This window comes from Phaethon aethereus (assembly GCF_964289735.1).
Source record: "Phaethon aethereus genome assembly, chromosome: 4".
In the NCBI taxonomy this organism is placed as follows: Eukaryota; Metazoa; Chordata; class Aves; order Phaethontiformes; family Phaethontidae; genus Phaethon; species Phaethon aethereus.
In genome coordinates this window covers 58977189-59049277 of record NC_138578.1, presented here as the reverse complement: position 1 = coordinate 59049277, position 72089 = coordinate 58977189, and the positions used below count along the sequence as shown (strand labels likewise).

The 72089-nt window shown below is 40.8% G+C and overlaps 2 protein-coding genes across 2 annotated transcripts; both read left to right on the top strand.

The window, feature by feature from the left end:
* Positions 1-16819: 16819 nt before the first annotated feature.
* N4BP2 (NEDD4 binding protein 2) lies at positions 16820-40866 on the top strand (the record flags this gene model as incomplete). The annotated part of the gene is made up of 16 exons (XM_081999690.1): positions 16820-17211; positions 19091-20321; positions 21162-21286; positions 22472-22560; positions 24268-24344; positions 26157-26312; positions 27457-29789; positions 31171-31256; positions 31966-32008; positions 33027-33271; positions 34722-34840; positions 36228-36366; positions 36467-36652; positions 37889-38057; positions 39858-39981; positions 40821-40866. Exons 1-16 carry the CDS (start codon positions 16995-16997, stop codon positions 40864-40866), a joined length of 5385 nt encoding a protein of 1794 aa, XP_081855816.1. The 5' UTR covers positions 16820-16994.
* Positions 40867-71227: 30361 nt separating this feature from the next.
* On the top strand, positions 71228-71803 carry RHOH (ras homolog family member H; the record flags this gene model as incomplete). Its single annotated transcript, XM_081998709.1, has 1 exon — positions 71228-71803. One exon carries the CDS (start codon positions 71228-71230, stop codon positions 71801-71803), a length of 576 nt encoding a protein of 191 aa, XP_081854835.1.
* Between the last annotated feature and the right edge of the window lie 286 nt (positions 71804-72089).

Below are 72089 nucleotides of genomic sequence, written 5' to 3'. Positions count from 1 at the left end.
GTGACCTGCTCACCTAAAAATGTGATCCTACTGAAACCAGTAGAATTTTTGCTCTTGTCTTCAGTGGGGCAAAAATTGCCCTATGATCTAGATTTTTGCTGCTTCTCAATACTGCTTTTTCCTCATTTAAAATAATGCTGAAGGAGAACCCTTTATAAAGGGAATCAAGGCATTATTTTAATATTGGCGTAGTAAAAATGTACTATTTGGAATTAAAAATATATATGTGACTTAACTAACATTACTGCAGCGATACCAACCTGTTTCTACAGTTAAATACAGAATTGATAGCTATATAGAACAGAATATCAATATACTTCAAGTATAGAAGCCAGGTGTAGAGTTCCTTTATGGAGATAAAACATCATAATTCACTATGCATTTAACTTAAATGTAGAAAAGGGTGGTGGAGGAGAGACAGTGATGTGACTTATTCTGCAAACATTTATTTTTATAAAGCTTCTGTGTCCTCCCCCCGCTTTTTTTTTTTTTTTTTTTTTTTTTTTACTTAAGGAATTAAATTTCTACTTTGGAAATCAAATTCTGCCCGAGGAAAGTTATCTTTTGTAGGAACACAAACTCCAAGATCATGAACAAAGTAATTACTCTGGTAATAATACTATTTTAATGTGAGTTATAGCATAAGCAAGAACATTGTAAAGCATTTTACTTTCAGAGGGCAGCATTGTAGAAACTGAAATGGAAAATCTGTTGTTAAAGCATTCAGTAAAGACCTGACTAAACACTTGAGCCAAACAGCACAGATTACATGCTGTATGTTCAAGCCACTCCACGTAAAAACAAGCCAACTGTAGACATAAGGAGAGACAAAGGAATGCAAGAAAACCACAAAACAATAGCAGATAATAGGTGATCATTGTTTTAAGTTTTAAAAAAGTTGTGTGAAAACTTAAAAAAAAAAAGGCCACACATACTTGAAAGAACCGCTATTACACTGATGATAATTATCTAGATACCAAAATCCCTCCTATTTAAAGTGTTAACTGTGGTAGTGAGAAATCTGCCAGTATCCAAATTAGTCTGGCATTTTCATGGTGTCAAATACTGTAATATGTACAACTGGCGAAGAACAACATGCATCAACTGCCAGCAGAAGCACCCCACTAGCAATGCAGTTTAATGGAGGCTGGTCTGACTTGAGCGTACCGAAAAACTCTCTCTTCCTCTTTTTTGGCAACCTTAAAAATATAAAGACACAGTCATTACACTGGAATTTACATGACCTATTTTTCCAAACGTATGATTAACACATTACCAGCATCACACCCTTAAAGAAAAACGATTTTGTTCCTGATACTTGTCTAGACACTGAACACATGAAGTAAGGAAACTGTTCCTGGTACATGCATGAAACCATTACTTGACACCGCACGCACACACAAATTCTGATTGAGGCTTTTCCTGCAGATTTTGAGACATGTACAATATCAGTGTATTGAATAATTATTTATTTTCCTTTTATGAGTCATGGCAAGAGAGCTTTTTTAAACTTACTCATCCACAGGATGTGCTGTTATGTATATGCTTTACATATTGTATTAGAAATGTAAATGTTTGTCCTTGTTTATTTAAATGTTGCACACCATATAACAACAAGATAAGCACTGAAATAGCCAAGTGGCAGGCAAATTAGCAATGCCTAAATCAATTTAATTCCCAAAGCATTAAAAGTTTTGAATACTAATTTCAAAATTTCTAACATTACTTTTATTGCGAAATATATACAATCCTACATATAAAAACTCTTTGCTTTTCAGTTGCTGTGCTACCAAATAGGCAGCACTTTGGGACTGTGACCTCCAGAGAAGTTGCTCTGAGCACCCTTCTGCAGCTTTCACAAGACTGTAGTGAGCTACCCCTGCACAATTCGTTCACCTTAACACTAGCTAGTATTTTTGCACTTGGCATATTCTTTATTGGCATTAAAACTAAAGTTACACCTCATGCAAGCAGGTCGGTCCTGGTGGTAGAGGGGAAGAGTCTCCAGGCGCCAGAAGGAAGCCCAGTGGGAGTACAAGTGACTGACAAACAAAGCTGGCCGAGACTTCTTGGTCTTTCTTAGGAAGCATATAAGATTAGGTGCTAAATAAGCAGCACTTCAGTAGTTTGCTACAGGCCGCTTCGCTTCTCGTTTCCCTCTTGGAAGGAAAAGGAAGGCCAAATGAGGCTCGGGGATGCCTCCTCATCCTTGAATGGGATGAATCACAATGTGAGGGACCTTCGGGCTGGGAGAAAACCTTACTACCCTCGGGGGGGAAACGCTTCTCCCCTTTCAGAGGAGTGTCGTCCCTTCTGTTCCCTAGGGAGATCACAGCAGGACACCTCCAGCCAGCGTCCTCCTGAGGCATTGTGCCCCGATGGGAGGTGGTTGAATACAGGTGGCGGGGATGGGGGTGGGGAGGTATCTCAAGACAATGGAGCGTGGGAAGGCACCCATCTGCTTCTGGAAATCAGATGAACAAGCAGGAAGATGTGGAGACCCTGCCCATTATCTTGCTCGGGCAGGCAGGGAGATGGAACTGACAGGGATGCCTATGGCTATGCAATGAAGTCCCATTCTTAGAAATCACTAGTGGGTAAACTTCATCAGTAATCTTTCAATTGTATTTTAATGTCTGTTTGTTGACCGTGAAATTTCCAAGATCCATAAACTTCCACAAAATTTTACACAAAAGTTTCCCTGTGGAACCTCCTCATCTCGAGTGTTGGGTTTTGTGGGGTTTTTTAGTTATTTTTAAAATTACTATTATTTAAGACCTTTGCCTCTTCTTGTTTTGATAAATTCAAGACTCCTGTTCAGGTGCCTAGTTCCCTTCATGGTGGCTTCACAGCAGTCCTAATTTAAGTGCTGCTTATCATCCTCTGTCAGAAGCATGTCTCTCCTTCCATCTCTCCATGATCCTCCACTGTCCATCTCCAGTCTCTGTTGCCTGTTGCAGATAATGAAGCCCTCTCCTAATCAGTCGCTCCTCTATTAATGCAGCTCATAACCTCCACTGCAGTCACCGATGCCAGTTCACACCAGACTCTCCTCAGCCCCCGTAAAAACTTGGATCTCTTTGCTGCTTACATCCCATTTCACCTCCAGCAGCAGCCTGCAGATACACTGCATCGTTCTGGGCTGAAGGAGCTTTCTCCTCTGCTGCCACGTTAGAAATTGCTTCGTAAAACAGGGCAGCGGCACCAGAAGTGAAACATTCATCCTCTTCGTTACACATTTGAAACCTGTCACTACATGGTTAAGAGACTTAGCTACACTCTTCCTGACCTCTGTCACCTCCAGCTGTTTGCTGACCCTAGCCCCGGCGCGCAGCCGGCAGTATGCCCTCTACAGGGGACGTCTCTCTTCTCACACGGCATTTCCCATACCGGTAGAGCCTATAGTTACCCTTTTTCAAAGGTGAACGCATGAAGCCGTATAGGGCGGTCAAGTTTTATCGGTAACCGCTGGAAATGGTGGCGAGGGCCGCCTCCCGGGGAGGAGAGCTGCCCTCGGCCCGCCGGACCGGCTCTCACTGGCAGAAGGCGGCCTCCTCCCCCCCGCGCCGCTACCGAGTTTCTTCTCCTTTTCCTTCTGAAGTACCCCCTTGGCGAGGGGGGCAGGTGCCGGCGCGCCGCCGGAGGACGCCAGCGGCAGGACCGCTCCCGCAGCCCGCCCGCGGCACCCGGGGCCGTGAGCGGCGGCCGCCCCCGCCCACTTCAGGCCCGGCCTCCGAGGCGGCCCTTCGGGACGCGGCAACGGATGCGGCCGGGCGGGAGCCGGCCGGGGCGGTGCTGCGGCCCCCGGGCGGGCAGGGGCAGGGGGGCGGCGCGGAGCCTCCTCCCGGGCTGTTCTTCCCCGGCCGGACGGAGAGCGGCACTGTGTCCCCGCGGGGCACGCTCCGCCGGAGCCTCCCCCTCTCCCCGACCGCCGCCGAGTAGCTCCCCAGTCCCTGCCTCCGCCGCCGGCGGATGCCAGCGAACCGAGCGGCGGAAGGTAAAGGCCGGCGGGGTCTGGCGCGGAGTGGCGGGAGCGGGGAGGAGCCTCGCCCTCCCCCTGCTCCCGATAGGGCGCGGGGCCTGCGCTGTTCGCCGCGGCCTCCGCCATCTCGGGGGCGGGGAGGCGGCTGGCCCCCTGTGGCGGCTGCGGGCAGCTTCCCCACGCCGCCTCCCCGCGTTGTGGCGGGCGCGGTGGCGCTGAGGGGCCTGTTCCCCGGCGTCGCTGGAGAGGAGTTGGCTCGGGTGGGAGGGAAGGCAACGGGGAGGGTGCTTGCTCGGCGGGCCGCCCGCCAGCTGAGGACTCGGCCGTGGGTCACGGCCCCGTGCTAGCGGCTCCCCTGCGCAGGGAAGGAGCCGGGGCAGCGGCCTCGCTAGCGACGGGTGGGCCCCTCCGCCGCCAGACGGAGGCCGCCGCTCGGGCCTGCCTTCTTCAGGGGCCTTCCTGTAGGCCTGGCGGCTGGAGCTGCCGCTGGGTTGCCGCTCCCCGCCGCGGTGGTGAGAGCTGCGGGCGCTCCTCGGCGTGAGGGGCCGGCTGCCGGCCCTGCGCCGCCGGTGGCTCTTCCTCGTCCGTCACCGCGTGAGCGCGCTCGGCGGTGGCTGAGGTGCCCGGCCTTCCTCACAGAAACGCCGAGTGATGGCCCCGGCAGCCCCGGGGTGGGCCGCGGCCTCGCCCTGCCCTGCCCGCAGCAGTGGCCTGTGTGTCGGCACCGGCCCCTGGAGGGAAGGGGCAGGGCTGGCCTGTCCCGAGCAAATGATGTGGAGTGCCCGTAAGCTTTAAAAGCATCTCGCAAAGAACAGAGCCCTGCAAGATAAATTCACCCCGTGCAAAATGAAATAAAAATATTTTTGGTACTTCAAGGGGTTGTTCGTTTTGAGCAGTCGAGAAACTGCTGAAACGTGTTTATCGTATGGTTATTTGTGTCCTTTGTAGCGTAGTGTTCCCACGTGCTTTGGACGCGGTCTGCAGTTTCGCTGATCCAGCAACGTAAGGTCACTGGGGCTTTGGAGGAGCCTGACTTCAAAGGAAAAAAACCCCTATATTTACTGTTACTTAATTCTTGTTCTAAATGACTAAGAACAGTTTGACTCTTAGGAGACACTTCAGTGTTTAGTATGTATCTGAAGTTTTTTAATAGGAGCTTGCAGTGAAAAGATGAGAATAATTCATGTAGAACGTCAGCAAAAAACTCCAGAAGTATTCTGGATATTTCAAAGTAAAAGAACAGAGAAGATAATCAAGTTGCTCTTCATCCATTTCATCATCACTGGAGTAAAAGCTTTACGTAATATGTCTTGGGATATAATTGGAGAGCCAAAGGTTGAGATATAAACCTGAAGCAAATTACAAAAGTGCAGGGAAATTTAAATATGGTATATGTGTGCAAGCGTGAGAGTTTCAGTCCTGATTCATCCGGGTACAGTCACCATGACTAGGGCAGGTGTGTTTGCAGCACTTTCAAGTTGCAATAGTTTTTGTTGGTGTAGATCATGTGAAGAACTTGTGAAGGAAGTTTAACGATATCAAAGCATATCTTAAAAAATCCTTTAATTTCTTTCTCCTAGGCTTTCTCCTGTTGTGTTTTATTTTTAACTGTGGACTTGCCGTGGATTTTTTTTTTGTTCTTTTTTAATGCTTTTTTCTTTTTTTGTAAGACCTCTCCTGACTTCTCCTGCTATTGTATTAACATAAATATATTTCAGCTGGGGAAGGAACTGATGCAGAGGGAGGTGAGATTCTTCATGTTAACCAATGTGAAACTGCAGTAGTACCTGACAAAAATGTTAGCCTAGGCATGATGTTGGGAAACATCCATGGTATACTTACAGCTGTTTCACTTTATGGTGTAGGTGGATTGTTACATGTTACCTTGTCCATTTTACAAAAACGAATTATATTGTCTTGCACTAGTGTATAAATATGTTGTAATAGGGAATTCAGGGGAGGTTGTAGTTCTGAGGTATTGCATGGTCTCTTGTCTCTCACTCCTACCTGTGCATTGATCTGTAGTCTATGCTAAATGGCTGACATAATCAGTCTAATTATTGGTTTAAATAGAGTTCTACTGCATGTGAATTTAGCTTTGGTAAAAGTTCCTGAATCGTTAATCCCTGAGTTTTAGGAAGTTGCAGCTTTTTTTTTTTCTTACAGAGGCTCTGCTACTATAAAAATGTCAGTAGGGTGTTAATTAGCTATTGGTTACACTGCCTTTCAGAATTAAGTAAGGCCATACATTGATATTTTATCCTGAATCCAGCAGTGGTTATGGAAGAGGTTATGTTTCCCAGATGTTTCTTCTCATGACTCCACTGGGGATTTTTGATCTACCAGTGGGTTGGTTTATGTAACCGATCTGTGTTCCATCTCAAAAATTGCCTGTGTTAACTCAAAACACCATTTAAAAGTATTTAAATGGACCTGGCTGATGTTTTTTAGTTGTATAAGGTGAACTCATGTGAACTACTTTCTGAAGGTAAATGACAGGTTTAAGTCTCTATCAAGTAAGTAATGACAGTCATTTGGAGGCTGTAAGCTTTTTGTTGATGTACCTAGATCCGGCTGAGGTCATCTGTGTGTGGTTTACTGAAAGCTGAAAATAGTTTTAGTCGTTAACAGCTCTGTAATGGTTGTGGGTGTGGTATGTTCAACTGGCCTAGTGGCTTCAGCAATGGAAGTGCATTAGAACGTATAGGGAAAAAAAAAAGCATAGAACGTATTGAGTAGATATAATTGCCCTGATAGGTCTGTGTAATGTAGTTTCCAGCCTAGGACCCGATAGGTCATTTGTTTTTTCTTTCTCCCTGAAAATATTTAGGATGTCTAAATGAATAAGCTATTCTCATTCCTATCTTGCTTTCTTTATGTGATTTGGTTTCTTGCTTTCTTTTTTAAGTTGTAAGTGTGTGATGCAACTTGAATCAGTGTGAGTTGGCTGAGTATATTATGTGTCACTATAGTATGTTCCTGTTCGGGAAATTCTGAAGTGGTTCTCATGTTGCTGTTGTATGTGGACCACCAGCAAAGTGCATGAACTGTTTTATGTCTCTCTCCAACCTGATTCCTCAACTTCCTGATGTGACCGCTACTGTTCTGAGGTCACTGGTTAATACATAACACTTTGGTGAAAAACGTAGCTTATGTTCTAGCACACCTTGTGCTCTGATGCTTCGGCAGTCATGATCATCTCATCAGTCTCCTGTTCTTGACAGTGCTTTCTGCAAACCTGAACGCATCTTCATTTTGTTTCTGTATTTGAGCCCATGCTGAAGTTCAAAAATTTCTTGTGCTTCAGCTTTGTCCCAGCGTGCAACAAACCTTCATTTAAAGTCACAGAAGTGGAAACTGTGTGAGGCTGTGAGGAGGGAAGTGGCATCTGGGAATCACCAGGGTGCAGCACCATCTGCATCACAGACTTAAGCAGACCTTCAAGTAGGAAGAGATTATATAGCAGAAAGCTGGCCAGACAGTGCTGCCTTTGAGTTGTTCTGTCTATCACACACAAGGGAAAGGTGTGAGGCCGAGAAGCCTTTGTACATGGAAGAACCAGAACCAAGACCTGGTCACATTGTGGAAGCCCTGTTAAGGTGACTGCGTAGGTTCTGGAGTCTCAGTTTTTGACAGCCACTTCCCTTTGTTCCCAGCCACGTTGGAGTTGCCGCATCATCTATAAGAAGAAAGTAAAGCTGCCTTCATTTGCATCAACAGCTAAAGCAAGCCAAGATTTGGGGAAGTACCATTTGCATTTATTGCCAGTTCTGACTGCTGCGTGTGCAGAAAACTCTAAGTATTCTTTAAATGTTCCACTTTTCCTTCCTCCATAATGCCACCTGCATGTGTGTGCCCATAATAATAAGCATCACCTGTCATCTTCAGTAATACTCCTCTTTTACAGTATCTTATCTTGGTGGAACCAGTCCTCACCCTTCCTGCTGCCCTTTTGCTGGCTTTCCAAGCACTACAACAAATGCTCACCCTTTGGCCAAGCCTCAGCCACAGAAAGAAAAAAACCAAAACCAAAAATCCTTATGAAACAGGAAACAGTAATATAGCAGAATACAGCAGTATCAAAATGAATCTCATTAGGAGAGTCTTGCTTTCCTAATGTTACATTTTGCTTTTTTAATCAGCCTCAAATACTTTGTGCATTAGACTATATTGTAGCTTCTTAGCTAGCTCTCGTCAGAGTTGCAGTCTACAAAAGATTACAAGCTATTTCCAGCAACTCAGAGGCACCAAGTCTTGAATTACAAGATCCGGGCGCTGCTGTCTGTATGAAGGTTTTTCAGAGACAGGCATGAAAGTTCGTCTGGGGAGGATGTGAAGGGAAATTCTGTTGTGCTGAGGAACTGTGATTTTGCAGAGACGTATTACCATTATTCACTGCCCACCAGCCTGACTTTTGGGCAGTCTGTGGAAACATGGTGTGGGCAAGTCACAGCTCCATGTGGCAGGAGTTCTCTTTTCTCTTTCCACATATATATCCCTCTGTTTTATAACGTGGAGCAGGAATACAATCTTAAGCAGTAGTACTGATTGCAGGTGTGAAACTGCAGAAGCACCACCATAACCACAAGTATGTTTTTCTTCATTGTAGCCTCTTACATTGCTTTGGAGGCTGGGTGTAGGTCATGGCAAAGCAGCTGAGCCATGTGGAGTCTGCACTGGGGACAGCCCAGGCAGCGTGAGAGCTGTAGAAGGGAAGCTATTAAAGGATCTGCTATCTCTAAGCTCTCCTAAGGGCGGAAAGACATTTTGCAGATGCTATTTGCTGGGGGGAAAAAAAGGCAACAACAACAAAAAAAGCAACAACCCTCTCCACCTACACAAGGAAAACAACTGCTTGTTGATTCTTCTAGCTTGTCAGGCTGCCTATCTACATGCTCCATAATCCCAAGGCCACTTGTTTTTTTGCCACATCACAAGCTTTGACCTCAGCACACGGCAGAAGGAAGGTGAGTACTTAGTTCTTACTAAGCAGGCCTGCTGCTGGAGAATCTGCTTATTGGTGGGTCTCCTCCTCCTACCTCACTGCCTGTACCTCAGGAACTCTGCCTGTCTTTGAAAAGAGTGCCTTTCTGGGAGCTTGTGCTCACCTGCATGGAGGGCCTCTAGCTAAAGAGCAGCTTCCTGGCTTAAAAGGAAACCGTGTGATGCGGCGTTCGACAGCATCTGTCACCTGTCAAACACCCGCAGGTTGACTTTGCTTTGTGTCATGGCATGTGAAGAAGAGCGTTTGAGTCCTTCCTAGCGAACAGGGTTCTGCTCTTCCTGAAAGTTGTATTTACTTCCTAAGCATCTACTTTGGATGAGTTTGTGCTGGTTTTGTACTTTTGAATGGTGTGTGTACTTAATGGACAAAGTTTTTGTTTTGTACTCAAAGCAAGATTTATTTTCTGCTGCTGCCTTAAAAGAGTCTGTCTCTGGTCCAGGCCATACACAAGGCTTAAAAAAAGTCACAAAAGTGGAAAAACCCCCTAGTAGAGCAGATTGCCGTAAAGCAAGTGTATTGAGACGTATGCGTCAGTGTCTTGGACTTTGACAGAATTTGATGTGAAAAAGAGGACCTTAGTTAAAACTGTTGAAAACAGTAGGAATAACACTGAGTGGGACAAGGAAAAGAGCAGAAAAGCTGCTTGAAGTGTTTTTAAAAGTGCTTTGTCTCTAGCTGGGTATAGATTTTCACATTAAATACAAAGCATTTAGGTGGCCTGTTCTGTTGCTGACTGCTGGCAGAAATGGAAGAACAGAAAAGGCTCCCAAACAGCTTCCTTTGCTGCTCTTATGCTTACTGAGAAAAATCTGCTGGAAGGCATTTCCTTTTTTTCTTGCCCTTTTTTTTTTTACCTTGTGTTTTTTAGAGAGGGGACTCGAACATTGTCCAAAAAGAAAAGCTTATTACTGTAGAAATACAAGCTAGAGTACAATAATTTGGTCTCAATTCGATTTGTTGGCTGCTTTTTTCTCTTGTGCTTGTATTTAAATACTTGTTTTGTTCCATGTATGAGATTTCAAAGTGCAAGTTAACAAATGTGGAAATAACCTTTCTATTTTAATGTATGTGTTAGTAGAGCCTGATTCAGAAAGCAGAAATCTGCGTAGTGGAAATAATGTCATGTTGCACTGTTACCAGGTACACTTCAGCCTTTTCATTCTGTTCTAGGCTGAATTTATATTCGGAGATGAAATGTTTGGTAAAATTCAGCCCTTCCTGGTGTGTTTTTTATGAAGCTACATGTTTGAGAGTGGGATGAATAGTGTTCTCTGCCTTGCAGCCTGTCCTTTACTTTTTAAATTTGGATCTTCGTCATCATGTTCTTGCTTATGTGAAGTGCTGTGTATGATTTGGTGACAATTCTTAATGCTTTGGAGCAGCGGCATGAGATTAGATGCAAAATGGGAGATGGGTTTCTTCATCTGTTGTGAAGACTGTTATAAGGCAGTTGCGTCCCCAACCTGCCATGTTAGGAGTGCAACAGAATATTTGTTCCAAATTCTTTACCTGATTTAGGTGTGTATGCTTGTAGGGTTTTTTGGGGTTGTTTGTTTTTTTTTAATTGATTTTAATTTGATTGAAAGCACAAGACTTGTCAGGAAAGTGAGCTCTAGGCAAGTATGTACACTGGAATTAAGTCAGGCTTTGAATAGATCTAACATATTTGGTGTGTACTTGATTAGGAGTTTGGAGCCTCTTCAGTCAACAGCAGTACAGTTTTTTAGCATCAGTAGGTCATTATAAATTAGTGGTGTATCTGTAAGTAACATATTCTGATTTTGATGTACCAGGTTTTCTTTGCCTAATTCCCCACATGATGGAACAAATCTTTTCTTGACCAGTATGGATATGCAAACCTTTTCAAGATGGTTAAGAACTGTGGTGAAGAACCAAGTGGAATGACAAGTAAGGAAACTTACTTTTATTCCTAACTAATTCTGCTGCCATTGTATTATTTCTCTAGCTGATGTAAGTCAACTTTTTTAGATGAGAAATCAGTAGCTGAAATCAAGTAGGTATTCGTATCCTTAGGAAAACTTACATTGGAGCTGAACTTGGCATGTTGGATACTTTGTCAGTAACATGTTAGCTGTGCTTAATCTAGTAAAAACAATTATGTGTATTGCTCAGTGTTAAAACTGCTTAAAGTTGTATGGTCTGTGAGCAAAATATCAATTCTAATTTGTATTCTGATCATTCCTTTGTCAGGAGGGCGCATCTACTTCTGCTGATGTCTAATTTGTATGTGTGAAAATATGGTTTCCTGACAGAAGAGTGCATTGTATTTTTTAACAGCAGATCTTTATTAAAGTGAGATCAGTGGCGATTTTGGAAAAATGAGAAGGGACCTACTGTGGGGCAACTCAGTGAAGCTGAAAATGTAAGTTCTATGCCATTACTATTTTATTTGAATTACAAATAGAGATTTTTTCTTTTCAGTCTCCAGCATGTCAATATATATATGTGTGTATTTTAAAAGCCAGAAGATTAAACTGAAAGTTACATGATAAATATTTTATGTAGTTTGAAATTTAAAAATTGTTTTAAAACCCCCCAAACAAAAACAAAAAAAACAACCCCCAAACCAACCTCTTTTACATGTATGGAGTTAACTTCCTTAAACTGATCAGAGAAATTAAAAAATTTACACATCAGACAACTTTGGTCATATTGGTTGAATGTTACATTGTGTCAAGGCTGAGCGCTTCCTTTGTCCTTAAAAAAGGAAGAGAAGTAATATTGATAACTTATTTGTCATTTGAACTTGATCACAGTTAAACCATAAATGTTCCATGCTGCTCAATGCTTTTAGTAAACCTTGAGTAGAGATTAGAATATTTTTCTGGTCTGTTTGCTTAAAAAATAAGTTCTCGTAATGACTTTGAAAAAATCATTGTTTCCCTGCTGATTGTTTCCCAGTGCAGTATCTCTAATTTAAAGAGCTTTGTGAATACTTTGGTATCAACTAACTCACTCACTTAAAAAGTAGTTTAGTATATTTCTTTGTTTATTTTGTGTTGTGTTTCTTCTTGAATACTACCTGCTCCCTTTTCTTCCTACACTTGAGATTTTATGTATAATATGACTTGCAGTCAGTCCACTCAAGAATTTTGACACATCTTGAAAATGCAACCTACCATGTGTGGTTTCTAAGAAGACATCCCAGTGTAAAAGATGTATGAGATGTGTCAGGCCTTAATCAGATCTTTATTCAGCAACTGCCTATAGATTTTCATACTACACTGAAAATGACACAGTGATGCATCTCTCAGGCCTTGAGACTTGTATTGCTTTTCCAGAAATTTTAGAACAGTCAGATGGTGCCTAATACTGTTTTATAGTAGCTTTGGTTTGATTTTATAAAAATACAGTTCTTCAGCAATATATAGCAGTTCTTAGAAAGCAGGAGGGGAATGTCTAGCTTTTGCTGTGGAAGACAAAAGATGATTAGCAGGACAAATTTCGTGTAGTCTCAGTGTAAGCATGACTTGTGCCTTTTAGCTTAATTTTAGAAAATTCATTTGTAGCCTGATATTTCTAATTTCTTCAAAGTTCTAGGAGAATTCTTCACAGCAGTTTGCTGTATTGGTTAGCAATGTAGTGGCTTGTGTATGACAAGTCTATGTTAGCAATTATTTCCTAACATAAATGTAATCTTAGCTCTTTTAAAAATAACAGATTTGATTTGGGAGGGTCTTGGGGATTTGCCCCACCCCCTTGCCTTAAGATTTTTGTTTGGATGGTTTAAATGTTTTGAATTCTTTAGATTGTGTCATAAGAAAGAGTACACTTTGAATTTTTCTAAGGACAACTTACAATTAAGTTAAAGTTACAATTTGCTTAACCTGTGTTGGAGCTTGGAGGTTTTTTCTCCCCTTAATGTGAGGAGTCTGACCAGAATGACTGTTATACTCCTGCTATTTTGGATTAATTTCTTCTATGGGCAATTGTATTAATGAAGATAAAATGGAACCTTTTGGAACATGTGTCTGCAAGCGAATTCCTTGATTTAAATTCACTCCATCTTTTATGGAAAAATTTTCTTATATCTTTTCCTAAGGCTGTAATGCTTCATCTATTAGTTTATCAATTTAGTTACGAGAGTGCAAAAAAATGGAGGGGGAGGGGTGAAAAAACCTAGCATATTTTTCCTCTGCTGTATAACTGACAGACATATTTATTGGAAACATTGGTCCTCTTTCTTTTCCCCAGGGAATTATAAACACATTCTTAGAACTAGTTTGTGAAACGATTCAACTTTCCTTTCCAGTGAAAGGAAAACCAATGTTGTTAGCAAGATGCTGGGATTGAGACTGGAGATCTTGGTCCATCCTCTTGCTGTGCCAGGTCAGCCACTTCTCTACATTTCATTGTTCTGTCTGTCAAACAGAAAAGAAACGTAACAGTGTTGTTACGTTGGTGACGTCTGTGCCTGCCTGTTTCTGTAGCGACTGGCTTTCCTGTAATGGATGCTGATCTGTGGCTATGTGTGTCTGTGCCTACAGAATGTCTGTGATGCATCCGTCTAGCTCTTTAGGGGTAGCAGTGCTGGAACAAGCAACACCTGAGGCTCATAATCTACCATCAGAAATAAACTCTGGCCAGCTAGAAAGATGGTGATGTTAAAGAGCCCTGACCTGACAGGTCTACTTTTTCTCTTCTAGGTTGTTAGGGAGAATGCTGGTACATTAATACCACTCTAACTTGTATGATTGCTTAATTCGGAAGGTAATTTTCATACAGGCAGATTTTTGTACATATGCTTGTTTGTTGCAGTTGAATTACACTGGGAGGAGATCCTTAATGTCGGGAGATGTGTATTTCTGAAGAACTATGAGTGAAGAGGTGCTCATGGATTTTGTTTTGCTTTGTTTTTAAAGATGAGACTGCCACAGGAGTATTGTTTTTCATCAGTGCTGAAATGAAACAGCTGTTTGCTCTAATTGGATATGTGTCGAATGGCGGTACCCAGAACTGACTAGCGAACCTCTGAGTATATTGCAGCCTCTGGCTAATTGTCTAGAATTCCCTTTCAGTGTGTTCAGCACAGCCCTGCTCTTCTAAATCATTATGTTATTACAACTCCATTTTCATCTGGCGGGGGGGACCCTCATCCACAGCAAACTACAGACTGATTCATATTATGTTATCCAGAACCAATGAATATAGCTGACCTGCAAGTCTGGCTACTAGGTTATTAAAAATTATTTTCTCGTTTGTAGTAAACTAATTTTCGAAAAGAGAGACTTGAATATCTGCAAAGGCAAGTTCCTAGATAAAATCCTCTGTAAAATTCAAGACACGAGTGAAATTTACTCCTTTCAGTTGAGCATGTTAGTGATATCTCTTATGTAGTACAGTACAGTGTGCTTTGTATGTGTGCAGGCATATACTTCTTTTGTGCTTGGTAATATCAACAGAAGATATCACCCAGGAATCTATCCAGGAATTTCATTGAAAATATTGTGGTAAACAAAGGAGATTCTGTCAAAATATCTGTCTGCCATATTGGCCATGGTAAATACCTTATTTAAATGAAATCCTGGGCAATGCTGATCTATCTTTTTGATTGGTTTAACAATTTCTACAATTTTACAAAGACTTTAGATGGTGAGATGGGGCAAAATGTGGATCTGTGTATTGCCTTAGCAGATGTGGATGTAGTGGGAGTCACCGAGGTTTTGACCTGTGTGTAAGTTCTGAGGTGACTGATATCTTTTTCCTTTCTGCCTTCTTATCCCTTCTGTGATTGTGATAAACAGTTGAGGCCTCAATAATCCTGAAGCAATGCAGTGTAAATTCGCTGATTGAAATTCATGCAGACTGAAGTGTGTGGCTTTGTTAGGTTGAGTAAGGCATCCTAATATATAGTGGGATACACAGCCTAATGCAGGAAGTACATTGGGAAGGGAATATCCTATAGTGAAGTAAGGCAGTCAGTTGTAAAGTCCTAGCTACAGAGCATGTTTCTCAGCAGCCAGTCCTTACAGGATTGATCATTATAAGAGAGTTGGATTAAGACATTGACAATACTTGGAGTGTTCTGCTTAAAGTCTCTTGGTGCTCAGTAATGTCAAGGTGCGTGAATACCTTTCTCTCTTGCAGGATCTTTTCTTTGTCACTGAACCTGTTCGAGTGAGGAGCAGTCACATTTTTTAGCACTGACACATTGTGTGACGTTAGGTCTCAACCCGTTTTACTGGCTGGAGGATGAATCAATTAGAAATAAGAGTTTGAAAAACGTGATTTGCTATAACTTTTTTTAATTAATTTTTTTGCTTGAATACTTTTTCATGACTGTAAAGAATGGTGTAAGGATTGCTAATCAGAGAGGTGAACCAAAAAAAGTGTATGAAAAAACCAGCTGCTATTGTCACAGCTCAGTCTGGCTAACTAGCATCTTCCACTGTCATTTCTCCTTTATTTTTGGAAGTCTGCCTCTTCCTGTGTATTGTTTTCCCTGTCGTGCATTTCAGACTTCCTTGACCTCTTCATTGTTTCAGACATCTGTTGCATTTGTCTATCTAAGGTCCATATACATATGGTAGAAACTCCTGGGATTCTGGAGTTGTCTGTTTTTCTTAAATAAATTTCTATGACTTGGGAACAGTCTACCCTCTTCTAAATGATACTTCTCTTGGTTGCTGGAAGAGATCACGAGAGAATAATGGAGAAGTCCAAATCTGGCACTGATCTGGCATCATCATTTGTGTGCCAATAATCCAGGGAGGGAAGTACTAAGTGAACTTGGAAGTGCTGCCATTGATTTATCTGCACATGTTGAATTTGTCATCACTGGCAAAATAATCTTTATAAAGAAACAGGTATTTTATAACCTATTCAGTAACTGTTATCACTAAATAGTGACTCTTTGCTGTAATTAACTTCAGATTCTCAGTCTTATCAAGGTTTGCCAGTCTTCTGAATAATTATTTGTAAAAATTATGAATTAGTTTATTATGAGTGTCACTAGAACACAACAGAGCTTTGATGTTATTTGATATAAAGAAAAAAGTGAGATCACACCATAGTCTGTGCCTGTACTTCAATTAATAATTGGTTTCCTTTTCTATACAAAGCTAATGCAGTGATTGCAGTTATTACAGGTGCTATAATGTTTTAACTAGGTATATTCAAAGGCTTTATGACAGAAGTGGTGGGGGGTGGGGTGGACAGAAGCCTCTTCTTGCTTTATGGCTTATAAAGCTGTAAAATGTTTTTTTAGCAATTAAAAAAATCTCACACAGGCTGAGGTTGGAAGGCATGTTTGGATGTCACCTGGTTCAACCCACCTGCTCAAGCAGGGACACCTGAAGCAGGTTGCTCAGGGCCATGCTTGGTCAGGTTTTGAGGACCTGCATGGTTGGAGACTCCACAACTTCCCTGGGCCACCTATGCCAGTGTTTGAACATTGAAGAATGCTGACTGTTTACTCTTTAAAAAATCAAGGGGAGGGAGGGGGAAAGTCATGAAGGACTTCTGGAAGATTTGAAGATGTCTGTTATGTTTTCCAGTACTTTTGTAAAAGGATCAAAATTTCTGAATTTTAACAGAAGATAAGTGTTCCATAGTGTTAACTGGTGATCAGTAGGTGCTAGCAAAGGAATATTTGTGAATTAGCTGCCTTGCATTGCTTCCTTTACTTCTCTTTTAAACTCATTTTTATTTGTTCTCTCTGCCAGACACAGATTCAATATCTAGTTAGTTGGAAAATAAGGCTGCTATTTAGCTGTCAGCCATTTGAAAAGAAGGCAGGCAGCCTTCTAGAAAATGCTTTCCTGTATGCTTATGTATTTTTTTTGATCTTTCAGCTATCTGAATAGGAGACATGGAAATGTGATTGCATATTTTCTTAAAATTTTTGTGTTCTTTTTTTTCCAGGTCTGCTGTTTCCATTATGTGTATCCCAGTTATAAGAGGGTTTTTTGTGATTTCTGAACTTGGTGCTGTCAGCCTCATGTGAACAAACTAAAACAAAAAGCAAGCTGATTTTTAGAAAACAAAATGCCGCGGAGAAGGAAAACTGGTGGAAGTCCTTCTCGGAAGAATGGCAATTCTGACAGAACTGCTGTTGTTGTATCCCAAGGGGACCCAAGCCGCTCAGTGTCACAAGCAGTGCATAGTGTCAATAAGGAAGAGCTCTTCAACAGCATGTCAGAAATGTTTTCTGACCTAGATCCTAGTGTGGTTTATATGGTTCTGTCTGAATGTGATTTTAAAGGTAAATAATGTATAGTTGGCATTACAGTTTTGTTCCATATGCAGACAGCTTTTTAACTGGGGTGACTCCAGAAAAGTTAGTGTGGGTGTTGCAAGTGTATTTGTGAGTTTAGCTTTTAATGAGTAGGTGAGTCATAATATTTTGAAATTTTATAGCTCTTTCCATGGAAGATTCTCCAAGTTTGACAATGTTTCTGTGAGGCTGGTAATTTGTAGTAGCAGTGTGCTTCATAAATGGAGGTACAGTTTAAGTGGCTTTTTCTGTGACACAGAGCAGGTGGTGGTACAGTTGTGAGGAGAATCTGTTTTTTCCAATTAGTTTCTGTGCCATATCTGCTAGATGCATAAACTGTTTCTGCAGGAGGGGTATTTTATGTTCTAGATCACAATTTTTTAAGACAATGGTACACCGTACATGGTCCTGGCAGGGTTTGCTTTTCCTTAAATACTTGAATTGAGCTTTTGTATTACTTTCTATTTTGCACTGTCATCTTGTCATCTCCACTGAGAATTAGTTTTTGCAGGATAAATTCTGTTTGTCATGTTGAATTCTCTGCAGCCTTGTTGTGACTGTGTTTCTCCCCCTGTATTCTGCCAAGCTACATACCCACCTCTCCTGACAGATTATTTTCATGTCTGTGCCCAGTCCTTCCCATGCTTTTGTGATTTTGAAATTCTTCTATGTACAAGTATCTTTGCTTATAGTAAAAGTAATGGATGAGATGCTGGATAGCAACATCTGAGGAGTTATTTGGCAGGGGAGTAAGTCATATATGGAGCAGGGGAATAAGTCATATATGGAGCGTTTTAATCAATCTGTATTCATATCATCAGATGTGATTAGCTGAGATTTTTCTAAGACTATTTGCAAAGAAGGCAGAATTTGGCATTTTTTTGTATGTATGAAAGTGAGGGGGCCGTTAAAAGGACTGCTTTTATTAACGTTTTTACCTTACCGAAATGGTACAAATCATGTTTGTGGCTATGATTGTTACTCCTCTTTAAATTGAAATTGGTGGAATTACTGATTCGTGCTTTGAACTCTTAATAAGATTTACCTTTATCAAAATAACAGATTTATCTCGAAGCTTATGGAGAATTCAGTAAACACGAGTTCATTCTTGTGTTGTACTATTAATAATAGTTTACAAATTGAAAGATTAGCATCTTTTCATATGAGTAATAATAAGTTGCTCTTGTATAGTAGAGAAGATGGAAGGACAAGGAAGATTTAATTTAACATGTGCAGAAAGAGTTGCGCTTCAGTGGACTTAGACTTTCTGCTTCACTTACTTTCAGGAAAACAGAAGCTTAGCTTTAGAGCACAGATTATATTTGTGCCAGGTTTTCATTTTGCTCATGTCGATCACAGGCAACCTATACTCCATTTAGTGGCTTTACAAAGAATTAATGCAGATACTGGGTTTTTCAGGCTGTATTAGGTCTGACGTTTTCCATGGGACCTAGCCACAATGAACATATTTTGCATACTTTTATCTCTCTAGTCCCCAGTAGTGTTTTTCAGTTCATTTTACACTATTTTGCCTCTATGAAATAGGTTAGAAATAAGTATCCATTTAAACACCCGATTCTAATTTTTTTGTCCAGTTAAACTTAGTAATTTTTAGACACTATTTCCTCTAGTAATTTTTATGCTTATTAGGTTGTTATTTTGTAGTATGTCTGTATTGAGTTCTGCCTTTACCTCTAATGGGAAACAGAGCAAAGGAGTTGTGGAAGGTGTGTTAAAAGATGAATTGGTGAACTTTTGGTTGTCTCTTTAGTTGTGTTAAATACTCTTTCAAGTAAAAAAATTGAATTCACATCAGCTTCTGTTTGTTCAGTTGACCATGCTTTATTTTCTTTACCTTATTCAACAGTAGAAAATGCCATGGATTATCTGCTAGAGCTGTCCACCCATGCCAAAGGAGTAGCATCTTCAAAAACCTTGGGTTTTGATTCAGTAGGATCATCATTAGCTTTTGTTAATCAGCAAAGATCTGTTGCAAATGAAACAACAGGGGAAAGTACTGCAGAAAAAAGTAATTCTGAAGAAGAAAAAGAAAAGGTCCTATCCCTTGATGTGCAGCTGACTGAAGAACTGGATTCTTTAATAGAAAATGCCTTTCAGAGATACAGCTTGACTGATGAATTGCCTAATTCTGCAAATGACCAAATAGTACATACACACGCTGTAGAACACGATGACTTTAATGAATTTCCTGAGTGGGAAAAATCTGATTCAGGTTGCAATGTCCTACTTTTTCCACCACAAACAGGGACAAATAGTGAGGTTTTAGAAAACTTCTGCTGTTCTCAGCCACCAGTGAGTCATGAGAGCGTCCAGACAAGCTCACCAGCTGCATCAGACACTTCTGCACAGATAGTGGAACATTCTGATTTGTCAGAAATACATGTCCAACTTGATGTAGCTTCAGAAGTCTATGAACAGTCAAATGGAGAAATATCATGTGGAAATTCTGAACAGACAGAAGATACCCTTTTGGATCAAAAAACTGTGACTGCTGCTTCTGGTGATTCCTCCCAAAGACCTCTGGAACTTGGAGTAGCTGTCACTGGAAATCCTAATTCAGGGTGCCTGGAACAGCACGAAGAGGTAGTGACTGCCATTAACAGCCACCAGAACACTTCTCTTCCAGAGGCCTATGTCTCTCTTGAAACATCCAGTTTCAAAACACCCAAACCTGCAGATTTTCAGCAAACTCAGCAGGGTAATAAATTAAATTTTTCTACACTGTTATGTCAACCTCAACAACACTGGAATCTCATGGCTCCTGTGTTTTATCCATCCAGTGGCAGTCACAGCTTTGTAACTCCAGTGGCTGTCAGTCCAGGGCAGTGGAGGCCTGTTTCAGACTATAAGGCTTTGGAAAAAGGACTTTTTTTTTCCTCTCCAGTGGTTTCAAATGCCTGGGATAGCAACCCTTCTCTGAAGGTATGGGGAAATCAAGACACAAACTCAAAATTGAACCTCTCGCAAGCACAGCAGCCACGTTTTTGTCACATGATGAGAAAAAAGATGGACCTTATAGGTCAAGTACTTGTTCTTCTCAGAGGTGTTCCAGGATCAGGAAAATCATATTTGGCAAGGTAGAACATCTATATTGTGAGCTTCTAAAATAAATTGCTTAATTGTGTACAGGATTTAGTGCAGGCAGAGCCAATTTTCTGACATTTGTAAATAGTTATGCATATACCCTAATTGCCAGCTACATGGTACATGCAGCATGACGAGTAGTAATAATGGCAGAGCTGAGTTGCTTGCAGCTCCTTGACCTCTAGTGGAAATTGAAATAGGACAGGTTAGCTTTGACTTCTGTCACTAGCCAAAGGAGTTTATGTCAGCAGAGGATTGTTGCAGTAGTATTAGGCCCGCTGTGTTCTACCAGTCCCTGTTTATTTTGGGTGTTTCCTTCCAATAATATGGATGGCAATATGCCAGCTCTCTTATAGGCAGAAATTCCCCTTCCACTGTTGGAATCCTTTTGTGTAAGTAGTACACGTGGAGCTTCTTGGGTGGAATTCTTGATTTCTTTTCTAACTCCCCAGAAGTCTAGATTGAGCTTAGACTCCTTTGGCTGGCACCTGAAATGGTGCAATTAAGACTGTATGTGTATTTGTCAGTGTGAAAGTATGTCACTAGATGTAGATAGAAAAATACCTCCTCTGTCGTTTTGAAATGAGACTTGTAGCGAACCTTGTGTCAGCTCTTTCCCCTGGATATCCTCAGCCTTTGGGAACGGAACAGAATTATTATAGATCATCTTTGCCTGGAGGGTGATTTTTCTTTTTCTCCTTACCTGAATTTGCTGCTTCCATTTCAAATAATCTTGGCTTTGTGCAAGAGACTAATACATATATGTATGCTAGCAGATACCAGGGCTGGGGAGGAGAAGGGGGAAAAGCTATTTACTTCTTGATCTTTCACAGGACCTTGCTTGAGGATAACCCAGGTGGAATCATTCTTAGTACCGATGATTACTTTTATAAATGTGGACAATACCATTATGAACCTGATTGCTTAGAGGAAGCACATGACTGGAACAGGAAACGAGGTGAGAAATAAATAAGGGATTAGCTTGCTTGTTTACAGTTCAATGCTTGTGTTCAATGCTGTTTGAAAAGCTGCCTGTCTTGCAATGCCTGTGTCACAGGACAAGCATTTGTCCCATCATAGAAGTATTTTTTAATATGTGTGTGGAAAAGGAATATGAGCACAAACTCAGAAGTCATCTGTCTATTGTGTGTTTTGCAATTAAAAATGCCAGTGTTTTTGTCAAAAGATTGTTTTGTCCTCAGGTTTCATCATGGTATGTATTTTGGGTTGTGTCCCATTTCTAGAGTGGCAATCTCCACCATCTCCCAGAAGTATTTCTGAGATGAGCCATCATATACGCATATGCAATAAGTAATAAGGTTGTTGATACAAATAACACACAGATGTTTACCCACTCTTGATTATTTTTTCTCGAGCACTAAATTGTTGGCATATTTAAAACAAGAGTAAGACACAATAAGTTATTTTTCCCCCCTGTAATTGGTGTATTTTTTGATAGTGGCTCTAGCTAAACTCACCGTAGAACAATTCATCTTAAGTGTTTATTTGCTAAATTTGAACCATGATCACTTTTCTACTGTCAAATTCCTAACCAGTGAAGAAATGGGTTAATAAGAAATGTGTGATTCAACAATAATTTTGATTGTTTGGACGCATTGTGGCATAGCTACAAAAACATGGTGCTGTATCTCAAAGCTAATGATTCTAAACATTTCATTACTGTGTATTTAAATTACAATAATTATTTTGATTTTTCATATTTTATACAGTTTACAGAGTGGACTAATCTTAAGACTCTTGTAAAGCCAAGAATTTTGCATGCAACCAAGAAGTCCACTTTAAGGTGACCATGTAGATTTTTTTAGTTTAATTTACTGATTGATTAGTCATCTTGGTGCATTTTACATCTGCATTTTCATTCCTTGATTATCATACATAACGTTAATTCAAAAAAATAATGCTATGTCTCAGTAGCTTTACATGTGACGGGGGCATTTCTAAAATAGAGGGCCTTGAAACAGATCAACCTGTGGTAAGAGTTCTTTACACAGTGGTTAATCATTATGGATTATCTACTTTAAAAAAATTTACAAATTTAGAGAAGTAGTATAAATGTTACGTGTCCACCCTATTATAATGAAATTAACTATATCCCATTCTTTTGTACACATGTGTCTTTCAGCCAAAGAAGCATTTGAAATGAGAATCTCTCCTATAATAATAGACAACACAAACATACAGGCATGGGAGATGAAGCCTTATGTTACTTTGGTTAGTATTACAATTTGATCAATATGAAAAGGGATACTTGACCAGCATGGCAACACCATATGTTTTCAAATGAGATTGTCTTTCTCAGTCTAGTTGTTATTCCACAAGGAAGTCTGGAGTCAAAAAAAGTGTTACATGGAATCATATTACCCAGTGTCATGTTCTGTGCATGACTGAGTATTGACCTGGCCTAGCTTCCAAGTGACAAAGCCAAGTGCTTTGCACTTGTGAGCAAAAATAAGTCTTGTTGAGGAAACTGAATTCTGTTCCTCTTTTATGTGATCAATAAAATTGTAAGCTACTTTTAAAATATAATCAGCACTAATTAATAAGAGTGATGTTTGATGCTCCATGAAACAAAAGTCAGTCTTGGTTTAATCCTAAATATGACATAAATATGACATAGAGGCAGGGACCAACGTACCAGTTGGAGGGCTAGAGTTATCAAATGTTGCTAGCTTGCTTGAAGTTATGCAATTTACTTAATTTTTATTGAAGTGATGTAATCAAAATAATGCATCTGCACTATTTTATGTTAATAGTGTAGGGCTTTTATTTAGTGACTAAAAGTGACCAGCTTTTGTTTAGTACTAAGTAAATGCAATCTACATTTAACTTCCAAAGTTATGTTTAATGATTTAAATAACTTGGTGAACTCTGTTATAGGTTTCTCATACTCCAGCTTTCTGGAGCTTACCTTTTTGCTTAATCGTTCCTAAATGAGCATCAGCACTTTTAGACTAGCTCTTATTTTGCTGTTGATCATTGGTCATTTTAGTTGGTAGTTTTAATCATTTTTTTTATGCTTACAGAACTGCATTATTTTATAAAATTGTTTCTGATTAACAGAAATAATATATTGGAAGAACAATTATAAAGTGGATCTGAGATTTCTCCTACTATGGTATAGAAACACATCAGAAAGTGTAGTATATAGAACTGACAGCTTTTGAGCAGATACTCTACATATGCTGCATGTGGTAATGGATTAGGGAACAGCGGGCCTTAACACAGATAATTTTTTATTAATAAAATTTTGATTTTTATTACCGTTGCATTTATTAGCAATTGCCCGATTAACATAAATTTCAGTCCTCGATTTTGATGTATACTGAAATAATACCACAGAAGTTCTTCCAGGAAGTGCAGGGTTTGGTCAGGTGAGAATAATTTTTTCTGAAAACAGGAACAGGGAGAAATGTCACAGTCCTTGCAGTGCTTCTCCCAATTAGACTTTGGGCTCCTTTTCTGTCACGATGAGACTAGACCATATAAGGACCATTTAATTGCAGCCCACTCAAGTTTCCCATGCAGCAGGAAGGGTGTCCACAACAGCTGTGTTAATGTAACAGAATTGCTTGGTTTGGAACGGACTTGCATCTGGTCAGCTCTGAATGTAAGCAGTGAGCTTTGAGGTAGGCCATTTAAAAAGGGGTGGTATAAAAGAGTGATTTTTTTTTTTTTTTTTTCTGTGATCATGGCACACATTTAATTTTACAGTAAGAGATGCACATAAATATTTTTTAAAATCCCCATTTATATAATCATAAGTGAAACACTGAACAAAAGTATGTTATGCCAAATGTTTAATTGGTTTTGAAAAATACAAAAAAAATCTTTAAAGAAGCAGGCAGGTTATACATGTTATGTGCTTTTTAATAGAAATAAGAAATGGGTGATGTGGCTTGTTCTATGTGTTTTATTCAGGCTCAGCAGTTCAAATACAAAGTCATGTTCCGAGAACCAGACACTTGGTGGAAGTTTAAACCAAAAGAACTCGAAAGGTAAGACTGTAAAGGAAAATTTCATATTAGATTGTATATCTTTCACAGTCTATGAACTGTGATTGTTAAAAAGGGATCACTTTGTACCGTGGCTGGTGAAGTAGCAAGGCATCAGTCAAGATTTCTGTAGCTTTTTAATAACTTTTTCCCTACAATATTAACTTTTGTGGGATTTTATATGTATTATGAGATCATTTTTTTTCTGTCACTTTATTCTAATTACATGCTATTACAGAAAAATACTATTAGCAATAGATATTATATAATGTTTTCATGATTGCAATTATTTTGCACTTAAGGTACAGTGACTGTTCCTTTGGGTTCCTGAGGTTGCAAAAATTAGGTCAGGTTGAGGCTGTTTTTGTTGCCTTACTTGAAATGTTTCTGTTGTCACTGAGTTTAAGGCAATCAGCACCTCATGGCCTGAGAGGGACAAACCCCTGTACATCAATATTGTTGTTTACCTCTTCTTTAGCAGGACCTTCTACACAGTCATAGAGCCATTACTTAAAGCCAAAACAGGTAAGATGTAAACCCTATGTAAGTGAAGAGTAAGGTAGCTAGAAAATTGGCTGGATGCCAGGCTCAAAGGCTATGATCAGTGGTTCAAAGTCCAAGAGGAGGCTGACGTCCCTCTGGGATGAATACTAGGGCCGCTACTATTTAATGTCCTTTTTATGACTTGCATGTTGGGACAGAGTGCACTCTTAGCAGGTTTGCAGATGATACTGAATTGAGCAAGAGTAGTTTGTTCAGCCTTAAGAAGAGAACATTAAGGGAGGATTGTATTGTTGTCCTCAGCTACTCTTTGGGAGGTTATAGAGAAGACTAAAAGGATCTCTTCTGAGAATTGTGCAGGGACAAAACAAGCGTAAGCAAGTTGGAACTCGAGAAATTTTCATTGCATAAAATAAAAAACCCCAAAACTTACTTTGAATGGGTGGTCAGGCACTGAAAGAGTTTGTTCAGAGAGTTTGTAGACTTTCAGTTATTAGAGGTATTCAGTATTTGACAAGATAAAGCTCTGTGCAACCTGATCTAGCTGTACCTCCTCTGAGTAGGAGGTTGGACTATGTGACCTCCAGAGGTCCCTTTTCAATGTAAATTGTTTTGTGATTTCATAGTATCTGTTGTCATCTGAATTTGCATGCTTAACTTAAGGTTGGCCACTTAAAGCATGGTAAGGAAGATTATTTTCTTTCATGAAATAGAATTCAAACATTTTCTCCTGTACCTTCAATTTCTGTTTTGCCATCCTTGGCAGGATTCACTTGTTCTAGGTGGAGCTGCTGCAGAGTGCATTGCTAGCTGGTGTTTAACACAGTCAGCGAAAATTCTTAGCCAAAGGGTGTCCAAAATAATAAGTGAATAGGTTTTCCTCAAGGCTCAAGGAGTTCTTAGTTTAGCAAAACCAGAGAAGGAAGACTGAATTCAGAAATTTTCCATACCCAGTTTGATATCCGGTATCACTGTCAGGATCTGATATGGTGTGTTTCTGATACTTATTAGAAGATGCATTATTGGTACAGTTTTAGATTTTAGTATTAAGCAAAACATCCTATTGCAGAACAGGGCCACCAGGTGAGGTGAAGTCAAGTGGAGCTGCAATTTGTCTGGGATTCCCTGTTTGGAATGCCTTAGTGCACTGATACAGAAAGAATTGCTGTCTCACAGCTTTTGCCTTGGCCTCCTGAATTCTCTGGTTAGTCTTGCTGTAAACTTATTAAATTATTATTAAATTATTCTCTTCTGTCATTGTAATATACAAATCTGAAATACTTCTTTTTCAAAATTTTTTTTTTTAATTCATAGGCGAAACATTCATGGTGTATCTAAAGAAAAGATCAAAAGAATGTTGGAACGATATGAACGCTGCCTTACCGTTAGTTCAATATTGGATTCTTCAGTCCCAGACAAATCAGAAGCTGCTGGCTGGAGTGAAGATCCTTGTCAGGAGGAAAGCCATAGGTTAGATTCTTTTACTAGCTTTGTCTCAAATAAAAGGCTAAAAAATCAAACTTCATAGCAACAGAAGCTGGATAATGCTGTTGAACAGTGAATGCTTTAAAAAAATAGCTAAATAATTAAAAGAAATACACTACATAGTTTTCTTAATTTTTAAGAATTTCAGGATTTCTAGAAATGAGCAGTCAAGGGATCTAGTCAACTTTATGATGCTTTTTGAAAACCTTCCAGTATGGCTGTGTGTTACTTTTCGCATTCTTAAAAATGTGTTGTTTGGTGTATGTTGTAGATACAAAACACTTAAAATGCTTTTCAGAAGAATGTAGTCCCAAATATGAGCAAATTAATATTTCTGAGCCTGTGTGTTGATATTAGATGATGTCTTTGTGGTAGAAGGTGGATTCTTCATGCAGTAATAACGAGTTATCTACTTGCTTTAAGTAAATTTAATTTAGACTTGTCTAGATTTATGTTGGTTGTATACATGACTGTTTTGTAGTGGCTAATCTGAATAATGCTGTATGTGCATTGTAACAATGCATAGGAAATCAGATTTTATTGTAGTTATTTCATTTGGTTTTTGCATGCTTAATGTATTAGAAATGAAGTGGGCACTGATAATTAATAGAATGTAGTTGATTGTGAAAAATGGTATGACAAGAAATGGCACATCCTCTCCTACTTAACTTCTAGGCTCTCTTTAGCATTGATGCATCAGGAGAGCGCAACAGTCATTAAATAGAAGTTATATTTACCAGGTTTGCTGATCTGAAGGGGGAAATGTCTGGCAGCAGAGTGCTTCAGTGCGAAACTGAATGCTGGGGATGGAGGAAAATAGACTCCTGAGAAAGTATTCTCGGCCCCATGCTGAAGTAAAAAATGGATACTTACCAAGGAAAGTTCCACTTTGCTTAGCTCATTCTTTTTTATAAAGGAGTGTTGAGGTTAGGGCTCAGTCATCTTAAATTTGTTTTCCTCTCACTAGAGTTCTCTAGCTGGATGATTAGTGTCCTAAAAGGTGGTTTCAGGTCTATTCTATTTCAAGTAATTTGAAAATATTAAATAGCCAAGCCAAAATTAAAAATGTGGACAAGTGCTTAAAGAAGGTTTGAAATGTGTTTATCTTCCATTCCAATTTGTCTTTCAGGAAGAGAGAGGCACACTCTGATGTAAAGGAAGAAAAGCCTTTTGTTTCTGATGTGGAGCCTCTTGAATTAGCTGAAGATGATAAAACTATTCCCAGTACTTCTCTAACATTAGAAAGTAACTGTGATCCTGAACATTTTCAGGAGGAGGAAAAAGAAATGGAAAATAACTCAGTGGAACACAGTTCTGAGAACAGCACTGTTCAAGATGACTTGGGTGTTTATTTATCAGATTGTGTAGAAAAAGAACTGCCCTTGGAGGAGAAAGAAGAAAAGGGTGAAAAAATAGAAAAAAATACTGAAACAGAAATGGGTGAGGTTGATATGACCATGATTGAAGAGACTATGTGCTTGCATGCAGGAGGAGTTGAGGAACACAGTGGTAAAAACATTCTTGAAGTTCAGACTGAAGTTGAACAAACTGGCAAAATACGTATGGAACCAAAATCAACTCAACATAGTAACATAGTGGAACCAAGCAGTTCAGCTTTTGACACATCAGGAAAACCAGAACTACTAAACTTTCTGGGTGACTGGCCTGTAGAACAAACAATGGGACAGAGAGTCAAAAGAGCTAGAAGACCAGAAAAATCTTCTCTGAAGGGTGATGTGGATGGTAAAACTCCCAGTCAGCAGCATCCTGAGTTAGGTTATGACCAAGCGGCCCTTTCTGGGACCTGTACTGTTGAAAAAGGACATGAGGAAGAAAATCTAGCCTCTAGCTGTTCCTCTGCTAGTTCAGATAAAGTCACACCAGAATTGGAAATGGTAGGACATTGGCCTGTCTCAGGGTCATTAGAACAGAGACAGCAAAGGTCAAGGAGAGTGAGAAAGACAAGTCTAAATCAGTCCGATGAAGGTAGAAATACTGAAGGTGACAGTAATAGAAATGCTCTTGAGACTGTAGATGTGCTTCGTGGGACACCTGTGAACACTGCAGAGCAACCAGATACAAAGAGTTTACATATGCACCAACCTCAAACAATAGCTAGTGAAACAGTAGGTGAGAAAAAAACCCAGCAAAATAAGAGAATGAGGAAACATCACAAATTAGCCCTTACTTTTACAAACAACAATTTGCCCCATCCCAAAGAAGAGGAACACTTGTCTGTGCTTAACACAGCAGAAGAGAAACATGACACATGCTCATGCAGACAAAAAAGTAGCCATTCACAGACTGAATCACAGGACTTTGCTCTCCTGTGGAGATTAGAAAAGAAAATGCTTTTTCCTGAGACTACCAAAGTATTGCATGGCAGACTAGACGGCTTCAAACCCAAAGGTGTAGACAAAGCCTCAGATTCTCAGGAAAAAATACCTTATCGAGTTACATATGATAAAAGTACATTTGTGGAAGAAAGTGAGCTTATCAATATTGATGAGTCTGAAAAGCTAAATATGCTGTGTAAGCTCTTTGAGTCTGTTTCATTTGAAGCTCTGAAAGATCTGTATGAAAGATGTAACAAAGACATAGACTGGGCCACAGGTCTGCTGTTAGACTCTGATGAAAAGTTATGCAAAAATGTTGATGCTGAATGCTCTCAAGTAAGAGAAGCTGAGACAGTTGTTGCAGACCTTGATTTCAAGGCAAGTATAAATTATGGTGAGAATCTCAAAGACTGTGAACAAATGCAGCCAATAATTGGGGATGGTGATATCTCTGAGCCTTCAGAAGACAAGAACTCGTTACTCAGCGTTGCAGAAAGTAGCGCTACCAAGGCAACTGTGACAGATGCTGATGTGTCTGACTTGTTGACTGCTACCTCATTGAATGATTTGGAGGAACTGAAAAATTCTGGAGATGAAGCCCCTAGAACTGGCACAGGCAGTTTGGTACCAGGTGTTATTGAGCCATCCATTTCAGGAAAGCAGAAGATAAAGTCTGAGAGTCCTGTTGAAGACACTATAAATAAGCCATCAGTATCACAACTTGATGCAGGTTTATGTATACCCATGACTTTGCCTCATGGTCCTAACACAACTTCTACCAATTTGAAATTTGAATTAAAGAACAAAAGTGACAATAACCCTTCAGAAGGCAATGCAGAGAATTCCAAAGTGACTGCTTCGTTACTGGAAATGGACAATGCACCTCTGGTGTGTCCTAGGAGTGATAAAGAACTGGGGACAGATAAAGAAACCCAGGGGAGTTCCAGGGGGATAGGTGGTAAAGAAGAAATTGAAACTCCAAGCTGGGATGAAACTAAAGCAAACATACAAAGCCCTATACCAGCATCACGTGCAGCCTTCAATATAGATTGCCTAGAACTAACATTACCTCCTGAACTGGCACTCCAGCTGAAAGAAATATTTGGGCCTGTTGGCGTTGATGCAGGTATGGGCATAGTTATATCCATATTTTAATGAAAAACCTCAGTTTCGGCAAGAAAACCTTTCTTCTTTTGCCTGTGCTTTTTTCCCTTCATGCTTGATTTTTAGGGAACAGATTTGCACAATTCTTCATGATACTGTTGTTTGCATTTGTTAATCCAAAAATGGAACTGAACTAAGAGTGGCAAAAAATGTAAATGCAGTAGGGCTACCTTCTGCCTTTGTATTTGTGTATATGCGTATATTTTAAAAGCACAAGAAAATATATTGGCTTATTTGTGTTTTGAGCAACAGGCCTTTGAGCCTATATTCAAACTGAAGGGATATTAAGATGATGAGGAAGATGCAAATTATGACTGGTTAGGAAAAAAGAAAAAAGAAAGCTTTAGGTATTAGTTAAATTGGGGAAGGAGAACATGAATGGTTTAGAGAGAAGATAAAAGTGTAGCTATACTTAAAAGATTAAAACAGTCTAGCCTGCCGAAAGACTATAATGAAGGAAGCCATAAGTAGCTTGAACATACATCATAAAAGTTAAAGACTGACAGAAAAAGTAAGAAAACACAAGGAATATATAGCTTGTTTCTTTTCTCTCTTCTTTTTTTTTTTTTTTTTTCTCCTGAAGATTACTTGATGTGAAACCCTGGATACCTGATTTATTGGTGGGTTTCACTGCTGGCCTCTTTGCCTTCTGTGCCTACCTCTTCCTTCTTAAAAAAAAGAGTCTGTTTTTGATAGCAGAAAGGTGTTTTATTGTGTCTGAAATATGCCCTGCCATTTTATTTGATACATATGTACTTCTTACCCTTTTGTTTTTGGAAGGGTGAGAAACAATATCAGAAAGTCTTTTAGGGAAAAGATGTATCATTATGATACCATGATAATTCCTGCCATTTCCTTCAGAGTTAGAGGGGATACTTGGAGTTTGCTTCTCTCAGCTTGTGTGTTTGAAAGGAGGGATGTGTCTGCTGTTGGGCAGTGGCAAATACGTTGTGTTACATAAAAGCAGTTGCCTATGGATTGCAACAACTTGGGGGGAATCACAGTTTCATGAATGAAATTGTGGTTGTAAATTAAACAGTGGCTTTGTAAAAGAATGTTCTGCTAGAAAAATATAGTTGTTTAGGTAGTAATATTTCAACAAGATGCAATTAATGTCAACTTGTTTTTTCCTATCCTTTCTGGGTTTTTGAACACCAGATAATTAATTTTGTGTGGATTGCTTTTTTTTTTTTAACTTGGCAGTTGCTGAAGTTTTTTTCAGGAATGACAGTTTGTGCAGGACCTCCAGAATTCAAATTAATAAGTCTAGGCCACAGTACTTTAATTGCTTAGATAAGCTTTTATAGAATGATTTAATGAATATATTTTCTTTCTTCCATAAGGATCACTAACTGTTGAGGATTGTGTGGTTCATATTGATCTGAATTTGGCAAGAGTGATTCATGAAAAATGGAAAGAATCTATTCTGGTTAGTAGATTTCTTGTTTATGACAAAGTATGGCATGCTTGCGGTTTGTGAGACCATTTGTTTCCTTATGTGTTGGTCTAAATATGTAAGATATAAGTATCTCTGCAAGAACTATGATAAAAATACAGTAGTAGTTTGTAAAATACGTGGAGTATATCAGCATGTCATAATTGTCAGAGCTGTTGAAAGACAGTTTAAGGGATGAAGAAACTGCATGTCATGAGTGCCTCATCATGAAACCAAGATTCTTAAAAAAAAAAAGGATCATAACGCACAATTTCACTACAAGATTCATCAAAAATTCCACTGGCCAGAAATGATTACTGGCTTTTTGACATGGAAGAAGAGTTCTTTTGTGAATAACTATGTATACAAAACATCCCCATGTGCGTTGAGTTCTCTAACCTCCGTTCCTTCATAGCCTTATGCAACTCTGAATGCTTTTTGGCAAAATTTTTGTTGGGTTTATTTAATTAAAAATCTTAGCAGTGGGGCATGTTCCTCTAGTTTGATGTGTTTTCGGGAAGATCTATCTTTAAACTTCACTTTGTAATTATTTTTCTTAAATACATTTATTTTAAAATATCCAATCTTTGAGAAATACTGTGAGACAGTACTTTGAAGCTGGTTTACTTAGAAGCTAACACTTGCAAATTTTCACTGCAAAATTTATAGCTTACTTATTCATGGTTTTACTGTTTTTATTTAGAAGCGTCAGAGGAGAGATGAATCATGTGAATTGTCTGCAGAAGGTATGTTATGTATTTCTCTTAATTGTAAAAATACCTAACTCTCTGAAACTTCAGTAAGGTTGCAAATATTCTGTCTATTGAAAAAAGATGGATTCATTTATTAAGCTAAGCTTTTATTTATTGCCCTTGGTTCCATTTAGCGTTTTCTTACGGAGTTGTGTGTAGGGGAAAGAAATTAATTATAAGTAGAATCACTAGTCCCAGGTAGATGCAAGCAAAAAAAAAAAAACAAACACCATTTTGTTTACTTATGAGAATTTAGAGAAGCTCCAGCTGGATTAGACAGCTGTTCGGTAGGACTTCTGTAATCTCTGTGGCAAGGAAAGGTGCAGCCAGTGTATTACTAGCAGAATAAGATTTCTGCATGTGAGGGAAGGAGGTCAGAAATGCAACTTGTACATGGACTTGTCCTTGTCAGAGGAGTTGATTGTAGTGGGAAGCTGTAAGTCCTTGTTCAAAAAGTGCTAAAATCTCTAGCAGTCTAGTTTTCATTCAGTTCACAGAAGAAATGTCCCTCTATAGTAGAACCCCACTACTCTTGCATGGGCCCTGGGTGAAGACTTGGATTGCAATGTGAATGCAAACTGTCCACTCGAATGACCAAGCAGTGCTGTTAGCATTAACTTGGAGAAGTATAAAACCAGATTGTTAAGCATCTGTCCTTAAGTTGCAGAGGAAAGGCAGGTAAAGGTGTAAACACGTGTCAAATAATTCTTTTTTGTAAAAGCATTAAGGTCTGTGCAAGGTAGTTTACAGCTGTAAGATAAGTCTTGACACTTGAAAATTTGGTGGAGTGTGATGGTTTTGCTTTTGTTTTACAAAGTAGATAAAGATGATCACAGTCTCTGGAAAATAGAAGTGAGGAAGGTGAAAACAATGTGTTGTTTTTTGTTTTAGCATTAATAATACTGTTTTAACAAAACCCAAACCATGTAGGTTGAAAAACATAATTATTTTGGCTTTGCTTGTATAAATAATAATTGTTTTATTTGTCACCTCATTTTTATTGTTTTTGAAGGTCCTACTGTGATTCAGCAGATAGATAAAGATGACTCAGAAATGCAGTTTTCTCAGAATGGAGAGAGTAAAATACAGAAGAAAAAAATGACCTGGGTTTCAGGCTCATCTGATGACATACAGACTAAAAAACCAGCAACATCAGACGTTTTTCCTTTTATGGATCACTGGAATGCTCAGATTCAGAAAGTTTCTCTCAGACAAATAATTTCTGAAGAAATAGCTATGCAGGAGAAACTGGACCTGGTATGGATAGCACCAGTTTTTTATGCAGTTTAAATTCGATACTATTAATGAATCAGAAAGTCTTCCCTGGTGGCTTATCTTTGTGCTGCCGATTACAGCCTGAATTTGTGAGACAAATGCATGCCAATTAGTATTGTTGGTTACTGCAACACAGAAGTTTGCTTGTGGTAGTTGTTTCTGTTTTTAAAATACAATTCTAATTTTAAAACATAATGTTATGATTGTTTCACAAACAGGTCATGGTGCATTTCACTATACAGGTTAGCATTTGTGTTTGATTGAATTGTTTTTAGATTGCTCACTTAAAAACAAAGATCAATGTGATTTCCCACACTTTTTATTGGGAAAGTGATATCAAAAAAAGTTCTTAAGTAGCTCCATGCCTTGTTTGTTTAGAAGTGGGTTGAATTGAATTTAATATTTTTTTAAGGAGAACCCACAACATTCCTAACAGATGAGACATTAAAAGAAGTACTCGAGGTTAATCTCAGAACAGGTTTCTGTACCCACTTCTCAGAAAATAGTAATTTTAAAAAAGATTTTTATTAATTCTGTATCTTCCACACAGTTCCCATACCCTTGTCTGGTTGGCGTGTGCATAATGCTGCCCTCTACTGCCCAGCAGCTGTTCAGAACAGGGTTTTCTATTTGCAATTGTCGCTCATAAGTAGCTGTCTTAAAAAAGAGGAGCTTTGTTTCTACTGGTATAGAAAGCTGGATGGATTAGCCTGTACTTTGAAAGAATGGCTTGTGGATTCTTTCTTTGAACTGCATGTATGTGGCGTACTGATAATAACAACTGTGATGTCCGCAGCTTTATTTTCAGTTTGGATTCATGGAGCTTGGCTTTGTTTTGACCACTTGTTTTATTTATGTTGGGGGGGTTTTTTTGTTTGTTTTTAAATCTGAGTACTGGAATGATCAGTCCAATTTATTCTGGGTTATAATTTATGTTTTCTTCTCAGCATTACTTCACAAATACAAATTTTTTTACAGTACAGCTTCAGATACACCAAAAGAAAATTGTTTACACTGTTTAATAATAAAATGTTGTTTCAATCCCAGGCCCTCACTATTCAGTAGAGAGACTTTGCACATGCTTAGCATTGGACTAGATAGACTAGCAGGGAATGCATTCCAAAACTTAAATTCCTCCTAAAAAATCCTCATTTAGCTTTGCCTGACTTACAAGGGAGCTCCAGCTGAGTCACTTCAAATGACTGCAGAGTACTGCAGTGGTGTATAATACAACTGACCTGTCCCTACTTTATTCTCATCAAATCAGTGTGGCAGGCTGATAATGGCATGTTGTCATTGCTGTAGGTACATACTTCTGAGTAGATATTTTTTGAAATCTTAAAAAAAAGCAGTAAAGTTGGGTTGGCTCTGCTGTTACTATCTTTTGTTCTAATCAAGAACTTGTAATATTTTTCCTTTGCCTTCTGGGTAGAATCGTGTTCCTTCTATGGCTAGAAAAGACTGTGCTGCTAAACTAAAAGAGAAGCAACTTTTTGAGATGTTTCCAACTATTAATCAAAATTTCTTAATGGATGTCTTCAAGGACAACAAGTAAGAAATCTTTAAAGTTCTTTGTAAAAATAGTACTCCATAACACTCTATAGTGTGCACAGTTACTGTCTTAAACATTAAGAGTTAAGACACTGCTAAAGAATGGCTTTTTCCAAACTAGCATACCTTTTGTAGATCTAAATAAAGGCAAAACTAGCTGGTCTTAAAAGCAAAAAGGGCATAAAAACTCTGTGTAAAATTGATTGGTTTTTTGGGAAGCAGGCAGTCCTCTCATTGGGAGAATAATGTCTCTGGCCATTGACCTCTGACTGTCAGCGGAACTGCGTATTTGCTGTAGAGCTGAGGTTTAAATCAAGTGGGAGAAATTAGTGGGGGTGATAATGGTGGGTTCACACAAAATGGAATCTGCCCAAGAGGAGAACTGCCGTCTTATGATATTTGCTGTGAGTACTTTCCTCGTTACTACAGCAGCTCTGAAGGAATGAGCCATCTCTCCATCTCTTCCTGCTGACATTCTCTTTCTCTTTTCTACATTAAATTTCTGGGATATGTGGTTACGTTCTTAAATCCAAGTTCCTGAGAACCAAACTTTTTTTCAACGGAAACTTCTTTTTTTCATCCTTGGCCAATTGAGTGTCTGTCTCTACATATGGGTTTGCATGCCTACTTGTCAGTCTTCCTGCTTGTCCAGGTTGTTACCAAAACCTTTCCTTATGCGATGTTTAAAATACGTCATTCATCCATCTCTACAGTTCAAACATTTCACCATCTCTTGTTTTTCTCATTCTAAATTCTCTTCATAGTATTGCCTTTCCCAAAATCTATCTTTACTTTTGACCAGTATTCCTCTTGTTTGCTTGCTGAACAGCAAGGAGAATAAAGGAGAAAGAGGGCTTATTAGAAATCTGGTGGCAACTGATGTCCTATTCTTATTTCATTAAATTTAGTAACAAAGCTTGACTGAAAATACAAGGACTTTCCTGCATAATGGTTTCAGGAAACTGAGCTAGTTTTGGACTAGTTTGTATTATCTAACCCTAACCAGAGTAGATTTAAGATGAAGAACTTATCCAGCCCAAAAAGCAGTGTTCACTTCTAAACTAATGTCTGTTTGTTTAAAGTAGGATGCAATTTACTTTAGTATTTCATTGTCCTTTTAATATTCAGGTGTCTCTCAATTACATTTCAATCAACCAAGAATGCATGTGTGTTGGATGCCAGTAATGCAGTACAGTGAGTCTGCAAGCCTTTTTGTAATAAGGTGGAAAATTCCATTCCAGTGCTTTATTTCCATTGTCATCTATTTCTGTAACAATTTCAAGTTTTTAATATGCATTTTAATATATGTAGCAGCTATTAATGTGTTTGTGAAGTCACAGATTTTACTTTTTTATATTGTACTTTATATATTTACTCATTCTTACAGCTACTCTTTAGAACAAACTGAACAGTTTCTGAACTGTGTTCTGGAGGCAGACCCTGTAAAAACAGTTATAGCTCAAGAAAGTGTTCAGCAAAATGAAATTGTTTCTTCCTACAGTGCTGTAAAGAACCGGGAGAAGAAGGTATTTTTATTTTTTTAAAATAATAGTTAACAAACATATCCAAAGTTAATGAAAACGCCCTACAATGCATACTCCACTTCAACATTGCCAATTCTTACAGGCAAAAAAACCTAAGGAAGAGGATGATCCTTTGAGTGAAATATTTCAAGAATTTGAGTATCCACAATATGATGATTTAAGAGCAGAAGCTTTTTGTCACCAACAAAAGAGACAGGAGTGTTTGAAAAAGGCTGGGGAGGCCTATCGCATGGGTATGAAGCCTGTGGCAGCATTTTATGCACATCAGGTAAATGTAAATATTGTGCTTTTTGCCTGGATTTAGAGAGGTACTTATATACTGAATTGGAAGTGATAAGAAAAACATTGTGCTTACTAGAGTTGATAAATTTGCTCAATTACTGTTCCCTGTGTAAGTGTTATATTGAGAATCACCTTACAAGTAAAATCCCTATCACTAGTAATGATACTGATGCGGTAAGAAGAATCACAGCATCACTAAGGTTGGAAAGGACCTTCAAGATCATCAAGTCCAACCATTAGTCCAGCACCACCATGTCCCCTAAACCATGTCCTGAAGCGCCACATCCACACGTTTTTTTGAACACTTCCACCACCTCCCTGGGCAGCCTGTTCCAATGCCTGACCACCCTCTCGGTGAAGAAATTTTTCCTAATATCCAATCTAAACCTCCCCTGGCGCAACTTGAGGCCATTTCCTCTTGTCCTATCACTAGTTACTTGGGAGAAGAGACCAACACCCTCATCGCCACAACCCCCTTTCAGGTAGTTGTAGAGAGCGATAAGGTCTCCCCTCAGCCTCCTCTTCTCCAGATGAAACAAGCCCAGTTCCCTCAGCCGCTCCTCATAAGACTTGTGCTCCAGACCCCTCACCAGCTTCGTTGCCCTTCTTTGGACACGCTCAAGCACCTCAGCATCCTTCTTGTAGTGAGGGGCCCAAAACTGAACACAGTATTCAAGGTGTGGCCTCACCAGTGCCGAGTACAGGGGCACGATCACTTCCCTACTCCTGCTGGCCACACTATTTCTGATACAGGCCAAAACAAAATTAACTTCAACTATAACACTCAGCAGGTTTTTCCTGGGCTGTTGGGCAGTTTCTCTGATGTTGTTTTATTATTTTTTTCACAAAATACTTTCAGAAAGTAAAATTCTGTTGTCAGGATAATAAATCTGAAAATCAGCATGGAGTGTAACTTTTTAGTTTATGTAAAGACCTTATGGTTTTGTGCCTTTTCTGGCCTTTTTTCTTTCCTGTAAGGCTTTTGTTATAATTTCTTCTGTGTGCCAGCTTTGAGTATTTTCTTAAGAAGATATTTAATGAAACCTCCTTGTGAGTAAGTCTCACTGAGCCTCTTCCAGAAGTTCTGTTGTGATTATAAATTTTACTGCTTCAAACTGTGAACTAAAAGCACCCTGCTAGTACCGGTATTTTGAACCCAATGACCAGCGTGGAGCTTAGATTATGTCTCAGTGTGTAATAGTTGCTGTGCTTATGAATAAAGGGTCGCCTTCATGAGCAGAAGATGAAAGAAGCCAACCATGCTGCTGCTGTGCAAATCTTTGAGAAAGTAAATACTTCCTTGCTGCCTATGAATGTGTTGGATCTGCATGGTCTCCATGTGGATGAAGCTGTGACTCAGTTGTCCAGAGTGCTGCAGGAAAAAAGTGAAGGTAGGAATAAGCTAATAATTCCTGCCTCCCTAAAATCATTCTCATTTTCTGCTAAGAAATTGTGATACATGGCAATATCAGAGCAAATGAATGTAATTTAATAACACGTAAAAACAACTGGCTTTTTTGTTTTGCTTCCAGAGTTCTCCCATAGAATTGTTTTTTCTTTTTGCTCTCTGGCTTGCCCCCCTGCCTCCCTGGGTTTCTTTGTAAATCTTCCTTTTCCTTCTGTTTTATGCTTCACTTTTTTTTTTATTGACAACTTGATCTATCCTTCCTGGCATTTTTAACAGAGGTGGTAATGCAAACATTTGTCCTTGCATTGCTTTGTCAGAATTGTGTTGCTGTTTTAATCTTTAAAGAAAAATCATTATGTTGGAATTCTAACCACAATGATTATATTGTCTTCAACTTTTACATGAAAGTGTGTGATTTGAACTATCTTTCAGTAGCTTCCATATCGATTTGTCAGCAGGATCTCTTGAGATCAGAATACTGATGCTTCCATAAACGTCAGTTTTGCTTGAGGGCTTATGTTTTTTTTCCCAATGGAGTGTTCAAGTACTTCATGAGTGTTCTTGCTGTAAAAAGATAAGTTTTCTGCGTTATTAGTTTACCCTATAAGTTTAAGCACACTGGGAATGCTTTTATAAGAAATATGTCTTAGACAAGGTACCACTGCACAAACCTAATTTTTGAAACAGCTACTCCACACAGTAAAAACAAAAGTGTTCAATGGGGCCTTAGATAATTCTTTTCTTTCAATATACATTAGAGATAACTAAATTGCATTATCTTGTGCTATTCCTAAAATTAGGTTTGTATACTTTAAGCTGTAACCTAATGCTTTTCAGAGCTAAATTTCCTGAGCTGCACTTACATCAGCAGTCCTGGAATGATGGTAGGGGCTTTCTGTTCAGTCCATTCACCTAAATCTAAAAAAAGTTAATTTCAGTGTGCATACATGAGAAAGGGATCAATACTGACCACTTAGTGCTGGCAGAATTAACAGTGAACTAATATAAAACCCAAATAAAGTTAAGCAACAGAGAGAGAGGGGATAGTTGAGGAAAGATGTCATGTGACCCGATAATCTCGAACGGGGAAATCTTGGCCTATTGTGAAAATCCAGTTTAATTTATATTTTTTCCTCTTTTTCAAACTCTTCATCAATTTAGGTTGCTGTGATCTCTGGGAGAAGAGCAATTTCTTTTGTTATCAGGGCTGGATGCCTTGAATAAAGCTCATGTGATTTGTTGATCTGTTGATTCATGTGCTCCAAGATAGCAGAAGTTAGTCCAAATAAGTGTGTTATGTCAAAAACTCTGTGGATTTATATTTTTCTTCTTCTTCCTTTCTTTATCCAGTAAAGTGTTATTTTTTAATGGACACTATTTTAAGATAAAACGTCAAACAAGAGAGAGAAGTGTCACTTAAAAATTAACAAAATTATACCCACCTCTTGTAATTTTGCAATTTTAATTTACATCACAGGATGTAAATTCCAAGTGAAGATTAGATGATAGAAACTGTAAAGCTGCTATGAAATTAGAAGGATTTTGTGATGATCACAACATGCATATTGCATGCAATCTAGATTTAAAAACTTGACTTCAGAATATCTTTTTCAGAAGAGGGGAAAAATGGCTATGTTTATGTAAAAGATGCATAGCCAGCATGGGAGAGCAAAGTTCTAAATCACTAGTGAGGGTTTTCAGAAGAATAGGATGGAAAGGTTATACTGAACGCCAAGTCTCTGCTGAGGGAAAATTTTAACCGTTACAATTCCTGCTGTTACAGAGTACCAGCAGACTGGTGGTAAACCGTATCTCTGTGTTATCACGGGGAGAGGAAGCCATAGTCAGGGAGGAGTTGCTCGCATCAGACCAGCAGCTATCAGATACCTCACAAGCCACAACTTCAGGTGAGTTTAGATTTTTGTTACTGATACTTTTTTTCTTAACCCACATTTAACTAACTGAAAATTGAAGTTGGTTTTAGAATACTCTTAAGCTACTAAACAGATTAAGGCAGGTCTACTGTTTCAGATTAAAGTAGGTCTGCTGTTTCATAAATCCAATGCAATTGTGTGACACAAAACTATTTTTATATGGGGCATCCATTAAATGTTAGTTAGATCCTTTCCTCTGAGATAGATTAGAAGACTATAAATTACACTTATCTAACATAGTTTAATTACATATTTCTATTCAAGGTTGCTAGCTTTACTGTGAAGAGTTGTTAATCCTGCTTTTTAGTGGTCTCCAATACCTGCTTTAGCTCTCAGCTTTGTATGTGGGACAGCAATTTAGCAATCTGGGCTGGCATCAGTGTGTCTGCTGCTTTTTCTTTACAGGAGTGCATGAACGCGACTGTGAAGGTGGGACTCAGAAATAGCAAAGACTTCCCTTCCCATTTCCTTCTTACTTTCTACACAAGACAAGGGAGAAGATCTGTTTTGAAAGAAGAGGGAATGAAAGAGGAGCAGGAAAAGAGCAGAATGAATATAACCAAGAATATTGGGCAGCTTTTTTTTTTAATCTTCCTCTTCGTTCCTGCTGTTTCTAGCTCTTCATCTCTCCAGACCCTGTAAAATCCTCCTTGATGGTCACATCCAGAGGACACGATTCTGATTTCCTGACTCTCAAATGCACACATACTTGACTGAGAACCTTATCGCTTTCCATATGTTTGATGAGGGCTGAAGGAGATGGCATTGTACATAGCTTTCATGTTGAAGCTTCATCTCTTCTTGTTTCACAGGTTCACAGAAATAAAACCAGGCTGCCTGAAAGTCATGCTGAATTGAATGGTTGTCAAGAAGAGAAGAGGAATATAGAAACTGAGGTGTCAGATTACAGCTAAAAACTTTTTGAACTGCAATAGTATTTTGTAATTTGTTTTAAAGGATGATATTTTATTAGAAATGGTCTCAATTTACAGCCAGTGGTTTTGTGAGTATGTTTCCAAGAAAATTTTTGTGTGCAATGGATCCGTTTTTGAACCTGCAAACAGAAGACACTTACAGGATTTGAAATTTCAGAAATGCAGATTAAGAATTCTGCTGAGCAGTATATGATGTTTTAAAGGGAAGTTAAGGTACAATTTTTAAATATAACTCTTTTGACCCTCGCACATTTTAATTGCTGTGGATTCTGTGCTTTTAAAACATAGTACCTTGTACAAAGTTATTTTGTCCTTCAGAACTTTGTGCTAAACCCTTCAGAAGAGCACAGGGGAGGTGGGGACTTGGCAAATACTGATATTTCAAATCCAGTTAAAGCTGAATGCTAAATATTTCCAAGTTTCTTCAAAAGTCTGACGTAGTCTTTTTAGTGGTTATTTTGTGATGGGTTGACCACTGTTAATGTCCTTACTCCATTCTAAACTTCCCCTGATATTGATGGAAGTTGCTTATAAAGGACTCTGCATTAAGACCAGCTGTGTGTTTGGTAATTTGGCAGACTTACCGTGATTTATTAAAGGGAAAAATACAGTGCTGTAATTCCATCTCTACTTACACATAGCTAATACTGTAATTTTGCCCTTACTTTTTTCAAATCTACTGGATTAAAAGTGTTTCTTCCTTTATGGCTTTTTAAATGGAGCAAATTGAGTACTGTTTCACTTTACAGGTGTCTAATAGTGATGTGTCTTCCTTCTGTGTGTATTAAATTTGGTGATTTCCTTGTAGAGAATATGATTGTTTGTGAGACATTTTAAATGTATTTTTAACATCAAAGTGAATGCTAATACTACGGTAGTAATTGCTTAACTGGAAAGTCTGGGAGTACAAAAGTTGTTCTGTTGGTGGTGGTGTTGCATCAGCATCTAGAAATACCTGTGTAAAAAACCAAAACAACAAAAAAGTTGTGCCCCAAACACCCCCCCCCCCAATCAAATATAAACATCTGTACTTTGGCAAGTGTTTCCAATAAGCAATCAGAACATTTTTTAATAGAAATACCTTCTTGAATGCATTACTACTTTTAATTATATCTTTGCCTCTTGAAAGGCGTAGGATTTTTTTTACTATAAACCATATAATTTTTGTTGTAAGGCTTTTTCAGAACTGATATGAATTGTGTATTAGGAATAATATTAATAGGTTAAGGATTAATGGGAGGGTTTTTTTCATTTTAAACCACTTTTGCAATAAATTTTATCCAGGGACTACATGCACACAGAATTTTTGTATGAATCCATGTGTGTGTGCAAGTTCTGCCATTTGTGTGCATGTGTAATAATAAGCAAGGAACTTCTGTGGGAAAAGCTGTGCACAGAAATAGGTTTCACTTAAAAATGCGTCTGTATAAGTTGCTGACAAACTGAAAGACATGATGTTTCCTGAATATCCATATTTACTGTAATATATACACAGTGAATGCAATGTATGGTAGACTTAAAAATTAGTTTGTCATGCTTCAACAGATACAATAATCTTTTCATGGTGTTTTCAAGTGGAAGAATAGCTTGAATAATATTTAATCAAATCAACTCTTACTGGAATAATAGACTGTCATAGTAAGTTTTATATTTTTTTGTGGGTACTTAGTTCATCTTAATTGTGTCCCTTCTCTTTTTCTTTCTGTCTGGGCTGCTCTGGTAACCAGTGGGTGAAATACAAAAGATCTGTGCTCCCCAAACAGCACTAGCAGAACTGACAGCAGTTCAGACTATCAGCTGTCCAGGGTTGCTAGAATTGCCTCAGTGGAGCTAGGATCTTTCTTTTGGATGAAGGAACTTTCTTCTGCTCCTGAACACGTTTTCCTTAGTGCTACTATTTATAACGAATGGAGGGGTAGCTCTTTAAAGAGCTGCCTGTTGGTTGGCCTGGGTGGCTGAGTTGCCTAGCAAAGGTCCCAGTCTATGCTCAGAAGTGGTGTGTGTTGAGCTGCTGGGTGCCCAAACCCTAAAGCGATGTGCTTGTAAACAGGGAAGTGCCAACACTACTGGTGTTTTGGGAGAGGGCCTGATTCACTCAGCATGTTCACACTATTCCTGACATGGACAAAGACAGCTTAGATTTCAGTTCAAAAAACGAGCAGAAAAAGTTGTTGTCTTATCCATCTGTTCGTCATAATCTAGTTTTTGACAAATTTACCCTGGACATGAGAAACACAGCTTTTTACCTTCTTCTGTCTTAGCAAGGGGGCGACCATTGTGCTTGACTCTGGCTTCCCCAGAAAATGCTCTAATGAGTGAGCTCAGGAGCATTCTTGAAGTCACCACTTCCTGAGCCTCTTTCAAAATTGTTACTGCAAGCTAAAAATGCAAGATCAAGGGGACAAAAGAGATTAAAGAATAAAAAGTGCATAAACAGTCTCTGGAAGAGGGCTAGGATTCTTCAGAAAAGAAGCTGTTTCCACTGAGCTTCAACGTCCTTCCATACTATTTTTTTCATCTCTCAGTCCTAGTTTGGTAAATGCATAAAAAAATGTTCAGGGCAAAACCTCAGCTCCACTTCTTACTAGGAGAGTTTTCTTTCTCTGGTCTGTCAAAGTCAGCAGAGGAGTATGTAGCTTAAGAGCAATTTGGAGTACTTCTCTCTCTCCCTCTCTCCATTGTCTTTTTGGGTTCAGGTTGAGGTTCGCTAAGGTACTCTGAATACCCTGTCTGGTTATAGGTTGATCATTTGCCTAGTATCAGTTATTTGATTCCAAGCTGAACTTTGATGGAAGATGATGGTTTAAAATCCGAACACGGGCTTCAGAACTGGTCTTACCTTTACTAGTTAGTGACAGAGCCTCCATCAGCTTCAGCAATTCGGAGTGAGGCATTGCAGTTCCAACACGGAGAAAATATGATGAGCTCAGCCTTTTTCTTCCATAGGATAGGATACGGATAGGATAGGATACATAGGCTGGATACAGAATGGAGCAGATGATCAGTGCACAGAGAGAAGACTTTTATTAATAGAAATCTCCATGCCTTCAGCTACTTGCTAAACTGTCCAGAAAAAAAAATACTGGACTTCTTGTATTTCTTTGATTGTTTTTATAATGTACAATGGGATGAATTTTATCAAAGACAATTGTTTCAAAATGGTATTTCAAAGTAGGTTACATTTTACAAATTCCATCTTTTCTGATGTATTTTGCAGTTACATCAGTGAGATTCCTGAGGTATCTTGTAAATCCTCTATCATCTTATACTCTTGATTAAAGTAGCACTTGGTAATTGCCACCAGCACTCTGAAATAATGTGCAACTGTTAAAATACCTATTTTGTGTACCACTTTTTATTCTATTCTTCAACAGCATGTGGCTGTGATGACTGGTAGCCTTTAATATGTGACTTTTGGTTTCTTTTTTACAAAACCTTTCAACATCCCAATTCTTAATTTAGGAAAATTATTATTATTTTTTAATAAAAAATGTAATGCTTGTGCTATCATTGATGAATAATCTTACAGTAAAGAAAATAAAAAAGGCCTAGAGGTACAATGAAGAAAGTTGTTATCCTAAGTAATGTGAGTGTTCAAAATATATTTCAGTTGATTGTCAAAGTAGTAGAGCAAAAGTGATTTCTTATAAAAATATTTCAAGATACCTTGATAATACTTTAATGACTTTGGCTTTTGCTTTTAATAATATGTGGTACCATTTTATTTAAACTTAATGTTTTTATAGGCCTGTTGAAAGACACCTCAGGCAAAGTTTAACTGGCATTTTTTCTGTGGCTGTTGGAAACCATGGTGACTTGGGAATCCCTGTTTAAACAATGTCCAGATGCTCTAGTCATAACCTAGAACATCACTAGAACTAGAACATCTGGAACATCACTGTTGTGAATATGTACAGTGTCAGGGAAGATCTTTACATGCTTAGCAGAACATGAACCCTCTAGAAAGTTTTACCTGAGGAGGTGAAATGTAACCAATTTGTTATTTGATCTTGCCACAAAATACGTTGGGTAGACAAGAAAATAATTTCATTCTTGATAATGGCAAAGAAGGATCATCATAAATGCAATACGAGAAATTATACATAGACTTTACGTTACTGATGCTTATGTCTTCAAATGCAATTCACATTTCCAGAGTAATATTGCCCTCTCTGCAGAGCTGAGGAGAGGATAGAGTATGAACACTGTAACAAATAAGACTTCATTGACTTACCACAATTCCCAGGTATCATATTCTCTTAAAAAAACCCAAACAAACAAACAAAAAAAAACCCAGAAAACACAACACACAAAACCCAGCCAAAGCCCAACTGTTCATGCTATTTCAGCTAAATAAACTGTGCAGAGGATTAATTGTCTATATGTGAATATGCATGCGAAGACACCTAGTATTGCAGCTACCAGTTGTAAAAGATGTTAGGACCAGTACATTGGAAGATAACAATGTCTATTTTTAAATTAAAATAAAAAATGAGTTTTTTATTTGTATAAAGTTGTAATTTTGCTGTTAACTATAACTTTCATTTTTTACTGAAATACAATTTTTTTAATTTGCATTTAGAACTTCTAATGTGGAGAAATTTACAAAATCTAGTTTAATAAAGGATTTTTGTCACAACTATAGCGTTCTGTCTTTCTTTGGAAGACTACATTTCGGCTTGTATCAAATTTTGTCAAATAGTAGTCTTGGAGTTGTGCACAAAAGCCACTTGCCTTGACTTCAGGATACCATCTGTAGGGAGATGAAGCAACCATCTGCAGGCCTTAAAATGAACAGATTTGTGGCCTGATTTTTAAGTGTTGTGAGCGAGAGCTGAATGCTCACATTACCAAAAATGAGGGTCATGGTTTCAGATTTTTTTTTTGGCCTGAAGTAGCTGAGGAGATGCTGTTCAGGCCTAGCTTATTTTGTGGAAGAGTGAGGGCAGTGGTGCATGTCAAGGGGAGGGGCAGGTATGACCACTGTAAAGATGAGAGTTTGGGGGAGGGAAGTGTTCTGGATAGCCCTCATTTGGCAAGGGGCAAATTTGCCTTAGGGGCAGTGCAAGGGCAGATCCTGAGGAAGCAGGATCGTATTGTTGTGGATTTGGAGCCAGTAAGCCTGGCCTTTCCCAAGCCTGCTCTGTGCAGATATTCCTGTGTCATGTTCCTGGAAGTGTGGAAAGACACCCGAGAGCAAAGTGCTGTCTAGAGTCTGGCCTATCTTACTAGCTCAGGCTGAGGACAGCTGGCTTTGATGTGAGTTAACTCCTGCAGTGTCACTTCTATGATTTCATTGCCTCGTAGCTTGGACCGACTGCAGAAACAAGGCAGGTTTGTGCCTTTGCACAACTACTACTAAGCTACTAACCTGAAAAACCGGTTTGGGGAACACAGGGAAGCTTGGCAGATGCTGGCTTAGATCTGACATGCCTGATTCTGAGCCACAGCTACTAGACCACAGAATCAGTGAATGGATGGTTGTGTGCTCCTTACAGGGCTCCCTGCTCTGGTAGTGTGGCTCAAGGTCCAGCATGGGGATTAGTACCTCAAATTGTCATGTTTTAAAGTGGAGGTACTGCTACTAGACTTGCCTTCTCGCTGGAGGCAGGACAGCAGTTCAGTGTGGAGACCCAGCTTGACTCCTACCCTTGCTAAAACAGTTCGTTCTGATTCACCAGCTTCTCTTTCAGTCCGTGCCCTTACCTCCTCTGTGTGCTGGGCTAGCTCTGAGCTCCCCTCTGCTTGCAGCTGGGTGTTTGCCCTGTGAGGGCATTGTGGGGATTTCTGAGAGTCCTTCCCCCTCTTTAAATATGAGAAGTGGAATATTTTAGTCTGTCCTTACTCATGGAACTGATTTGAACTTTAAGGCTGAAAATTGAAGTGTGGTAAAATAAAAATACTGCTTGAGGCAAACGGAAATTTTCAACCCAAATCATTAAAGTACAGTTAAATGTTGTGTCTGCTGGTGGAATGCAGCGGGTGGCTCGACAATAGGTGGTGCCCTTGCCAATGGCATCGAGTGATGGTGGCAAGCAGCTTTTGCTGTGCCCTTACCAGAGCTGTTGTTTCTCTGAATGATGTGCACTAAAGGATGTTATTACACATCACGTGCCATTCGTTTCTTCCTCAAAGGGAGAATACTGTATTCGGAGTATTGTTTTGGTGACTTTTATTTTCTTCGTTACAGTTGGATGGGGTAGAGTTTGTTTTCAAAGTATACTTGCTGCTCTGTGCTAAAGATGGGCAAGACAAGTTCATTTTTGCACTCAGATTTGAAGATGTTAACGTTGGGGTTTCTCCTTTAGCTACCCTGTGTTGTTTTTTGCAGGTTAGTTGTCTGGATCCTTGGACAGATCAGTCTGTTCGGAGACTGACGCAAAGACATTGTGCTGTTTGCTGAAGTCCTGTGCCACTGTGGGTGTTGCTGGTGGCACAGAGTCTTCTGGAAAACTCTCTGGGGAAGGACTCTCTTGATGTTGCTTGACTTTCTGCATCACGGGGCCTGGCTGGGCTAGCCATGGTTTCTCATTAGTTGCTGTCATTAATTCTGCGGGATAGATCAGGAGATCAAGTCCTTTTTCCTATAGTCTGAGTGGCTTCTACATGGCATGGAGCTGGGAGGTGCTGTCTTTTGAGGATTAGCTCAGAGAGCCTTTTCCATAAACAAGGCCTGTGTTTGCCCCAGATGACAGGAGCTTCAGAGGATCCTGGAGTCGTTAGCAGCCCATGGGCCAGCCTGCCCTGTGTCCCTGAGTGCTGAAGTGCCCTTGCGATGCTGAATTGGGTCTGCAGCCTTTCTCCCCCACACCTCATTGGAAAATACATCAGGGAGATGGTGAGGGAACCTACAGGACACCCATATACCCTGTAAGCTGTAAGAATCTTGTAGGGAAGATCTATGGAGGCATGTGGATGGGCCACGTCTGAGGGGACATGTTGCTGGGTGCAGATGTAGGGCCCTGAAAGAGCTCCTGGCTCCAGACCAGTACCAAGAGACTGCTGTGATGAAGAAGAAGGGCAGGAGGGGCTTTATGCTGGAGGATGGATGGTGGCATGGAGGAGGGGCATGCCAGTGAATTGAGAGGATGACAAACACTAGAAGGGATCTGCAAAAGTCGATGGGGAAAGGTGGCGGGTGGGCAGTGCAGAGGTGTCCATGAGACCCTGAGATGCTCCAGGACCATGTGGTAGGGTACCATCCATGGATGGGGCACTACTGCTGGGCTCACCCATTTCCTCCAGCTCCAGCAAAGCAGTGCTGATGTATCCAAACCAGCATCTCAAAGCAGACTGTCGCTGGGATGCAGCATTTGGAGGTCTTGCCGAACTGAATGTAGTAGATAGGTCTTGACATCCTGTGAGGAACTTGTTTTGTACTGTGTTCAGGTTTTGGGTTTTCTTTTAGCTTTATTTATGTAGCTCTCATACTTTAAGAATGCTACAGATCTTTGTCTTGACTGAGACAAAAACTATGTTGCAGACTTTGGGGATGGGGTGGACTTGCAGTTTTGGTAGCTTTTGGTTAAACAAATGGGGCTTTTGGCATACGTTCTACGATGGACATTTAGGCAATCGCTGCCACTTCTGTCTTTGAAAAAGGCAGCCATGTATCCCCAGTGCCACCAGAGGTCCCCATGGCCTGAGACCCTTGTGCTGTCCTGCTATGTGATCTTTAACTCAAGCTGCGAAAACGGAAAGGACTGAGGGGGAGCACAGGATAAAAGCCACCATGTTGCTCTCCTCCCTACTGTCCTAAGCTGTTTTGTGTCTTCTGTCATGGTGTTGCATCTCAAACTAGATTTGGGTACTCTTTTGTGAGTAGGGAACGTTCTTTCATATGGCTCAGGAGACATCTTACATGACTTGGGGAGCGCTAAGATAATAGTAAAAATATTAAATGCCTATGCATTTCCTCGGTGTGGTCAGGATGTGATATCTGCGACTTTCTTTGAGCAGTAGGACATTTGAGTGTGGTAGCGCTGCTATGACGATTGCTCTTTCTACAAGTTTGGTAAGCAACGGTATGGATCATTATTATTTTTGTGTTATCTCCAGAAACAGGACCTTCCTCCATGGCTAGTTGTACACACTGGACAGGAGAGCAAGCAATAGAAGTCCTCTTCCCGTGCCACAAATTTAATCAGTTTGGTCTGTAAGTGGAGGAATGGTCATCCTGTCAGGTCGGGCTGTGGCAGCTCTGCCATTAATGGTGTTGGCTCTATGTCAGCTAACTCACAAGGCATTGCCTCAGACTCCCACCTCTAAGGGTAAAAGTAGTCTTCCTCACCTGTGTGTCCTTCTTGACTTTCCAGATTATCACCTTTTACTGTCTGTGCAGTGCCATATAGGCAAACAAGGGGTGACTGGGAGCTTCCGCTTTTCGGCATTTAACAAGATTGCCATGTAAAGCGACTATCTAGGTATACTGTCGGGAGAACAGAAGGTCCCTGGAGGGATGATGCACCCTGGCTGGCTGGGAGGCTTCCCCCAGAGAGCATTTTGGGAGAAATTCAGGGCACTTACCTCAGGTTCCTGGTCTGAGCCTTCCTTTGGGCAAAGATCTCCAGGTTCATGGACTAGAAAGGAGAAGCTGGCTGGTGAAGCGAGGAACCCAAGACTGTGTAGTATGACTATCCCCATCGCCTTCTTCAAAACAGGAGGAAGTGGGAAAAGCACATTCAAAATAAAAACAGCTGCTGCCTTCATCTTGCTGATTTTCCCAAGGGGAACTCCAATGGCTTCTGACTCTGCTGGCGCAAGAGGCCTAGTTTGTGCAGGTGCTTCTTTTCCTGACAAGAATGAGGCACTGACCGCAGAAATAACGAGGCAGGACAGCACTGCGGAGCGGGCAGGCGCCCGAGTGCAGCAGGGCCAGGGCAGGAGCGGCTGCTGGGGAGAAGGGAGAGGGGAGCACCCGGTCCCGCTCGGCACGGTGGGTGCCCGGTGGAGCTGTGTGCTTGGCGTAAACATTGCCGGCGGTTACCGGGGGCCCCAGAGCCCAGCTGCCCTGAGCTGTGGTTTCCTGGGGTGTGGTGTGGCCGCCGCTGGGCTCGGGGGCTGCTGGGGAGGCAGGGAAGGGGCAGCCCCGGGGCAGGGAGGCCACGAGGCCTGGCCCGGGGCTGCCTCGCAGCAGGGCTGGTGAGAAAAGCTACTTCCTCCGACACTTCCCTGCTGTGACAGAGCTCTGCTCTTCGCCCTCCTGGGCATAACGAAAGGAGGAACCAGCGTTTCCTCAGCGCTTCTGGCCTCCGCCAGCGTTTTCTCCCCCCGCAGCAGTGCTGGGAGCACCCCAGCTGCTCTGCCCCTCGGGCGAGGCCAGGAAGCTGACCTGGCCCTGAAGCCACGGAGTTGCCTCAGGTTGGGTTCGATTTCATGGAGAAAACCGCTGGAGCCGCCTCCACGGTTTCAGCAAAGCCACTGGGATTATTTTTGAATTAAATCCAGGTGGGGGAAGGAAGAGTGAATGTCCCTGGGGAGAGAGAAAATTGCAAAAGTCAGACAATTTACAGAAACAGATGCGGGCTTGCACGCTATGCGTGTGGAAACGTTTGCTGGCAGGAGAGGGCTGCCGTCAGACCACAGGGCTGCCGAGTAGGGTCTGCCCATCTTGCCAGCCCCTGCCTGGGGTCCCCTCTGCCTGTCCTGCAGCCCTGGCCGCTGCCGCCCCGCCACCGGCAGGCTGCCTGCCTGGCCAGCTGCGGGGCTGCGCAGCCACTCTGCGCCCCTCGGGGCTGCAAAGATCTCCTGGGAGCCCCAGCAAAGAAAGAAAAAAAATCCAACAGCAGCCAAACGCAGAAGAAATCTTGTTCCCTGAATAGGGTGGATGGGTGTTTTGGGAATTAGTACCCGATTTTGCGGAAGAAGATTGAATTTGTTCTCAGTGGTGTGACTGCTTTTATGCTAGACTGTCTCAGAACAGGAGACGGGGGAGTTAAGTAACGATCAGTTACTTGACTTAGGTTAGTAACCCTAAATGCTTCCCTTTCATGAAAGGGGATGTAGGTTTTCATATTCCTCTGGAGGAAAGCACTTCCATACCTTGCCCTGACCGCCTGTTCTGCACTGGTGCCATGGGAGGAATTGTGATAGGAAGTTAGCACACCGGTTCCTGCTTATCAGATACCAAGAAAAAAAAAATGTGTAAATGTTAGTTTTGTCACACAGCATATGTTGCTGACAACCCGTTCTCAAGAGGAATATCCTAGAGAAACAGCTAATCAGTAACTTGTACACCAGGGGAAAAGATGTAAAAGCAGTAAAGACTAGTTTTGTAGTTAAGAATGCAGAAGGCTGTGGTCTCAGTGGAGAAATCATAGAATCACAGAATCTTTACGGTTGGAAAAGCCCTTTAAGATCATCAAGTCCAACCGTCAAACCAACACCACCATGCCCACTAAACCATGTTCCGAAGTGCCACATCTATGCATTTTTTGAACACTTCCAGTGATGGTGACTCCACCACTTCCCTGGGCAGCCTGTTCCAATGTTTGACTACTCTTTCAGTAAAGAAATTTTTCCTAATAGCCAATCTAAACCTCCCCTGGCACAACTTGAGGCCATTTCCTCTCGTCCTATTGCTTGTTACTTGGGAGAAGAGACCAACACCCACCTCACCACAACTCCCTTTCAGGTAGTTGTAAAGAGTGATAAGGTCTCCCTTCAGCCTCCTCTTCTCCAGAATAATCTCTGCTTGCCTTGGCTGCACAAGTGTATGGGTTTAATATATGGAATACAGCTATATCAGTCTTGAAAAGAGGCTGGATAAACATAGATGACCACAGCCAAATGTTAGTGCCAAACCCAAGTTTGATCGTTATTTGCACAACATGGGGTTCTCTGTTCTGGACTCGAGAGGTCTGTGCTGCTCAGGTGTGCCCAGGTCTGAGTCGCTCAGTGCCTTGCACCCATCTCAGCACTGTTTGCACCCAGAAGCTGGGTGGCCCGGGGCCAAATCCGCTGGAGCAGAGGTAGCTGGAGGGCTACTCTGCGGCCACCTAAAGCACAGGACGAGCCTGTCACTGAAGGCAGCTCCATTTCTGTGTTACAGGGGGGACAGACCTGCCTTTACAGTGCAGGTGGAGGTTCTCCTTGGCCAACACTACCCACTAGCTATGCTGGTGTTGCCCAGCCTGTGATTGCCCTGCGCTGCCCCACTGCCTCCTGACAGCCCTTGCATGGCCCTGCCAGGTACGGGATGGCAACCAGCAGAGGAGGTGGCCGGAGGTGGTACCTAGCTGGTGTGGAGCCCATGCCCGCAACAGTGGGGACCTGCAGCTGTGGCCCTGGCTCCCCGCTCGCAGCACAATGCCTCTCCCGCTGTGCCAGAGCTGTGTTGGCTCCTTCGGCATGTCTCAGGGAAGAGGCAATGCCCCGGGAAGGGGCTTAAGAGATGAGCTGAGGGTTGAACTTCGTAACTTGCTCTGTAACTCAGGAGGGTCTGCAGGGAGGGGTTGGCATTTCAGGCATGCTCCTGGATTTAGGATTTAGGCTTCTCTGTCAGGCACACTTGCCTCAGGATGCTGGAGGGCTTTAACTCACCCTCTGAAGATCTCTAGTCCTCCCTACATGATGTGTCAGGAACCTGCCTCACGCTCGGTTTTGGATTCTGTTTTATCACCACATGCTTCAGTTTGTGCCACTGCAATACCAAAACCGAGGGGTGTCTAACCACTGCATTAGCTTGCTGAGGAACCAGAGCCTAAATTCATCAAGGCAAAGTAATTAATAGTGTGAGAGTTTTACCAAAATCTGTGTAGAAACTGCTTGTGAAACTGCATTTTCATTTCCCCTTTCAGATTTAGTTCTCTGACAATGAGTAATGCTGCAGAAGTTGCTGTGCCTGGTCTACTTTAGAGACTTTAGTGATGCTCTCTGCCCTGCTGCAAGGAAGCCTCCCTTTCTCTGAGGTATCTACCCCTGGGAAGGGAATGCTTTCACCTCCAGATTGAAATGGGTCTGGGAAACGTACCTGATTTCCCCTGTACTGCCCAGGAACCCGAGGGAAAGGAAATAGCCACATCCTAGTTTTCCCAACACACAGCTGGCATCTTGATCACATACATTTTTCCCGCCTCCCTTTGAAAATGTTAACAAAAAAAAAAAATTAGGCTCTTTTTTAACCAAATAAAGCATGCTTCTTGTGTGTTGTTCGTATCTCTGATGCAGTGCCTAGACATAAGCAACGATTAGCTTTATTTTGTATAATATAATGATCATCTATGGCAGGAGAAAGGCCTGTAGGGCTAAATACAATGGGTATCAAGGGTGTCATGGTCTATTTCTTGAGCATTGCACATACCATACTATTTGAGGCAGGCCAAAATCAGAGCTGAGCGAATCTGAGAACAAAAAGGAAATCAGGCAGGGGGGACAGGAATAACTTCCTTCCTTTATCTCAACCCCCTTCCTAACATCAGCAGCCTGCTGGTTTCTCCAGGTGAGACAGAAATTAGTGGATTAAGGGAGAGATGTGACCTTTCATTGTAAAGTGGCCGATCTCTGTACATGACAAAATCCTGGATGATGTTATTTTACATAGTTGCTCATAAAACCTTAGTTACTTGAGGTTTAAGACTTGATTTTTTTCTGTTAACTTACTTTTCAATGCAAAAATAATTTGCAACCCTCTACTCCACCCCCGTAAATATTTTCCACAACAAAGTGTTTGTTTCTGAAAGTCCCAGATAATGACTCATATTGAGTTTAAAAAAAAGGAGAAGCAACGTGTTTTTGAAGGTATTAACAATATTCTCTCACAGCCAGATGTTTCCCTTCATTGCACAGCATGAAGAGGTGTAAAGGAGCAGAAAAACTGCAGAAAAGAGAGGCAAAGAGAAGAAAAGAAAGACAAGACAGAAAGACCCCCCCCCAAAAAAAAAAAAAGCAAGGATCAAGAGAAACATGTCAGGCTGCAATATTACACCTAACTTTGGAATTGCTCATGTGTTGTGCAGAGAGCATGGAGCTGAGGGTCTTTTTGTGGAGTTCCAGGTCACTAGGAAAGTGAAGTCATGGTGCAAGTTCATGAAGCATGTGCATCCCTAAGAAAGGTCTTAATTTTTTATTCAAAATAACCCAAAAGAATGGAAGAAGCAAAACCAAATCTGACATTCAACTATTTTTAGGAAGTTATTGGGTCAAGGTGCTCCAGGAAGCACAGTGGAGGGAAATGGGTGGACATCAAGACATGTTAGAACACGTTTCTTAGTCTGAAGTCTTGGTCTTTTGCTAAGCTCACTCGATTCAAAAGTTGTTTATAAATATTTTACAGATGGATGCGCTCTTTATCCAAAATGCAAACTGCTTAGCCAGATGGCCTCACATCTGGATTAGTCTGCAGCACAAACCAGAAAAGAGTAGTTGCATTTTTAAGCAGCTGCTATCTGTAGCAGACCTGAAATGGGTGATGATCACTGAAGACATTTATATCAATATAAATTGTGAATGGTATTTATTTCTCTACTTCGGACCAGCTGCAGCGTTCTGGTGGAAACATTTTAGAATGTTTGGGTGTCTGATTTTCTTTATCACGATCGCAATGGAAACTTATTGCCTGATTGCATGCACTGGTATTGGAAAACCCAAACCCGGTTAAAAACAGACGAATAGGTGTTTAATGTGAAAATGAAGTAATGCAAGTTCTCACATAAACTGATAATGCGCTGAAGCCCCTTATTCAAAATCTTGTCTAAAACTAAATGGAAGATTGAAATTTTTAAGAAGATAGTATTCCAAAAATGCTTTCTGTGAGCCACCCTTCCTTAACTTCATGCCTGTTGATAATGAACTGAATTAATTTAATTTCATAGGCAAAAGAAACAAATTGATTCCCCAGCCTAACTGTGCAGCACTGTTCTGCAAGCTTTGTATCAGCAGGTTTACAGTGTGTTTACATAGGTTATATTCTTTCAGCAGCTATTTATATTTTTGGCACAAACTGCCTTTCATCTACACATAAATTATCTTTTTGTTTCCTTTTTGCTTTATCTTGTAATTTATTCTGTTGTTTTTTAACCATTCTTGGAAGCGGTATGACTTCATCTTGGAATGCATTGCACTGTCATAATGTTAATGTGGACAAATTCGTTAGTTGTCTTTAGAGACTTCCCATCCTGCAAGGAACACGAAATGCATGGCTTTAGATCTGGATCAGGCAGCCTGTTCCTACTGCTTCATGGCTAGAGATGGTCTAAAATGGCTTCACTGAGCCCAAAATATTTCCTGAAAAGGACTCGGGTTCCATTTCTCTGCCTCTGGGGCTGGTTTCGAGGCTGCTGGGGAACACGCTGCTGATGCCTCTGACTGAGGAGCAGACAGCCCACTGTGCTGGTCATCGCGGCCCCTCGCATCCATCTCTGGGGCAGCTCTCCTGCTGTGCCAGGTCTCTTGGGCTGCTGCAGGAGTATGGGACAGGAATGCCCTCCCTGCAGTCCAGTTGCCTGGTCATCCAAAGTGGACAGCTCGTGGAGTATAGACCATAGACCTGGCACTTGAAATCCTGAAGCTATCATCAGAGCTTTGCTTTCAACGTTGTGGTAGGAAAGCTGGAAGTGATGAATGTCGGGCCAGCTCAGGTTGTCTATGCTGGGAAAGGCAGGAGTCTCCACGCCTGTGGTCCCTCCTCCTGCTCAGCCTCCTTGTGCCAGCAGAAGAGAGGACATGTGTGCTAGTAAAATGATACTGATCCGTCCTAACCCATGTTACTGGGGAATCCTCACTGAATTAAGACAAATCCCTATAAACCAATGTTGAATCATCCCCAAAATGCCTGCCTTGGGCTTTGCTCAAGGTCAACTAAACATGTATACTCTCTTTTTTTAAAGGCAGGGCCACATTCCAGCTTGCGTGAAAATATCCCAACTCTCGTTCATGCTACTGGAAGGTGAATCACAGGCAGCACTGCCGGGCAGTTGTCCATCTGCTCCTTTTCTCCTAGCACGTATAGGAGCTGCTGGGCTGCGCTATGCCATTCGCGCTGCGGAGGCGGTGGCTGTAGGAGCAGCAGACTGCAAAGCGAAAGCTTTCTGCAGCCTGGAGATTTTGCCTCCCTCCCCCAGTCTTCAAGGTTTTTACATCTGCTCCCATAGTCACCAGAGAGAGAAAGACATACACACTCATATACCAACCCACAACAAAACCCACACAGGCAGAGCTGAGGAGCTCTCATCAGGAAGCTGACTTACCCTAAACCACTCCGCTATTTCTCGTCACACTACATCTGGGTCTGCTGTCACTGCTGCCTCCGGATGAGCTAGACCCGGTGGCCAGGACTAATTTGGCCTGTATGTGCAGTAGTCTCTGGTTACCTTTTGAGTTTTTGTTTGTTTGTTTGTTTTTCTCTCAATAATATAATTGTTCTAATCTGCTAAAAAAGAAGTCGATCTGGAAAAGCCAAGAACACAGAACGCTGCTCTTCTTTTTTCTTCCCCTATCTCGTCTAGAATAGTTGACTTCCGTAACATTTATTTCCAACAGCCGCTTTCAGCTTCCTGCATCTGGTGAGTTCTTTTTTTTTTTCTAAATGTCTTAATGTGAATTGATATTCTGAATCAAATTCAGTATCTTTACTTTTACTTTTATTAATAAGATTGTGAAATTGATTCACATAATCAGTTTTACTTTTAATACCGCCTGTGAAGTACTCAGTATTGTGATATCCTGTTAAACAGTGGTCTAATCCTGCCCAAGGTCATGTACCTTCTGGAATTTCATTTGTTCCAGACTTTGTTTTCCCTTCAGTGTAAAAAGGCCTTGTATAAAAGTAGAGAGAGGGCTGTGATGGGCTGTGCCATGGCAGTGTTTTTCATGTTAACTGATGTAAGAAAAGAGAGAAAATGGGAATTACTCTAAAAGTGGTGGGTCTGATTCTGATACCCTTTGCTGTTGTATGAACTATGAACCCGGGAGAGAGAGGCATATGTAAACTTGCAACACCTCAAAGGATGGCCTTTCTTCCTCATTGGTGAAGTACGTCATGGTTAGAAGAAAATGGTTCTGCTTCATCTTAAATGTTCCCAAGCAAATATAGATGAAGATTTATTATGAGAATTTGAGGAAGGTGAAATATAGGTTCTTAGGACTGATGTGAGGTTCAAAGTATTTTCAATCTGCCAGCACGTCTGTCTCTGGCGCTGGTTCTAGCGGCAGCCTGGCCCTGCTGGGTCTAACAAGCGCCTCTGCCGCTTTCTGAGATGCAAGAGCTTTGTTTGCCATCTAAATGGCTGCAGCCATAACTCTGCTTTCATCTCACCCCCACATGCTTTCTGAGCCAGCTGTGGCATGCTCATGGTGTGGGATCCCCTTAGTGTGTGCGTGCATGTGTGCGCATCTGTGCAGACCCATTTCTAGATTATGCTTAAACCCCTGCATTTTACGATGCTCTAGCAGTGGTGGGATGGCCTTGTCACATTGCCAATGAGAGGTAGTTAATCTAAAAGCTGAATGAGAAGGAAGCACACGGAGGCCGGAACTGTCCCTCTGACAGAGGTCCTCACAAAAAAACCTGAATGTGGCTTTAAGATTTTCTAACTTCTTCTTTCAGCCGCTGTTTCCACCTGTGGATGTGGCGGGAGTGGGGCTGTGGCATCTGGAGGAGGCCAGTTTTAACACAGGATTTATCCTGAAGAAAATACTTGCAGAGAAAAAAGGTAGGATAAATGAGATTAATTAGTTGTGAGCAAGCAGATCTGTCGGCATTTTTGTTTGGTGTCAGTACATGCCCATCTGCTGTTTCTGTCAGAATAAGGAGGGACTGTGCATTGCATTGTGCTGCTTTGTATTTCACATTTCCAAAATGCGCCATTTAGATCAGTGGATGTTTACAAATGTTCTGGTAGAAAAGACCATACACGTATACTTATTTGACTTTAGAATGAGATTTAATCTCATTTTTCAAAGATGGCTCTGAAGATGTATCACACAAGTGAAGTCCAATTTATCAAAGAAAGTGGGTACAGACTTGATGTGAATACCGTGTTTGAGACTTGGGTAGTAACTGCAGGGTAGCAAAACCCCACGTGCACTTGCTTCCTGCTAAGTCGAGAGAGTAGGCCTTGGTTGGGCATAATAGCAAGCCAAAATATTCGCTAGATAGGCGCTACAAACCGGGAGAAATAGTAGGTTTGTATTTATAGAGAATCTGTGTTTTTATAAGTAATCTGTACTTGCTATCTAAGTCCCAGAGCAAAGAATTAAAATTTAAAGAATGGGCTTGATTCTTCTGTATAGCAGGACACAAACTCATAGTCCATCGGCAGGACAAAGTGGCTGTAAATTACTGTCATTTAATTCCATTTTAAGGAAATTTTACCGTGCCAAAGCAGTGTGAGACGGTCTTATGGCAGAAAAGCATCAGGCCTCATATGACTGCCTATATCAGAAGACAGTCCCTATATCTACATGCAGGACAGTAAAACCATGAAATTGGAGCGATACTTCCAGAAAGTTACTAAAAATACTTCTCCAGCCTATTGACCAGTTTTCTCAAGAAAATGTTTACATGTAGAATTTTAACAGATTCTGGCTCAGCTGCTCCCTGGGGAGTGTAAATTTGGGGAGGAAATGAAAGCACTCTCCCTGCTGCATCAACTTGGCAACTGAGAGACTGATTCTAAAGTCACGTCAGCTGGTAACAGCTGCCAGTGCTCTCAGGGAGGCGATCCCTTGTGCAGCGAGGGACAAGCCGTATGAATCCTTAAAGATGTCAGGGGATGCTTTGCAGCGCACCCAGAGCACGCAGGAAGCGAGCAGCAATTGCGGTGGCGGTCTTGCAGGCTGTGCCTCTGTCTGGTCTTGTAGAGCGGTGGGGCTGCACCCGTGGAAGCGCCTGAGGAGGTTTTCTTGGTGACACTTTCTGATAGCCAGCCGGGAGGACACCCAGGCAAAGAGATGGAATTCTGCTCTTTCTCCTCTTGCTTTTGCTGTGCAGCTCTAGATGCGTAGCAGCAGCTGGGTGAGCTTTAAACAAAAAAGATTTTCAATGAAAAATACCTCTTCTCTCTAAAGCAAACATCCCCATTTTCTTTGTAAAATGTTGGTGATGTGATTCTATAGTTTTCACTAAGAAACAGCTGAATGTTACTGAATGCTCCGTGCAAGTGATTAATTCCATTTGGCATTGACCATACAATGAAAAATTGCAGATTTTTTTATAATACTTTTGATTATGGTTTGAAAAGAAATAAAAGATGTAGCTGTGAAACTTGCCTGTTTAAGTCCTAATGTGACATTTCAGGCATCACACTACACAGCTTAACATAATTTCTAAATTAGGTTCTCACTTTTTGGCCAGCGGTGTCTGGTTTTATTAAATCGGCAGTTTTCAAATGTTTCCATGCCATGAGCACAGCTTATAGCTGACAAATGTCTTGGGATAACCCCAGCGTAGTATTTAAGAAAGGAAGTTGGCTGAAGCTGCCTCAAGCCCACTATTAAAACATGACTGCTTTAAAATACCGGACAGGATCACACAAATACAACAAGGCGATGTTAACAGCAAAATTTGTGGGCTGTAGCCTACCATTAGCTCTTCTCCACAAAACCAAACACGGTTTCATATGCGTTTAGCAGAATTTAGTTGTGCTTCAATTCTTATGTCAGTGAAGAACTGGAAAACCTTCCTAATCTACCAAAAGTGTCGTTCTATGGTGGAAGAGGAGACACTCGGAGCCAGCAAAACCTCTGTAATGCAGCAGCGGGCGTGAGCACTGGAAGTCACGGGTGCAAACCCCTGGTGTATCGGGTCTAAAACAAGCAGCTGCCAAAGTAGTGGGGAGTAATAGCCGCGCATTCTGCTGGAGGCTGTGCCGGAGGATCGCCCTCACCGCTGGCACAGCAGCTGGAGGATAGCTGGGAACACAGCCTGAGCGCTTGCTGCGCGCGCATGCTGCCCGCAGGGTGGGTACGGGAGCGTGAGCTTGTGCCTAGCCCCACTCGCGGCTGTGCCCTGCGTCTGTTCCGGATTCTTTGATCTTTCACACTCTGCATGATCTCTTGCCGCTGCGTCTGCGTCGTATTTCTCTCGCACAAGGAATCGCATTTGGTCATTGGTTACAGAAGCCAAGGAGAAATGTAAATTCCTAAGGGACGAGGGTGGGGCTGGACTTGGCGTGCTTGTCTTTACCTGACAAAATGTATGAACCTGCTGGAAACCACAGGAGGATTCTGCCATGGTTTGGGGGTTTCCCCAGCGGGGGGCCGTGGTGACCTGTTGTATAGGAAAGACCCAGCGTGTGCTGGAAAGGGAACAAACACCTCTCCAGGCAGAAGCCGGCACGAAGGGTTGTGGTTACATACCGTGCTCGATGCCGCTTGTCACACACAAGTGTGAGCGTGGAGTACCAGTCTCAGTAACTGACACTTGCCCACTTTGAGGTTGTTGTACCATCTGGTGATCTCTCTTTTCCTCATGAGTGACAGTGTGCGGCTTTTGAAGGCTGTCCTGGTTTAAGCCAAACTGCAGATAAGACTGGCTCTCCTAATATAAAAGTGTGAGACCAAGACCCCTATGTAGTTAGGGGTCTGTTTTGGACGTCTCCTGTGCGCATGGTCATTGAAAGAATATGAAACCTCTCACTCTAGCAAGAAAACAGTTCTTTCCTTTTGTTGATAGGCATGCAAGTGGACACACAGTTTGCAGCTTGCCAACTTTTTTTTTTTATTATAAATGACTGTGCTTTGGTGGTTGGACTTGATGATCTTAAAGGTCTTTTCCAACCTTAATTCCAACCTATGATTCTATGAAAAACTAGTAAATTCCTTAGAGTTCAAAGTTATTGAATTAATGACATACTGAATTATCTATTAACTTCCTCTCATCATCTGTGTGCTTGTGTTTTTCTCATTACAAAAATGTATTATAAAACATCTGTCTTAAAAATCCCTTATGTAATTTCTTTTGTTTCCATCAATTTAAATGCAGGTTTTTAAATTTGTGTATCTTTCAGTGGATTTTTAATTCTGGATGAAAAGCCATTGGGTAAAATATCCCTGAGTTTGAATCAAGTCCACCAGGATTCAAAAATAAAGCATGGGAAATGTTCTCATAATGTTCAAACGTAGCTCTCCTAAAATATCTCCCTTTTCATATGTGCAATCATTTTCATGCAAAATATGTAAAAATCAAGAAAATCATGGAAAACTTTCTATGCTTCCCACTGAAAAACAGAAACTCTGCATTAAGATTTACCGTAGCGTGCGGATTTGCGTGATCTTTAAACCAAATGAAAGCCAAATATATGTCAGCCTTAAGTATCTGAAATGGCTTCTCAAAATACTGAACTGAAGAATGAGTGAGAAAGATTTATATATTACTTTTGGTGGTAAAGAGTAGAGGCTTTTCTCCTCTTAACTTGTTCCATATGACCCAGTGCTGTCTGCAATATTATATGTTTTATATAAAAATGACAAGAGATTAACGTTATACCGGAATCAGAGAAAAGTAAAGGAAAACAGGCCCTGAAATATATATTCTGCTCTGGCATATGGTTGGTGTAAGACATAAATCAATGTAAAATCTGAACTACCAGGTATAACTTGTGCTAATTCCAGAAAAAAAAAAAAGAAATCATGACAGCATGTCAATTGAAATTGGGCTTTAATCATAACTATGCATAAGCAATTTGATATAGGCAAGTAGGCACGCCCATTTATTGTGTTTAATTTAATTTACTACAATTAGGGAATTCTAGGGAGGCTACATAGTGAGAAAAAATATTTTCCTACCTGTCCAGTAAATACATATTAACTCTTATTTTATCCTTGTGGTGGGTACAGTGCATGAATATTGAGTTGTGGGATAGATTGTGGAAGGCAACTCCTTTTTAGTTTATAAAACAAATTAAAAGGATAAAGACCTTAAATCAACAAATGCAGAAAAAAGTTATGATAAGTATGTTTTCTCTTGCACCTTCTACTTGCAGACTGATTGACATTATTTCCAAACAAGCCCTCTAAATTCTTAACGTTTTAATGTACACGTGTGCACACACAAAATTTAGGAATGAACTTAAAAAGATGGCAGTTTCCCTCTGGCTGAAATCTAGACTATGATTTTAAACAGTCTAATATATACAGAGACAAGAAAAAGCTTTTTGTTGCTGGCAGTTCTAAGGGGAAAAGCTAAAATTGTCAGCCAGTTTCTCTGTGTAATAAAATAAATAACCAACCAAACTATTGTTGCTTACTTTACCAGCTTTGCTCATTAACTTGAGAAGTTTAACATTCATCACAGCAAAACTGAACAGTGACATGCAGTAAACATGCATTCTTCCCAAATAAAAAAGAAAAATATGTTTTAGCAAGAATTCATTGTTCTGAATTGTTTGATCACAGAAGCATCATTATTTGCTGCTCAAAACACCTATACTTTCAACTCATTTTTTTTTAATCACAAAATATGCAAAAATAATCTTCCATCAAACATTGGATAATTCTGTTCTAACTAATATTTTCCTTCTCCACCTTTACCGCCCACTGAAATCAAACTTAGGCAAATACATAATGAACTTAAATACTTAATGAACATGGAGAACCTCCTTCTCCTCACCCTGAGGTTAGGGGGAGAATATCTGGGCTTGAGAGTCTCCTTATTTTGTGGTAGGCATTTTATAAAACCAGAGCAAAGTTAAATCTGAATCGACCTCTTCAAGTAACCTGGGAGATCTTGCGAGGGATCTGTGGAGGGCAGTGGAGAAATGACAGGACAATTTTTTAGAGACTTTTTAACATTGGGGAGGATGTTACATCACCTGCATCATTCACATATTAGCTATACTGTTGATACTGATTACTTGTTAGTGTTTAAGGGACCCAGTCAAGAAGATCAGGTACTGTGCAAGCAAGGGAGAGGTGCGCCGTCCTACCCCAGGTTAGAGCCGAAACAACCTGAAGTCAGCCCTCTCCACTACAGTGGGCTCGACACAGGCTCCGAAAGAGAGAAAGCCCTTTTGCCAGTAAATGCAAGCGTGTATGTGGAGTTGCCAGATTGTTAGTTTTAACATTTTACCAAGTTACGCATCTGTGGGACTTGATACAAACCCATGCATCTCCTTAAAAACAAATCATTGTAACATGTTGTAAAGATGTGCCTAAAAAATTTAATGGATGCATACGCAGTAGAAATGTAATTGTTTACAACATGTGACTCTGTAATTTATGTGTGTGTAAGACTCTTTTATCTATCAGTTATATACCTACATTATTGCAAATCCAGATTTAGCACAGCAGTCATTTCTGCTGACGTGTATACTAATATATACGTGTACCTATATGTAGAAATAAAGTAATTTAAAGACCACGGTCATTTCAATAATGCACCCATTCTTTGATGCAAAATATGTACTCAGGTTTTCAAATGACGGTAAGATATCTTACACTGAATATGCGTCAGTTTTGTATAGCAATCTGTAGCAGAGTCATCTGCAAATGAATATCAGTGTATGCATATATACATGTCTATATATGTATATAGACATACAAACACATGCATGCACGTATGCATGTCATATTTTTTGTACATGGATGTATAGAATCATTATTGCAATAGTTACGTTTTGAAATATACACTGATTTATTGTCAATATTTTTGCGTATATTGAAAATATTCTATGCACCCAGTCTAGCAAAGAATGCATAATTCTGCAAGAGATTACAAATGCTTATTTCAAACTAACAAATATTAGTTGTATGAAAGGGAAATGGATACTTCATGATGATTAAGCCTGTATCTGCAGATGGTCAAAAAAGCCCCAAACAGAAATAGGGAAAGGGCCAGGCTTTCTGGAAAGAGAACACAATCATTGTTGGAGGTTGTAAATAAAAGAGGACTTCACATTCTGTGAGCCAAAAAAATTTGAGGAGATTTTGAAGAGTTAAACCTGTAAAAAAAATCGACAAAAATATGTTGTAAGTACCTTTTTGATTCGTCTCAAACTTCAAGGAAGGTGAATTGTGTTTAAAAGAGGATGTGGCATGAAAAATTTGAAGTGGTTTGGGGCCCAAAGCTGCAAACATTTCCACATGTGAATAATTCTACACACAGAGTAGTCTCATTGAAGTCAATTACTTAAATATCATGTGTTTTATAATATCAGTCCTTCAGTTTGGCGACAATGCACTGCATTGTGGGCTTAGTGGAAATTTGCTTCTGAACTGCGAGTCCGTGCTGATAGACCGAGTGACCTTTCATAGGTACGTGTGATAGCGCTATAGTCAGCGCGTAGCACTTGATCCACGTTCATCTGTGAGCCTATCTGTATCCCCATCTGGACTCAAAAGTAGTTATATGTTAGTGGCAAATATATATACATATATATATCTGTGTGTGTGTGTACAAAAACAGAGACTACGAGGGAATGCAGATGGACAGATGGTTGGTGAACTTCGGTGCTCGAACATACACATGTGTGACATTTGCACACCAGCTGCTCCACGTACGGCTGTCTTTGTGGTGAGACTCAAGAAGATTTTCTCCTCTGTTTAAGAGCAGAGAAGAAAAATTATCACAGGGACGGGTGGGAAAGGAAGGTGACATACCCAGTATCTTGCAGAAGATAAATGCTCGGTAAGCACAAGGGCACATGCCACGCTTCGGGCATGACATGCCGCTCCATTTCTGCTGCCTTTGGAGGATATTGGGTCAGAATGAGAACGGCACATGAGCTGGTCCTCTGTGAAAGGGTTACTTTCCTATACTCAATCTACCCAAATTTTAATTTGTAGAGGATGCAATGTTTATACTGAAAATGGGTCACTTCTGAAAATGCCCTATTGTGCCATGAATAGCACATAGTCCGTAATTTACAATGTCATGCCATAAACATGTGGAAAAAAATGACTTCAGACTCATGGCTTGACTTTTGAAGCAGGCACTGCCAGATCTCATTGGCTGCTGTTGAATCTAGGATCTCGGATCGATACATGAGAGTCTTACAGACTTTTTGTTAATTTTTAGAGTGGTTCTAATAATTTGTGTTAATATTTAGTTTGCAAGTACCTGAATCAAGGTGTGATTAGTCACAGCTAAAGGGTTCTTGAAGATAAAATAAATATTTCTTTTGTCTAACTGGGTAATTAAAATGAGTGTTAAAAAATTTTTCTCAGTGACTGTAGTAAATTGAACAGATCTTTATACATGTCATTATCCATTGCTTCTATATATTCATTATAGGCCCTATTACTAAAGTAGTGAACTAGCATTTTAAAATTTAATACAGCTTTACATGTATGTGCAGTGTGTAAGCATGTGTGTAAATACGTACATTTTCTTATACGGAAAGCTTTCATCCCTTTACTAGGACTTAACGTCTAATTTCATCTTCTAAAGAACACTGGTCTGTATTTGTCATTATTTTATAGCAAGACTCCCCAGTCTCAATATGAGGGAATTTCCATAAATCTGATGAGTTGAGTTTCCTTGCTAATAAAAAAGTTGGCAAGATGACTGAATATTGACCATAAATCCTTTTCTTCAGATTGAGTTGTTAAAAGTGCAAAAAAAAGAAACTCAAATTTAAATTTTCAGGTATTGTCTTGATCCAGAAGTGGTTTTTTTGCAAGAGCTCCTAGGAAAGTGGTTGTCCATTTTCTTTAAATTTCATAAATTAGAAATAAAAAAATTATGACTTAGTTTTGTATTTGTTCAAAACAAAGCACTGAAATTTGAAAACAGGAACAGGATTTCAGTTTTGTGAAAGAAAAATTTCTAAGTTGTTATGTCTGCAATTTTTTTTAATGCTGGAAGAAGATTGTTTTTGAGATGACAAGACATCCTGGCTTTGAAAATACGGGTTCATTGCATGTTGCTTGCTCTTCTTTAGCCGTTGCAGGTATGATTGTACTTAAGGATAAAATATCTGTATAAGAGGTCTCATCCAAGCTTCTAGGCATCCTCTCAATTCTTTAAAACATAAAAACACACTGAGGGATTGCCTGGCAATTAATCCATCAGTATCATAAATATACCAGACAGCTGAAGCATTCTGCCAGTGAAATAACCTGCCATCTTGCTCTTGGGCCAGGGAATAAAGATGGCCCCTGCGGTAGCCCTCTTGGAAAGTGAATGAGTTGAATGCAGATTTCTTGGCGGAGTAGTTTGGGGAAAAGATGCAGCACGTTGCTGAAAGTGCCGGCTGTGATCCAGTTCTCCTTCATGGCAGTGGTACCACCACTGAATGCCACTACGGACTGAAACGCTGACGCCGCCTGAGGCAGAGGCAGGCTGTTTCCTAGACTGGCAAGACTAGGGCCACTTAGTGCTATAGATCAAAATCGTCTTAAAATGAATTTACTAACCAGGAGGCAGGTAACGCAAATGTCAGAGCACCAGCTTAATGGATGCATGGCAGGAAACTTCGCAGCAAGGGGCCATTTGCTTGCAGAGCAGCTGCGGTCGCCGGCCGGACTACAGCTGAAGCATTATTTTTCAGTAGCCCTGTGCTGAAGCAGCAAAGGCCTGGAGGCAGTCTGGAGGTTTGTACCTGAATGGAGAAAGCACAACTCACCGACCGAGTTGAAAACAAGGTAGCATGACCTTGGCAACCTGGTGAGCATCCAGACTGGATCCACAACGGCCACGGTGTCTCGGTCGTGGGGGTCGGTTGTCTCCCTGCTGCATCTTCTGGGTGCTGTCCCTAACCAGGCAACAGCATCTCTGCCCTGGCTTGACTTCCTGCCAGCCCTCCTCCTCCTCCTCCTCCTCCTCCTCCTCCTCCTCCTCCCTCTCTTCAGGCCCCGTCCGAGCCCTGCAGCACCCACGGAGGTGAAGGTGTAAAGCTGCGCGCTGTTCTGATCAGTAAGGGTAGGCTCCCTGTCTCCTTCCTCTCCTCGAGAGCCTCTAAGAGATGCAAGGAGAGTTGTTATGTGTCTGCGGTGCAGTTAGAAGGAGCAGTGATTATAATCAACACGACAGAGAAGAACTGTAGACACTGTTTTGCAGACCCCACCTCTGCATGAGGTGGGACTTACAGGAGCAATGTGGGCAGGCAAAGACAACGGGTGCATTCAAGCATCGCACAGCAAGTGGAAGTCTCTCCAGTGGTTTTCAACTTTTTTTATTAGTATTTTATTTCCTCACAAAGTCAGGTCTTTTCAAGAGCTAGTGTACACAGTGCTCAAACTGAAAAATTAGCCTGCTCTTATCCTGATATCAACAGGAACTGCACTGAGATGTAATCGTGGTAGGGACCGGATAATGGCAATAATAGTTAGCATGTTAATGGCTTTAGCTCTCTGAAGCATTTTGTGACTGGCTGATCTAAAAAGCCTGTTGTCTTGCCTGTGTGGTTTGTTTACATATGAGCTAATTCCTTCCAAATTCCAGCCTATCTGAGGGTGCGCTATCAATATCCAAGATAGCTTTTGAAATTAGGAGTTCCTGACTCTTTTTATTTTCCCCTATCATAAGACACTGTCCAGCCCCTGCAGATGTTGAGCCACAGTGAGCCGTGCTCACAAAGACCTTATAGTAGCTGCCAGAGGCATTCCTGGCGTAAATGAAAATCCCACTTGGTTCAGTTGATAAACTTACCCCTTCTGATACAAGCAGTCCTGCTTCCCCTTTGCTAGTGAAATTGTTTCAACAAATATTAGGTTAGTTTTTCACGGGGTTGAATCCTCCACCTGCAAAGACCTTGGTGCTGCTGGGCCCCTCTTCCCATCCCATCGCGTTTCGGGTTGATAACACCGCTCATCCTCTTATCGTATTCAGCCATGAGGCGTTTACTTGCATGAGATCGCTGAGGTGCAGGATGGGCAGTGCCCGGACAGCGGCTGTTGTGCGGCTTCTTGTGCTCACGTCGTCAGCGAAGTCCAAGGGCTCTGTAGCCACACACCAGTGCTAAGGCTCTGTATTCCAAAGACAGAGGGAACAAAAGTGGGAAAGCAAAGAAAATAAATGTTGCATTAGTTACACAGACAATATGATACAGCTGAAAAAAGAGTGCTCTGTCAAAAATTGTGCAAGAATTTTCTTTGAGGTTAATCACAAAGTTTATTAAAGGTCACTATTCAGAATGACTGCATCAGAATTAGACATATATTCTTATACTTAATATAAATACTATAAAAGCTTTTACCTTATTATTCAAATAAAATCTTCTATTGTTACGAGTGATGAAAGCATAAACCAAAGTAGTGTAAAAGAAGATACAGGTTTATATCTCTAATTCCAGGTCCAAAATGGACTTGGTAAAGTTAGTAAAATTTGGAAAACCAAATTGTTGGAAAAAAAATCCATCAGCAGCTTAGACTCAACCATCTGTGATGAGAAGACTTTGTGCAGTCTTTTAATTGGCACAGCGTGCTGTACTGTTGGAGCAAGACTGCAGTATATAGTATGAGAAAAAGGAACCAAAGCTTTTGCAAATACTTACACAACTGGTTGTATACCGAGGTGTCGAAATGCCCAGTACTGGCCTGTCCTATAAAGGATATTGTTTTCTGTTGTTGTTTAATCTAAAGAGTTTTCCATTAATTGAGGTGGACTTGTGTAATTATTTTAATACACTATTGTGTAATTATTTTAATACACTAGTACTGCTTTTACCCTGAGGCTGCATCAAGGACAGGCTATGTGCATAATTTAAAATATATCTTTAACATGCACATATGTAGTCCCAACTATATATAGAGGCAAGTGAACTCCAAATGGCTGTGAGCAAAAGCAAGCTCGGGACCACGGATGGCAATCTGTCTGCAGGATCAGGATATGGACCTTGTTCTGTACTGTGCATTTTTATTCATCGATGGATTGTAGAACAATATAATTTGCTTTGAAAACATCTCTGCACTGTCATGGTGGGATATTTTAGCTTTTGTTATTGTGTGTGTCAACTAGCCATATTCACTACCCCTTAATATCTTTTTTTAGTCTTTAATAATTTATATACTTTCAAAACAGCCAGTATAATCAGATCTGGTTATCAACAAGCTGAATAGCAGAACAATCCTTTTATCTCTCTTTCTCTGTTCTGGCATTTATGAAATAGCAAAAGCCATGCTTCGGACATCCTTATTTTCCCCCATATTCAAATATACACGAGATAATGAGCCTGAAGGCATTAAGGACTACTGGTGCTAAAGAAATGTTTGTTCTGAAAAGGAGACTTGGTACATGCTAACCCTCTCCTGGGAGCACACAGTTTTCTCTGAATCATATGCTACTGGCTTGTGGTGTATTGTTTTGTTTTCAAGCTGTAATGCTGACACAATTTTGAAGTAGAATACCCTGAAGGAAAGATGATGACATATTTAAGTAATTGGACTGTGTATCCTGCATATAGCTTTCAAATCTTTCATAGATGTATTTCGTAACTGTCTTGTTTAATTCCCTTGAGAGCTTGTTTGGGGAATGTAGAAGGCGAGAGAGTGAAGTTAGACCTACTGAACCTTTAAAAGCAAATTTCCAGCTGCTGCCAAGAAAACTTAAGTTCATGGAGCAGCTCGTTTCCCGGCAGCCAGGGAAAATGGAAAATGGAAAATGCCGTGAAGCGGCCTCGGCCTCCATCCCACTTCCTAGAAGTGAGCCGAGATGGTGAGAGCGCGGTCGCGCCGGCAGACCAGGAAGCGCCGTCTGTTGCAATGACTCCTCTAGATACCCGTAACTCCGGTGAGGACGCGCGAGGACTGCCCCGCAGGCTTGGGGCCACTTCTGTAAAACAACATGCGCCGGCCGAGCCGTTGACACATCTTTTTTCATCCAGTGCATCAGGTGGGAGTGATGCGGGCGTGCCGGCAGCACGAGAGGAGGGAGGGCACTGCCTCATGACAAAATGAAAGCAGGCATTGCCCGTAGCAGCTGTCTGTGCCTGTAAAGTGTTCTCTCTAAACTCATCTAGCGCTTTTCTCTTCTTTTCCTTTGTTTTTCCCCTTTGTGGAGTAAGCCAAAGCGTTGAGTGTACTAGCAACTGGGAGGTGGGGTGGTGGTGGAAGGGGGTACTAGGGTAGTGAAACTGGGGAGCCTTACCGTGACGTAGAATACATGCTTTTTGTGGCCATCATTTCTTTCTCTGCAAATAACCTTACGCTGTGAATTCTCTCTTCATATATGAAGGAGGCAGAAGTATATTATTTGTGTAACGTACACAGGACATTTTGAAATTATGCAGTGATACTTTTTTAATTACTTTTGTTGAGCAGAACTAATTTGCCTTCAGTTTTACAGTTAGTGATTTTTCATAGCATCTTGTGTGTTGCCCTGTGTGAGCAGTGAATCTTGCACACAGCTAGTGGGGAACAGGCAAACGCTTTCAAAATAGGAAAATTTGACTGAATGCTGGCAGGAGCTCAAAAGTAATTACGTACTCTGAAGAGGTACTCTCAGTTCAGTTTTACAATAGAGTACATGTCAAGGCAGCTGTATCCCCTTCAAATGAAATTGTTTGTCTGGGGCAGCACTGGTGGTGTGGCTTTCTTTGGCTTGTGCTTCTTGCTTGTTGAAAATGATTTGTAAGAAAAATTTAGAACTTTTTTGTATCTTTGCTCTGAATCTTACATGGCTTTTGAAAAACGTTAAGGTTCACATCACTCAAGAGTCACACCTGAAATCTTTGCTTCCTCATTGTCACAAGTGGTTCTGTGTTACTGTTCGTTATACGATTGCTTAAATAGTCAGACTGGTTCATGAAGGGCTTTTTTTCTCTTGACTACCTCTAGAGAGCATGGGTACATTTTCAAGAGAATCTGAACTGATAATTTAAGAGGGATTTGGGATTTTGGCAGTCTTGGTGAAAGTCAGAGGCAGGAAATGTCTCACTAAAAGCAGATTAGTAGCAGTTATACCAAAGTTAAATTGATTTTATTAGTTTTTTAGAAAATTGGAGGGCAAAAATAGTTGATCTAGTGGAGAATGGCAGAGGTGATAGGACTGTTAGCCACCATGGAGCAGCAAGAAGGTTTTTTACATGAATGGTTTTCGCACACAGCGGCTGGGAGGGAATGGCAAGGTTCAGCATCCTTGATATGGGCTAGTCCCCATGGCTATCCAAAGACATGTCCAGGTGTCTTTATCTTGATCTGTTCTCTGTGAGTTATGAATGTTACATTTTGTTTTTATTCTTCCAGAAACATCATTTCACTCATTGAAGAATTAAAACCGACAGCACCACAGAGCCATGTGGGAGAAAAGGGGATTTTAGACTCAAGTGACACAATCAAGTGTTGAGAAGTAGAAAGATTTGTATGGTTCCTCACCAAATGGAAGTTATCTAGGAAGCCTCTGAGACCACTGCATCTCTCCATCCCATTCCCGCACCAAGACGGTGTTCTTGGTCCTGGATGTTAATAAAATGCTGGATTCAATCAAGTGTGTCCTGGTGGGAGACTCTGCGGTGGGGAAAACATCTCTCTTGGTACGTTTCACCTCTGAGACTTTTCCAGATGACTACAGACCCACCGTATATGAAAATACCGGAGTGGATGTCTTCATGGATGGCGTACAAATTAGCCTAGGTCTTTGGGACACATCTGGCAGCGATGCCTTCAAAGGCATTCGCCCCCTCTCATACCAACAGGCAGATGTGGTATTGATGTGCTACTCAGTGGCAAACCACAATTCCTTTCTGAACCTTAGGAACAAATGGATCGGTGAGATCCGCAGCCATTTGCCCCGCATCCCTGTTTTGGTAGTGGCTACTCAGACTGACCAGCGCGACACGGGGCCCTACCGTTCCTCTTGCATCAGCCCTGTAGATGGGAAGCGGCTTGCCCAGGACGTGCGAGCCAAAGGCTACCTGGAGTGCTCTGCCCTCAGCAACCGAGGGGTGCAGCAGGTATTTGAGTACGCTGTGCGGACAGCAGTCAACCAAGCCAAGAGGCAGAACAGGCGGAAGCTCTTCTCCATTAACGAGTGCAAGATCTTTTGAGGACCGTCAGCAGTGGGTTTGCCCACGTTTGTTCTTTCTGTCTTCGCACAAAGATATTGTGGCAGAGAGGATGGGAGGTGAATCAAAGGAGGACTCCCAGCAGGACCACAGTGCAGGTGCCCCTAGTGAGACAGATGTGCAAGCAATCTGATCTGCTCCCCCCTCAACACACATGGGCACTATCTTAAAAAATGAAAGGTGCAGGTACATACCGTTATTCACAAGCCTGTGTTTGGACTTTGCTAGCCTGGACTGGAGTGGGCCTACCCTGGAGATCTGCAGTTAA